Genomic DNA, 72,089 nt, shown 5'->3' on the forward strand with positions numbered 1-72,089 from the left:
CCCACAGTACATGGTAATTTGTACATTTCTGGGGCCTCATAAGCAACCATGTACACAGATAACCTTATATCCAATCTTACACAAAGTGAAGGGATGACAAACTGTCAAACCAAATCCACTTTATGGCCTAATATAGCAATCGTTAGAGTTCATTGTTATACAAAACATTTTGTCACATTCCTCTCATTGTGGAAAACGGGAAGGATTGGACGTGGTTCAGTGACGAGTTGCCAGCTCTATTGCAGTCAGGGTGTGAGCAACTGGTCGATAAGACTGGTGCTCTACAACATACTGTATATGAAAATCGTGTCCTCTGTTTTACCTGTGGTCATAATGATGTCCTCTTAGTTTTATATCCCCCCTGTTTGAGTCTTTCTCCCTACAGCCCACTCTAGATCCCTGTGCGTGACCATGCCTTGTTACCACCCACTTCTGTATCTGTGCGTGATCTATCTCCATGCCAGCCTCTGAAATCTGCCACTGATGTGCATTCCCCTGTCCCCCCATACTGGCTTCTCTGACATCCGCTGCATGGGATCATGTCCGCATACCGGCCACGATTGTACCTCTGTAGGTGTTCCAGTATCTCCCACCCTGTCTTCTGTGAATGTGATCCTATTGCTATACCACCCACCTACTGTTGTATGTGACGCATGATCTTGGTTCTGTAGCAGCCACCACTGTATAGGTGCTGTCAGTCTACTGTTTTTGGTGTGTGAATAATGATATAGTCATCTAACTGCTCTATAGTCTATCATTTTCTAATCACCAAATAGCTATACAGGGAGTGCAGAATTATTAGGCAAGTTGTATTTTTGAGGATTAATTTTATTATTGAACAACAACCATGTTCTCAATGAACCCAAAAAACTCATTAATATCAAAGCTGAATATTTTTGGAAGTAGTTTTTAGTTTGTTTTTAGTTTTAGCTATTTTAGGGGGATATCTGTGTGTGCAGGTGACTATTACTGTGCATAATTATTAGGCAACTTAACAAAAAACAAATATATACCCATTTCAATTATTTATTTTTAGCAGTGAAACCAATATAACATCTCAACATTCACAAATATACATTTCTGACATTCAAAAACAAAACAAAAACAAATCAGTGACCAATATAGCCACCTTTCTTTGCAAGGACACTCAAAAGCCTGCCATCCATGGATTCTGGCAGTGTTTTGATCTGTTCACCATCAACATTGCGTGCAGCAGCAACCACAGCCTCCCAGACACTGTTCAGAGAGGTGTACTGTTTTCCCTCCTTGTAAATCTCACATTTGATGATGGACCACAGGTTCTCAATGGGGTTCAGATCAGGTGAACAAGGAGGCCATGTCATTAGTTTTTCTTCTTTTATACCCTTTCTTGCCAGCCACGCTGTGGAGTACTTGGACGCGTGTGATGGAGCATTGTCCTGCATGAAAATCATGTTTTTCTTGAAGGATGCAGACTTCTTCCTGTACCACTGCTTGAAGAAGGTGTCTTCCAGAAACTGGCAGTAGGACTGGGAGTTGAGCTTGACTCCATCCTCAACCCGAAAAGGCCCCACAAGCTCATCTTTGATGATACCAGCCCAAACCAGTACTCCACCTCCACCTTGCTGGCTTCTGAGTCGGACTGGAGCTCTCTGCCCTTTACCAATCCAGCCACGGGCCCATCCATCTGGCCCATCAAGACTCACTCTCATTTCATCAGTCCATAAAACCTTAGAAAAATCAGTCTTGAGATATTTCTTGGCCCAGTCTTGACGTTTCAGCTTGTGTGTCTTGTTCAGTGGTGGTCGTCTTTCAGCCTTTCTTACCTTGGCCATGTCTCTGAGTATTGCACACCTTGTGCTTTTGGGCACTCCAGTGATGTTGCAGCTCTGAAATATGGCCAAACTGGTGGCAAGTGGCATCTTGGCAGCTGCACGCTTGACTTTTCTCAGTTCATGGGCAGTTATTTTGCGCCTTGGTTTTTCCACACGCTTCTTGCGACCCTGTTGACTATTTTGAATGAAACGCTTGATTGTTCGATGATCACGCTTCAGAAGCTTTGCAATTTTAAGAGTGCTGCATCCCTCTGCAAGATATCTCACTATTTTTGACTTTTCTGAGCCTGTCAAGTCCTTCTTTTGACCCATTTTGCCAAAGGAAAGGAAGTTGCCTAATAATTATGCACACCTGATATAGGGTGTTGATGTCATTAGACCACACCCCTTCTCATTACAGAGATGCACATCACCTAATATGCTTAATTGGTAGTAGGCTTTCGAGCCTATACAGCTTGGAGTAAGACAACATGCATAAAGAGGATGATGTGGTCAAAATACTCATTTGCCTAATAATTCTGCACTCCCTGTACAGTGGTCCCTTAAGCTACAATATTAATTGGTTCCTGGACAACCATTGTATCTTGAAAACATTGTCAGTTGAGTCCAATACTGGAAATTTAATACTTACTGTACGAAAAAAAAATATGCATATAACTGGAATAGCTGATGGAAGCTGGAAATCACCTTCTATGATGAGGACAGGAGTTTCTTCAGGGTCCTATATAGCATACAGTGTACCAGAAAAATAACGCAGAGCCGTCCTCATCTGACAACCAAAGGAGCAGCTCATCCTTGTACAGAGATAGCAGTGCATAACATGTACTACCGCACTGTACTGTACAGAGGAGCTACTAGAAAACCACTACATATATTTTACAAAAAAATGTCCATGTGGATTGGTTGGATCTGAGTCTAAAGTATGTATTAGGGTCCATTCGAACGTCTGCAATTTTGTGGAAGGGTTGCGGACCCATTCATTTTCAATGGGGCCACAAAAGTTGCAGACAGCATACCATGTGCTGTCCGCATCCGCACTTCCATTCCGCCGCCCCGCAAAAAAATAGAGCATGTCCTATTCTTGTCTGCAGCCACGGACAAGAATAGGCATTTCTATCATAGTGCCGGCCATGTGCGGTCCACAAAATGCGGAACACACATGGCCGATGTCCGTGTTTGCGGACCGTAAAACAGTTGCGGACGTGTTAATGGACCCTTAGACGGGCAGATTTTCTGCTCAATCATCATTAATGAGCGTTCGTATGAACACTCGTTAGCGATCATCTTGCAGTGTAATACTGCCGCCGATTGCTCGAGGAACGAGCAAATGCTCAGGATTTGACGGTGGCAGATTGTGCTAATAGCGGTCTGCCGCTGGCAAACCACTGTAGAGCATGGAGACGAGCGATGGCATAGCGATCACTCCTCCCCATGTTGCTGAGGAGATCTCTGCATGTAATAGCAGCGGTCTGCTTAGCAAGCGAGCAGGTGATTGCCGGGAAGGAACGCGATCCCGACAATCGTCTGCGTGATCAGGGTGTCTAATACACCCTATAGGCATTGTAGGTTGAGTCCAGTTTCACCTTACGATGGGTCAGAAAAGACCACTGTATGTAGAAAATATTGTATCGTGAGGCCATTGTATCTTGTTATGACTGGTCCAATATTAGGCATCAGGTTGTCCCATAGCATGTGTGTACAGTGTCTGGCTGATTGTACTCACCATTGTTGTATGAAAATCTTTATATTCACCAGATCCAAGAAGGTTTTGACCTAATAAACTCTATTCATCCGTTCACAATATTTACTAGGACTGCGCTTTGTAAGCTTGGGGTCGAGATCTCAAAACTGGGGGAAACAGTAAAGTAGTTGCCCATGATCACCAGATTCTACCTATCATTTTTCAGAGGCCCTTTGGAAGATAAAAGGAGCAAACTGGTCAGTTGCCATGGGCAACTACTCCACTTTTACGTTGCACTAGTTTTGCATGTATCTCCCCCTTTGCCTCCTTCTGGGGGGTTCTTATTCTAGGAAGGTGTCCATTTGTGTAAGCGGCTCGCTGGAGCGGACGGGCTGCACGTGTAAAGCCAGCGTTAGTGAGCAGCATACAAATGCCTATTATCTGGTCACATATTTGGTGGCTATACTGTAGTCTCGCAGAAGAAAAGGCGGCCATTTATGTATATGTGAGGAATCCCTCATTCACACTTAGAATGAATCCCCTTTCCTGTTAGGTCATCCCTCCAGACTGGCCGTTCTTGTGGTGTCTATGTCATAAGCATTACTCTTCCTCAAATGACTGTGTCTCCCCTGTCTACCACCTATTGCTTAACCCTTTCCGTGCCATGGTCTCCTGATCATCAGTCAATACTCTCTGAATATCTATTTTATCCGCCCTCAAGCACTCCTAATATGCAGAGATAACGGCACCCTATGCTGATGGCTTCCATATCATGCTCATTTCAGGTTGTATTCTCATTGTCTTTGGCATGTGGGTGCCCTGGTGATCAGCCGGTATTCCTAGAGAAGCAGTAATGAATGTGTTCCCGAGGCTAGCCTGGCAGTAATTTCCCTGCTGTCCTCTTTATTTCCTCCCTTGAGATGCTGCTCGCCCCCCCACTATGTCTGCTCCTCAGTAGCCATACTCAGCCGCCCCCAGACAAAGGTGCCTCCCTCCTGTCCGGGCTGGGATTGCATGCACACATTTTACCCCAATTATACAGATGTTCTCCATTCATTATTAGTCTGAGCTGGATATTTCTTCTGCTCAGACTTCTTCCCAAAAAATGAATCCCTGCTTGTCCCCTCAGTCACCATTCATGCTCCATGAAGATCAGATTGATGATGGGAAATGGACCAGAAATATTTTTTATATAGGAATCTATCAAATACAGGATTGATTTGAAGCGCTTGGGTAGACTATAGCTCATAAACAGAATTTAGCATAATATCAAGCTTTTTGTATGTCACATATATGGTGTGCAATATTCCAAAAAGTGCCATTAGCCCCCCCGCCCCCCCAACAGTGTCAACTTCCTCTGTATGCAACCTGACACCTCCACAGATGAGGCAGGCGCTCCCTCTGTGTGCAGCACATCTCCCCTCTGCCATCCATGCACATTTTACATGCGGTGCTGCAGACACTAGCTGATACCCCCGGATACCGTCTGCTAAAGTCAACCCTTACAGAACCCGAACCCCCACAAGCAAATGTCTGTAGCGCGATGGGCAGCTTTGCTGGGAATTACACTGCTTGCTGGTGGGGAAGGGGTTAATGGAGACGGCTGGCTGGCTGGCAGTGAAGTGGGATCCACTGTTACCCTCCAAGGGTTAACACCACCCACTAGGCAGAAAAAATAGTCCCTCCAGATCCTGAATTTAAGTGTGGACATTAACGCTGGGTTAATTAACAAATCCTAAATTGTAAGGGGAGTGAGGACATAAAATTCACATGGCTGATCACAACAGGAAGGGGGATCCCATTGTAGGGACCACCGGTCAGGATGCATGTGGAAAGGGGGAGGGGCATCAGTTCTGTACTATTATATAGGGCTGTGCTCTGTCCATATACAGGGCAGGACCCCAGCAGACGGAAATCTGGTAAAAGAATTATAATTAAAGGGGCGCCTTATATTGCCTATTCTAAAAATATGGAGAAGCCGGATACTGGCAGCATCTGGAGATAAGGATTTCAGTGGATGCCAAGTAATGCTTTGCTTTCTCTGCACAAGGAGCCTGGTCTTAAAGGGGTTGTCCAGACTGTACACATGGAATATACTGGGTTGGCCCCACTATGACAGTCCAGCACTGGTCAGGCTGGGAATCTCTTTCCAGGACTGGAAGGTTTTATTCTAATGCAAGTGGGACTATTTTTCCTGTAAAAATTGGTTGCAACCAAGACAAATATCTGTGTGTCAATGGGTGGATCTGACAACTGCCACACCATGGCACATAATGGAGGGAAGAGACAAAGTGACGGGGCTCAGGCGGCTGCCAATGGATGGAGGATGAGGAGGGGCGACGTGGTGGGGGGGAGAGGGTGAGGAAGGGGTTAGAGGAGGAGGTCACACTGGGTGATGCCGGCAGCTGGGCGCTCACATGGTGGGAGACAGAGCAGGCGAGCGGCGGCGGAGGGATGCTTCAGCGGGAGTGAGACGGCGGGCCCGGATCTTGATTCGTGAGCAGGCTGCTCGGCTCTCATTGTGACTGAACGGCACGGGGACCGCTGGGCTTCCCTCGCGCTGCTACTTTCTGACCCGGCGCCTCCATCCCATGCCCTGTGCCTGGAACCAAAGGACTCTGCCCGGGCAAACTTTTCTCTGTGAACACAAAGGCAGAGCTGCAGGTATTCTGAGGCGAGACATGTGCAGGTCCCAACTCCTCTGTCCCTCACTCAGTCACTTCTTTGTTACCGGCCGCCTGCTCCAGGGTAAATCCCGGCAGGAGAGCATTTCTGTGGGGCTTATTTATGTGTTTGTTTTAAGCAACTTTAAAGAGCAAAACTTTGTTACAGACGTGAATTAGAGTCCTGCCCATTGTTACCCCCCCAATAAATAACCCGAGCCCCCCCATAAATAACCCGAGCCCCCCCATAAATATACCTGTGATATTAGTAATGGAATCTGCTTCATTGTAACTTTGTTCACTCTTGTCTCCGTTTTGTGTTTTTCTTTTGGAGGTTTGTCAAGGTGATACAGCTTTCTGTCAAGGACCAAAGGGTTAAAGGAAGCGGCGATGCCCTCAGTGATGGAGAAGTCTCTAGGCTCCACTGCAATCATCTCTCGTAACAGAGCCAAATCAGACGGCTTGGGAAGCAATTCCGAGGAGGACAGCAGCGAGGATGAAGCGCCAAGGGGTGAGGGTTCAGGAATCTCTGCCATGGTGGACTGGGCTCCCTCAGTCTCATTGTCTTGCTGGGCTGCTAGTGATTGGGAGAAGGGCTCCCCGCAACTAAAAGGACTGAGGTCTGCTCTGCATTACTGAGAAGGGAAGGGGTTAAGAACCGTTCAGCATCCATCTGAGAGAAAAGGGGTTAATGGTTGCTTCACTGCTCCCTAGCAGGGGTTGAGGGCTCCATTGCATCTCCATGCAATAAAATGGGTTGAGGACAAGACAGGGTTAACCCTGTTGCGTTAAGGGTATCCTCACTGCTGCCTAGCAGAAAATGGGTTAATGTCTGCCTTCTAACTCCCTCAAGGAAATGGGGTAAGGGTTTCCTACAGTTTCATTCTGCCTTGCAGCTTCCCAAAGGAAGAAAGAGATAAGATTGGCCTTGAAATGCTGTGCAGTTCTCTGGAACATGAGGGATTGAGTGCTGTCATGCTGTTCCCTGGCAGGAAACGCGTTGGGGGCTTCCTAACGGCCATCTAGCTGGAGCGATGGGCAGCTGCATTCTGGTAGGATGAGGTCTCCAGTAAGACGAGGGCCGAGCGCATCTCTGGCAGGACAATGGTGAGCACCTTTGCAGTTCTCTGGTAGGGCAAGGGTTGAGTGCTGCAACTGCAGGGTCCTATCCTCCAGAGCCTGTCCTAGGGCATCCGACATGTACTGTAATGATATCCCCACTCTTCATGTACCTACTCTTAATGGATTGTAGGATAATTCAGAAATAAAGCTTGGACTGCGGATTTTGGGATTCAAGGTAAATTTGAGGAGTTCCATTCATCTGAATGGGCTTGTTCTGACGGCACATGGATCTCTGTAGCCCCCCCATTAAAATTAATGGGACAGTCAGAGAAATCTCTGCAACAAATCTGCCCTGTGTGTGACTATCCTCTTATCTTGGGAGGCTTCCCTGCCCGGCAGCTGGCCAGCATGTCATATTTTATATCTGTCTGGTCTTTGTCAGGAGTTAATTAACCTCTTAGTGGAGCTCTCTGTTTGCAGTTGACTTGCAGCTGGCCTTGTTATATACAGACCATTGTTTTTCTAGCCCCATATTGAAATCCTTTCTTGCTCTATAATATCTGTTCTACTTTGCCCCCTGTTCTCTATATCCTAGTCTTGTTCGTGTTTGATCCTTTTAATTTCCATGCTTTCTCTACAATGACCTCTAGCTCTTTAGTTGTACATTGCTTCTATTCTCTTTAGATCTACTGGTCTCTCTGAATACCATTGGGATAGCTGTCCCAGTGTTGGGGGTTGCTAGCCCCCACCCCCATGCCCATCTAGACTCTTGCTGCCAGTCGTCTCATTTTTGGTCCTGTCTCTGGACCTCTATCAACTTGCTTATTTGAACTGTATTATCTTCCCACTCTTCGGATAACAAATATCCTCTAAGGCCTCTTGCACACAAAATTATTATTTTTTGTGTTCTGTTTTTTGTGTTCTGTATATGGAACTATTCATTTCAATGGATCCGCAAAAAAAAAACCCGGAAGGTACTCCGTATGCCTTCTGTTTCCGTATGTCCGTTCTATTCAAAGATAGAACAGTCCTGTCCGTTATGCGGACAATAATAGGACATGTTCTATCAGGGGCCAGCTGTTCCGTTCCGCAAAAAAACGGAATGCACACAGACGTCATCCGTATGTTTTGCGGATCCATTTTTTGCAGACTGCAAAATATTGAAAAAAAACATACGGTTGTGTGCGAGAGGCCTTATACTGAATGTTTATCCCCCACTTCACACACCATATTTGTACAGGTAGTGCTGGGGACCTCAGATAGGACGGGCTTCTGTAGTCCTGAAGAAGCAGCTTTGCATTTATAGCGCTTCCTTTATTGGCCTCACTTTTTTGTTTCTGATCAGATCATTTGGAATTCATGACCTAAGATGTGTATGGTCCTGTTTTACCACTATTGACAGATGTTTCCAGGGGCAGACTGACCACAGACACTACAGGGAAATTTCCCAGTGGGCCGATCCACAGGAGACCACCCGAACAATCCTCATTGCTGCCGGCTAGGTACATAATGATCTGATGCTCTTGGCATCAATCAATAAATGCTTGGAGCATCAGGTACTTATGCCCCTGGCCAGCGGCCACAGATCATCCTGAACTGTATCCCCGTCCTCCTCAGCTGAGTACTGAGTAGGGGTGGCAGTATTTTGCATTGCACTGTGGTATTGGATTCTGCTGGGGCGGTATTTTGTGCTGCACTAAGGCCTTGTTGGCTCCGCTTCCTGTTGTCCCTGCCTACTTTCTTTGCCCCGCCTTCTATCAATTTGGACCTGACTACAACATTAGGCTTTTTTTTTTTTTTTTTTTTCCAGGGCCACTTTAATTCCCAGTCCACCCCTGGATGTTTCTAAGACTGTCGGTATAAACCAGGAAAGCGGGAGGGGGTTAAACCCCATTCTACTTCTGGCCCCTTACTGATACCAAGAACCCCTTCAAATAAAGGACACTGACACTGCTCTTCTTTTAACCACTTTATTGTTGTTGGGTGGTAATCGCCCACAGCTATTTATTCAAACAGCAAAACCATAAACACCAGAACCGTGCGATCTGACAGCCGCTGGACTCCCAGCCTCCTACACCTCTCCGTTGTATTAACCTGCCGCCAGCTGTGACTTCACGAATTCAACCAGGCATTGCCCTTGCCACATAAAGATTCCAATCGAAACCAAATATGAAGACCCGAAAATTACAAACATAACTGAAAACCTTAAGGGGGGGAGGGACACAGCGCTTCCGCTTAAAGGGCTTCTGTCACCCCACTAAAGTCATTTTTTTTTTTTTTGGCTAGTTACATTCCTTATAGCGCGATATATGAGAATATAATGTTGTCACTTACTTTCATTCGGTCGTTTCTTAAGAAAATGAAGTTTTATAATATGCAAATCAGGTCTCTACCAGCAAGTAGGGCGTCTACTTGCTGGTAGCCGCCGCAAAAAACCGCCCCCTCGTCGTGTTGATTGACAGGGCCAGCCGCGATCTCCTCCTCCGGCCGGCCCTGTCAGTATTTCAAAAATCGCGCGCCTCTTCATTCGGCGCAGGAGCTCTGAGATGAGGAGGCTAGTCTCCTCAGAACTCCCTCAGTGCGCCTGCGCCGATGACATCACCGAAAGAGAAGACGTCATCGGCGCAGGCGCACTGAGTGAGTTCTGAGGAGACGAGCCTCCTCATCTCAGAGCGCCTGCGCCGAATGAACAGAGGCGCGCGATTTTTGAAATACTGACAGGGCCGGCCGGAGGAGGAGATCGCGGCTGGCCCTGTCAATCAACACGACGAGGGGGCGGTTTTTTGCGGCGGCTACCAGCAAGTAGACGCCCTACTTGCTGGTAGAGACCTGATTTGCATATTATAAAACTTAGTTTTCTTAAGAAACGGCTGAATGAAAGTAAGTGACAACATTATATTCTCATATATCGCGCTATAAGGAATGTAACTAGCCCAAAAAAAAAAAAAATGACTTTAGTGGGGTGACAGAAGCCCTTTAAAGAGGAAGAGAAGAGGCGAGACAGGGTTTTATATACCCTGCTTGACCCGTCTCTGAATAGGGGCCAGGGATACTGCCATAAACTAAGGTAGAGGAGGGGAAGGGGACAACCAGTCCCTGCCCACCCTCCCTAAACTGTCGGGTGGCCACCATATCTTGCATTCAGATTTTGAGCAGATTTGCTTTTGTCTGCTAATTCTGGAAGCTTTCTTCTGTATTCAGCCATCTGGGCCCTAAGTTGACAGAGTTTTAGATTAGACAGGTTCTTGGGTTTAAAGGGTTTCTACCACTTCGGTTTCACATATTTAGCTGTCAGACACTAGCGATCCGCTAGTGTCTGCTCTGCCCAACCATCCTAATATAATTGCTTTTGGGGCAGCCGTTTTGCTAAAAAAAGAACTTTTATTAATATGCTAATGAGCCTCTAGGTGCTATGGGGGCGTCATTAGCACCTAGAGGCTCCGTCTACCTTCAGAAACTGCCGCCGCCCAGCGTGTCCCTCCAGCCCACCCATCTCCTCCTGAATGCGATCCTCCTTGTGAGCGTATATATTCTGCGCATGCGCAGTGAATGTCTGACAGCTTCCCTGCTCAGACATCTCCACTGCGCCTGTTCCTCGGAGCACTATGGCGTCATCGCGCAGGCGCAGTGGAGATGTCTGAGCAAGGAAGCGGTCAGACATTCACTGCGCATGCGCAGAATACATACGCTGACAAGGAGGATCACATTCAGGAGGAGATGGGCGGGCTGGAGGGACGCGCTGGGCGGCGGCAGTTTCTGAAGGTAGACGGAGCCTCTAGGTGCTAATGACTCCCCCATAGCACCTAGAGGCTCATTAGCATATTAATAAAAGTTCTTTTTTTAGCAAAACGGCTGCCCCAAAAGCAATTATATTAGGATGGTTGGGCAGAGCAGACACTAGCGGATCGCTAGTGTCTGACAGCTAAATATGTGAAACCGAAGTGGTAGAAACCCTTTAAAGAGGCCATTTCAAGATTATTTTTTTCTTATTAGGGAATGAATCTCTCATTTGAAACCTCCATCAAGTAGCTGGAGTGGAGAACTGTCAGTGTCTTTTTCTCTATAGGACATGGACAAAACATGATGTTTAAAGGGGCATTCACAATGTTTGACGTTATCCCCTCTCCACAGGAGAGGGGATAACTATCAGATCAGTGGGGCCTTACCACTGGGACCTGCGTGCAGGTGCTCCATTCATCTCTATGGGAATTCCAGAGACAGCCAAGTGCTTTACTCAGTTATCTCCGAAACTCCCATAGAAATGAATGGAGCTGCCAGACGCACGTGTGACCGGCCACTTAGTTCATTTCAGGAGGGGGTACGGGGCCCCTATTCTTGTGATTGGTGGGGGTCTCAGCGGTAGGACCCCCACAGATCTGTTATTCTGTATCCTGTGGATTGGGAATAACTTCTAACAATGAGGATACCCCTTTAATTTCCCTATGGTGGTACTGTGGTATGAGTGTCACTGGGGGTTAAATCAGAGCAATACCCTTATATATATACTATGAAAATTGTAGATTCACACTAAAGGCATCAAAACTATGAATTAACATATGTGGAATTATATACATAACAAAAAAGTGTGAAACAACTGAAAATATGTCATATTCTAGGTTCTTCAAAGTAGCCACCTTTTGCTTTGATTACTGCTTTGCACACTCTTGGCATTCTCTTGATGAGCTTCAAGAGGTAGTCACCTGAAATGGTCTTCCAACAGTCTTGAAGGAGTTCCCAGAGATGCTTAGCACTTGTTGGCCCTTTTGCCTTCACTCTGCAGTCCAGCTCACCCCAAACCATCTCGATTGGGTTCAGGTCCGGTGACTGTGGAGGCCAGGTCATCTGGCGCAGCACCCCATCACTCTCCTTCATGGTCAAATAGTCCTTACACAGCCTGGGGGTGTGTTTGGGGTCATTGTCCTGTTGAAAAATAAATGATGGTCCAACTAAACGCAAACCGGATGGAATAGCATGCCGCTGCAAGATGCTGTGGTAGCCATGCTGGTTCAGTATGTCTTCAATTTTGAATAAATCCCCAACAGTGTCACCAGCAAAGCACCCCCACACACTCACACCTCCTCCTCCATGCTTCACAGTGGGAACCAGGGATGTAGAGTCCATCCGTTCACCTTTTCTGCGTCGCACAAAGACACGGTGGTTGGAACCAAAGATCTCCGATTTGGACTCATCAGACCAAAGCACAGATTTCCACTGGTCTAATGTCCATTCCTTGTGTTCTTTAGCCCAAACAAGTCTCTTCTGCTTGTTGCCTGTCCTTAGCAGTGGTTTCCTAGCAGATATTCTACCATGAAGGCCTGATTCACACAGTCTCCTCTTAACAGTTGTTCTAGAGATGTGTCTGCTGCTAGAACTCTGTGTGGCATTGACCTGGTCTCTAATCTGAGCTGCTGTTAACCTGTGATTTCTGAGGCTGGTGACTCGGATGAACTTATCCTCCGCAGCAGAGGTGACTCTTGGTCTTCCTTTCCTGGGGCGGTCCGCATGTGAGCCAGTTTCTTTGTAGCGCTTGATGGTTTTTGTGACTGCACTTGGGTTCACTTTCAACGTTTTCCCAATTTTTTGGACTGACTGACCTTCATTTCTTAAAGTAATGATGGCCACTTGTTTTTCTTTACTTAGCTGCTTTTTTCTTGCCATAATACAAATTCTAACAGTCTATTCAGTAGGACTATCAGCTGTGTATCCACCTGACTTCTCCACAACGCAACTGATGGTCCCAACCCCATTTATAAGGCAAGAAATCCCACTTATTAAACCTGACAGGGCACACCTGTGAAGTGAAAACCATTTCAGGTGACTAACTCTTAAAGCTCATCAAGAGAATGCCAAGAGTGTGCAAAGCAGTAATCAAAGCAAAAGGTGGCTACTTTGAAGAACCTAGAATATGACATTATCAGTTGTTTCACACTTGTTTTGATGCCTTCAGTGTGAATCTACAATTTTCATGGTCATGAAAATAAAGAAAACTCTTTGAATGAGAAGGTGTGTCCAAACTTTTGGTCTGTACTGCTATACTAATGTATGTGTGTGTGTGTGTGTGTATATATGTATGTGTATATATATATATATATATATATATATATATATATATATATATATATATATATATATATATATATATGAAAAAACACAGGCGGCACCACCCTTAGTATATGGGTGCAAAATCCAAGGACGGCAGCAGGTGCTTACCCCACGTTTGTAGATACAAAAAATTGGACTGCACTCCCAGCAATTCGTGAAGAAAATCTGAGTTTATTCACCCATCTGTGGCAAAGCGACGTTTCGGCTCCAACTGAGCCTTTCTCAAGCCTCAAGCGAATTGCTGGGAGTGCAGTCCAATTTTTTGTGTATATATATATATATATATAGATATAGATATAGATATAGATATAGATATAGATATATATATATATATATATATATATATATATATATATATATATATAGATATAGATAGATACAAAAAATTGGACTGCACTCCCAGCAATTCGCTTGAGGCTTGAGAAAGGCTCAGTTGGAGCCGAAACGTCGCTTTGCCACAGATGGGTGAATAAACTCAGATTTTCTTCACGAATTGCTGGGAGTGCAGTCCAATTTTTTGTATATATATATATATATATATATATAATGTGAAAAATGGCGGCACTGGCTACTGAACAGGAAAAATAGGGTGCACGTTCCAGGGGAATCGACTCCTTACCCCAATCAATGAATCCAGAAAAAGGACGGCACTCCGGTCTTGAAAAGGTAAAAGTGGTTTTAATCAACCTTGCGGTACAACGTTTCGGCTCCAATACTGAGCCTTTCCCTTTGCTTGAGAAAGGCTCAGTATTGGAGCCGAAACGTTGTACCGCAAGGTTGATTAAAACCACTTTTACCTTTTCAAGACCGGAGTGCCGTCCTTTTTCTGGATTTATATATATATATATATATATATATATATATATATATATATATATATATATCCATTCCAGATGGAATTGTCCAAAGCTGAAGCATGGCAGAGACCCAGTGCAGTTGCACCTTTATTCATAAAATTCTAGCAGGAATAATAGAGGAATGAAACAACAGAGTCATGAGAATAAATTCTTTAAAATTGCCATTACCTATGGAATATAATTTCCTAAAACAGACGTGTATGGGGAGGTGACTGGTTGTTCAAAATAGGTCCTCTTTAACAAGCAATCTATCTGAAAACTGTGCCAACTTTCATGTCAGCGCAGTCTGTGACGGTGTACTGGCCATCCAGCTTCTGATCTGTGGGACTGTACCCTTAGCAGGGGCGTATTGGGAACTTGGGGAAAAAATCTAAAAGTGGCCCCATGTTGTAGGTGGGTCCAAAATGACTGGCCAACTGGAGTAGTCGGGCTGGCAATAAACAGAACCAAAATACTACAGTGCAGCACAAAATACTGTTGCCCACGCCACAGTATGAAACCGTATCATCGTCCTGAGGACAGCAATATAGTTGCCGCTGGTCAGGTGCATAAGAGCCTGATCAGGCTCGGACTGGCCCACCAGGGAGGCGGGGGATTCCTCGGTGGGCCCCCAGTCTCCTGCGCCCAAGATAAGATGGAGGAGTAATTATTTATTCTTTCTCAGGAGAGATAATTATTGTAACCACTAGGTGGCAGTATCGCCTTTTACTGGTGTACATTGTACAGGAGGCCCCACAGTATCATCTAGACTTCTGGGGCTGCTGGCTGTGAAGGAGGAGAGAAGGTGTCTGCCTCCTCCTGCCCTCCCTGCTGTCAGGAAACTGTGGCTGCTGGAGAGAAGGACTCCTCTGCGGTCCTGGGCTGATTTCTCAGGTGTGTGACAGTAGTGAGCTGTAGGAGACTGTAAGGGGGAAATACGGAATTTGTTTATAGCAGACACAGATCTGTGTATGTGTGCTGCCCTCTGCAGAGTTCAGAGTGGCATTGGGGTGGACTCTGCTTTAGGTGCACCCCCATAAGTGCCCCAGCTCCAGATGCCCCCACTCTAAATGCACCACTAATATTGCCTCTTCTCCAGTTACCCCTGCTTCAGGATCCCCACTATTACCCTGCCTCAGGTGACCCTAATGTCTGCTTCAGTTATTACCCTTCATTTGTGCCCTTTGCTCACGTTGCTCCTCTAGCACCTTTGCTTGGGCTTTGTTAAAGGTTGTGACCTGCAAAGGGGGTTGGACTTATGCCCGTAAAATTCTGCACAGTGCGTCATATTCTAAGTATTGCCACATACGGTTTACATGGCGGCACTGATGATATTCCGTATTTACAGGCATCACTGCTGCCATATAAAGAGATACTGGAGGATTTAAAGGGGTTGTCCAGGTTCTCACGTTATCCTCTCCACACCATAGGGCATAACTATATGAATAGTGGGGTCTGATTTTGCAACCCCCACTGTTCCCCCTTTTTATGGTGTGGCAGGCTACGCATACGCCCTCCTGACCCCATAGAGAATGGATGGAGAGGCAGGGCATATGCTCAACCTACCACTCAGTCAAGAAGGGGGATAAGTGGGGGATCCAGCGTTCAGACCCCCCACGGATCACTTAATTGTCCCCGATTCTGCGACACAGGCACTTTAACAGGCCAGCATTTCTATTTTGGGTTGACACATATTTTAGGCCATATTTTATTTTATTTTTTTTACACCTAAAAAAACATTTAAGGATAGGGAATGTGAAAAGGTGAAACGGATATGACACAACAGGTGATAAGGTTCTGACTGTTGGGACCCCAATGATCAAAGGAACGTGGTCTTAAAGGGGTTGTCTCACTTCCGTAAGTCGGATTTATCATGTACAGAAAGTTAATACAAGCCACTTACTAATATATTGTTATTGTCCATATTGCTTCCTTTGCTGGCTGGATTCATTTTTACATCGCATTATACACTGCTCATTTCCATGGTCATGACCACCCTGCAATCCATCAGTGGTGGTCGTGCTTGCACACTGTAGGATAAAGCTCTAGCCTATGTGTGCTCCCATGGTCCTGGCCACCAGAGAGGCTGATGCTTTTGCTTATAGTGTGCAAGCACGACCACCACTGCTGGATTGCAGAGTGGTCATAACCATGGATATGAGCAGTGTGTAATGTGATGGAAAAGAGCCAATATGGAGAATCGGAATACATTAGTAAGTGCCTTGTATTAACTTTCTCTACATAACAAATGCCATTTGTTGAATTGAGGCAGCCCCTTTTAAGTGTGCTACACTTAATAGGGTTAGGTAAAAATGTCTTGGTGCGTGCATTGTGTGTTTCCTATGTGTGATAGAAACTACATGTGTCTTGTTTCTGACTGACTTGAGAGCAGGATATCCATATATGTGTAAGGCTACTTTCACACTTGAGGTAGCAGGGTCCGGCAGGCTATTTCAGTGGGGGAACAGCCTGCCAGATCTGTGCTTAAGCTAGCCCACCGTGCCACCGGAGGTCCGGTCGCATCACGCATAGGAAACATGCTGAGAGGCGGCAGGTCAAAAACTACAGCGGACTTCCGGCGGCACGGTGGGCTAGCATTAGTAGAGATGCGGCAGGCTATTCCCCCGCCAGAACATCCTGTCGGACCCTGCTACTGCAAGTGTGATAGTAGCTTAAATTCTGCCACATGTATGTTTGTGCATTTTGCTGTGAATGTCTACCATCATACTTCATCTTTAATATTTGTTATCACTGTAAGTGCTCATAAACACGATTGTTGGATGTTTTGCAGTCCGCAAATTGTGGATCTGCAAAACATGGACACTGGGTGCGGAACGGTACGTTGGTGATTTTTTTTTTTTTTTTTTTAGGTTGATGGTACTTTTTATTACTATTGTTTTGGTGATAATTCTCATCATTTTGCAGCTCACAGTAAATGCTAGTGATGAGTTCTTATCAGTATACTGAGCTATAGACACGTATTACTTTTATAATTTTTAGCATTCATTATGGTTTTCCAATTTGTAAAAAAAATGTTGGGTGTCTGTGATTTTGGTATAAGTTGTCCAGAAAAAAGAAATATGTTTGCTGGCAACCCCGCAGAGAGCATCAGATCGTTATGTAACTGGCAGCCAATAGGAAGGCTTGGGCGGCCCACTAGGAAATTTCACTGTAGGGTCTATGGCCAGTCCGCCCATGCCCCTTAGTAGATATTATTTAGCTATGATTGTACAATTCCTTGTGTTTTTAGTTTAGCTTCATAAAATATCTTATGTTAAAGGGAACCTGTTGCATCAAACATGCTTTGTGATCAGCTTGCTGAATGTAATAGAGCAGGAGTAGCTGAAAATATTCATCACAACCTGACTTTATTGGCTTAAATCTCAGCAAAATGTATAATGTGTACAGTGTCTAAGCCCGCCTCAACAGCAGGGACTTAACGTGGCGAGGCTCCCTTCCCGCCCACATTTTGCATCAGCTTGTCTGTCGCTGCTGCTGCAGTTTCCTCTTCGGGAGGGATCCCATGCTTCACCCACCTTCTGTGTCATGGGCTGCTCATCCACTGCATCTGCCTCAGGGTGCAGTCACACAGCCCTTTTTTCTGACTACGTCTGATCCAAAAATGTTGTGGATCTTGCACAGACCCAATAATTTCTAAGGGGCTGGAAAAAATACAGACAGCACACGGATGTCACAGCCGCAATTGTGTGGCTGAGCCTCCGATATTACAACATGCCATATTCTTGTCCGTTTTATTTTCAATATGGCCCGTGAAAAGTGCGGGACATGAACTGCGTCCGTATTTTGCTGACCGCAAAATGGATAGGGCCGTGCAAATGTCCCCTTGTTCACAGCCTTTAATGGAGGAAGACTTGTTTTTCCCATGGCCTGTAGACTGTTCCCTGGGTCTCCACAGTTGTGTTACCAGTTCTCCTCGTCACCAGCTGGGGATGTTGATACATGCCTGGTGTGTGACCTTCTGTAGGTCTGGCTTCTCAATAGGGCCTCTTCTTTCTGCACTTTCGCCAATGTAACTGCAGGCAGGGGACTCCCCAACATACTCTGCCCTTGGCTCACCTGCTAGAGATGCAGTAAGCCTTTCCTAGCATGTGTCCCTAGCTTGATCTGTGCTGTTCCACAAAGTGGCAAATGTACATTCTAGTGGCCTCGCAGATTTCACGCAAGGGTTAGTACTTCCTACCTCACTACCCTGCCTGTCCCAGCAGGACACAGCAGTAGTCTTCAGTGGTAGTGTACTGGTGCCTTTTAATGGTCAGTACACAGTACCACTGCTTCTCCTAGCATGTTTCTTTCCCTATCGGAGGCAGGCTGTGGACATCAGGGCAAAGGACTTATTCCTGGACAGCCCCTTTAAACATATGAGTAACATATCCCCCATAGCTTCAAGAAAGCCAGTCGCAAGAAAATACAGTGCAATCTGCAGGTGGCATGTTATAGACCAGGAGGAGCTGAGCAGATTGATAGATAGTTTTGTGGGAAGGGATTCAGTAAAATGTGTAAATTATACATTTATATCTCGGCTTTTTCTGACTTCATTTATACACAGGGGAGATGTATAAATGCTCCAGAACATGCTGCCTGCTGATCACACTGCATTCTGTGGCGACAGGTTCTTTAAGTTGTGGTAGGAACATTTTAATCAAACACTAAACTAATTAATATCATGTATATGCTAATTCCCCTCCACATAATGGTGATTCATTTCCTACACGGAATATATTGTTTAATAGAGGCTGATATTGTCATGTAGCTTGTGCCGTATCCATATCCAGTATATATCTTCTTGTTGGTTTCTGGTTTTCTCCTCTCCCCTTTTGTTTTAGTTGCAGTTTGTTGCTTTTGTTTCTTTTCACTCTCAGAAGTGGGAGAAAAGAAAAGGCAGTCTGCTCCTTAAACTCCTCTTCATTCTCCTCTCCAGATGGATTGTCATCGTGTCTTTTCACTGAGCGGTATTATTCTTTATCCCGTGTATAGTGTTTTTCTCACTTTGCACCATTTACTCTTTTTCATTTTGGCTTTACACTCTCTGCACCTTTTCTTGTTGTGAGCTTTTCCTCAGTCCATCAAGTGATGCCTACTTTTCTTGTGATGTTGCTGATTGTTTTATTACGCCAAGTTCTTACATTTTTTTTATTTTATTCCGTCATCACTTCTTTTGCTCAGTCCATATGTCACCACTTTTGAATGTGTTCTTTAGTTGTTACTTTTTGAGTATTTCTATTATATTTACAAGAAACTAGATAAATGGCTACTTTAATTATAAATGGAGCCGTAATATATTTTTTTCCATCACAGGGCCATTTCAGTATTGGTGTCCCATAAGCTAGACCTTTGTCATATTTAAAGGGGCTTTTGCCCAAGCTAAAATGACATGGACATCTGTCGACTTCCCGCATAGACAGGGTTACGTGTGCCGCTGTAGCCAATGACGTTGGCAGTGATAGTAATATTTTTTTTCCCAAACAACTTGTGAGTGTCGGGTCATGTTCCTCTTTGGGACAACTCTACACCGAGGCCTGTCATTGGCTGCAGCAGCCCAGGTGACCCAGTCCACGCAAGAAGTTGACAGATGGGAACCAGTGCAATGAAGACAGCCATGAGAGCTGGAACCGACTGGTGGGGACCACGTGAATATGGATTTCTCCACAGGTCCCAATGTCATTGGGTTTGAGTAAAAAACAAACAAAAAAATAAATAAAAATGAAAACAACCCCTTTTATGGGCTGCAATGCATTTAACATAAAAAAAAGAAAGGCACTGACATTTTTCAGGCATTCTGTTCCAGTGCTGATGGTTCTGTCCCAGCTGCTTCTGGTCCTCTTTGCAGCCACTCACTGGTCTCAGTGGTCACATGCAGCTTGAGATATGTGTGACGATGGATGGGACGCCACACGATACACAGGATCAGAACCAGAGAGGACAGGACCCCAACTTGGTGTTGGAAAGGAGCGTTATATATGATTTCTGGCCCATAATTCTTTGTAGCTTGTGGCTTAGACATCCCCCTTTGAAGAGGGCTAACATTTATAACCTGTATTATTGCTGAGGACCCAACCACTGGAAACCTGATTGGTCACTAGAACGGGAGCCCCAAGACCCCCAGATCATGCAGTGAGAGAGTTTGAATGGAGTAACGTTCCATTTCTGTCAGTCTCATAGTGTTCATGGTGATCATAAAGGGATCGGATTGTTGGGGTCCAATTTTTGGTATGCCCACTGATTCTAAGAATGAAGAGACCACAGAGCTGGTTATGGATTGTGGCCCCCTCAGTTCTTCGCTACACAGCAGTGCCGATTCAAATGGATGGGGATGTGCTGTAGTTCCTTGCACAGCCAATCAGTGAGGGCCCCACTTTGATGAGATCACAGCACTGCAGCCCTTTGATCCTTGGTGTCCTGGTCCTGGCAGTTGGATCACAACTGTTTAGAGAGCCATGGCGTATCTTTGCGATATCGCATTACTTTCTGTGATGGAGAGAACCCTATATCTCCAAATGCATTATACAGTAAAATTCCTTATATACAGCATCAAATAAGCCAAAAACATTGATCACCCTTCACATGTCACTAGAACAAAACTATGTTGAATAACCATTTAGAAAAATCTTTTGATTAGAATACTAAGTTAGAAATAATAATTAAGTAACTATTAAAATCAATTTTTCTAATAACATTGTATTCTATTTTTTCTTCCTGATGTCTTGTTACAAGTCTTTGACTTTTTGATAATTTGGGCAGACTAGATGGGCCAAATGGTTCTTATCTGCCGACACATTCTATGTTTCTATGGGCCAGATTTATCATTAGCTCTATTCAGAATAATGGAGTGGAAAAGTTGCAAAAAAAAATGTGCAAATGCTAAAACTGCGCACAAATTTGTGACTTTTTTCTGCTCTGCACTATGCTCGCCAGTTTTCTGAAAGGGGGCGTGTTTTCTTATGTAAATGAATCTCTAGACGGATTTACGGTACTATTGGGACTATTTAAAAAGTCGCAAAAATAATGCGCAATTTCACTCCAGTGAGGACCATGCTTCTCTTATGAGACTTTTTTATAGCTCATGCAACTTTTTCGTAAGGATGTGCGACTTTTGTAAAGCTGCTTACTGACGGATAAACTGCTACCGTCAAACCACATTTATTACAGTCTTATAGGGCCGGTCATAAATCTGACTTGGCTAAAACTGACTTTAGCCATATGTGAAAGTGGAGTGAGCTGTCAGAGTAATGATAAATCTGGCCCTATGTTTCTATAATTTAGAACCTATGTGGCCATATTGATGCAGATTAAAGGGCTTTTACTGTACTGTAAAGCTCTAACCTGCTTCACATACCATGTTCATTAAGATACATGAAAACTGTGGTTTCTGTTTTCCTAAATTTTAGAGAAATGTATTTGTATTATTTTATTGCATTTGCTTGTACTGGAGCATTCCTGCCCAGTATGCATGGATTGTATTGGTTGGACTTCTTTCCATTATTATGTTTGGGGTTTCATTTTAAATGTTCTCTCTCACGTTTTCCTTTCAGACAGCATGATCCGAGTGGGTTCAGATTACCAAGCTCAGATCCCTGAGTACAAACCAGGTAATACCTCCTTAAGGTACTTTTTTCGAAAAATAGTGAACAACCAATTGCTGCAGGTGGTGGCTGTGTGCATAGACCTGAAGTTAAAAGATAAAATCTGTTTGCCTGCAGCGGCCCCTAGGTGGCGCTTTCTGTGTCCTGTTTTATTATGGAGTACAATGTATACAGCAGAGAATACTGGACCTATTAAGATGAAAAAAGTGTTCACATCCTAAATAGTGTTACCCAGGAAAAGATATTTGACTTATCCTCAGGATAGGTTATCCATATCAGATATACAGGGGTGCGACACCCGGGACCCCCCGCCGATCAGTTGTCAGAAGAGGCCTTGAGCACCGCAGCCTCTCCCTAGGCCAGTGACCTCACTCTACATCAGTCACATGGCCAAGTTGCAGCTTAGCCCCATTCAAGTCAATAAGTTTAAGCTGCAATGCCAAACACAGCCGTTATACTATGTACGGCACTATCCTTGGAAAGCTGCAGGGAGGGAGCCTGCATCTATACCTGAGCTCCGCTAAGCGCAGTGGCTCCCTTAAACAGCTGATCGGTGGGGGTGCAGGGATGTAATAATGATGACCTCTCCTGAGGATGATTCATAATTATCTTTTCCAGGATATCCCCTTTAAAACCTTTCCTACTATGGATATTATTGGGATGACTGATGGCAAAACTGATGCGTTTGATGGAGATTTTTTTTACATTAAACCCAATGGAATTTTTCTGTCTGATTATACTGTGTATATAAAATACTTTCCTTTAAAGGGTTTCCCACGATTTTCATACTGATGACCTAGTCTCTGGATCGGTCATCAGCATCTGATTGGTGGGGGTCCAGCCCTCTTGTGAGCTCCGTTGTCTTCTCACAACTTGCCAAGCACAGCGCCGTATAATGTATAGTGGCTGTGCTTGGTATTGCAGCTCAGCCCCATTCACTTCTTGTCATGCTTGTGTGCGGGAGGAAAACACTACACAGAGCATAGGAGGGAAAGGGGATACCGGAATAAGGCCTGGAAAATAGGGAAGGAAACACTAACTCCAGTCCTGACACACTACCAGTATGAACAGGCCCCAAAGGTAGGCAAGTTCATACACTGGATACCTAGAATCCAATCTCACCCTATAGGACCCTGAAACTAATGTTAGGACTGAGTCTACCTATTTCTCCAAAAGGAAGGACGAACAGGAGTCTCCCTCAGACCTATCTCTAGGAACTTGGCTAAGACCCAAACACAAGCTAACCACAAGTCCAACAGAAGCTATAAACCACAATGTTAAATGACCACAATAGTCACACCTGGGGAAAGAAGGTGTGGCAAGCACCGGAAACAACACAGACGTCATTTGATCCAAAAGCAAAACATGTCAGTTCAAACCACGTGTTGCCAGCATCGCAGATCTCCTGCCACCTGTTGCGGGAACGTCCGTATGTCTCGGTATGTCTGTGACACTTTTATGGGGCTGAGCTGAGCCTAGGCCATTTGACAGACGAACGTGTCATCACTGGCCTAGGAAAAGCTGAGAGCTACTGTGAGCGCCGCTGCCTTCCCAAACAGCTAATCGGCGGGGGAACAGGTGTCATACTCCCACCGATTAGATACTGATGACCTATCTCGGAGAACTCCTTTAATTGGTGGTCTGTCTGCCAAGTAGACTCTAGACTGCTGTGCAAGTAGGTCAGTTTTACGTAGTAGGTTGTCTTCTCCATGTCTGACAAGTTGTATCCTTTCATGGCCACCTCTTACTACACAAGTAAGTAATTTGGAGAAGACAATGAACAAGCGCTAAGGTAGCTGTATACCTTGATAAATATTAGCTTAAACCCCCTTATGCAGGAGTCGGCAACTTATGGCCCTCCAGCTATTGTGAAACTACAACTCCCAGCATGCACCTTTGCTCAACTGTTTTTGGAACTCCCATAGCAGTATATGGAGTATGCTGAGAGTTGTAGTTTTCTCAGCAGATGGAGCTCCAGAGGTTTCTGACCCCTGATTTAATGTCTATGCTTGCTTCCTGATTATCCCCCAATGCTGATGGTGGGGTACTTTTCTCTCCTCTCTCTCCATTTAGAACATGTACACACTGAGCAGAGAGTATGCATGGGAATGGCTAGGCTTCCAGTTGTATTTTATCACAGATTGTGTCATGGAGAGTGATGGACGGGCAGCTGTCTTGCTCATTTCATTGGTTGAAAAGTCCTCTTTCTATCCTCAGATCTTAGTAAAAAGTAAAAAGAAAGGATTCTGTTCATGGCGCTTACATTTTCCACAGGATCAGAAAGACTCCATGTGTGCAGTATGGTGCATTTCTGAACTAATGAGAGGTTATAACTTATAGTTGATACTTGCACAACAATGTCAGTATTGAAATATAATTGACATTTCCTGGTAAGTCTGGGAAACGCTTTTTGCAACATATCGGAATTCTCAGAGCCTCATTTTTGCAGTGTTACGTTTTTAACGCTTGCAGCTTTAGGTCACGTTCACATCTCTAGTAAATGTTTCCCTCAGGCTGCTCTGGCAAAGAACAGCCTGCAGGAGTTCACCAGATCCAGCATTGCTGGATTCTGCAGATTACCACTGGATCCCCATTGGTGTTAATGGGATTTAGCGGTGATCCAGCTGCTGCATTTCCAGCATAAATGACAGGTTTCTTCTGGCATTTTGGCCGGAAAAGGTTGCTGGAGTTGTGCACGTGGTCTTACCTGTTTTACTCAACACATATACATCTTCCACAAAGAGTTGACATAAATGTTAGATATGTGTTTCTATATAGCCAGGATATAACAGAACTTTCTGATCAGTGGGACCTCTGTTCATCTCAGGTGAATAGGGCTTTGTTTTTCTACCTGCTGGTGCTGTGCAGAGAAACAATTTGATATGATGGCCCTTCAGTTTTAATTGGTTTCTGCTATCCTCTGAACAGATGCCATATAATATCAATAGGCTATGCATCAGTTTATGATCAGAAAGTGTCCGACCTCTGGACTAGGCCATGTTAGATTTATTTGATCACTTGGGGTCAGACCAATGAGACAACCCCTTGTCATTTAAAGGGAGTCTTTCACCTATACTGACCGTTATAGAACACTAACACTATTATCAGCATTATAGTCCCCATATGTGAATTCTACTTTCTGTTTAGCTGGCCGTCGCTTATTTTCTTAAACACTTTTATTCAACATGCCAATTAGGTCTGAAGGTACCCAGGGGCGGCGTTCAAGCGTTCGGTGCCCAGGCCCCTTGTCGCTATTAATCTGAACCCCCCAGTTTAATTTTTATTTTTTCACTGTTTTCACGTGAGAGGTTAGGTCATGTGATATTATTATAGAGCATGTTATTATGGACGCGGCGATACCTAATAAAAAAATAAAAAAAATATATATACTTTTTTTTATTTATGTAAGTTTCACACAATAACAGCTTTAAAAAAAAAAAAAAAAAAACTGATGTTTTAGTGTCTCCATATTCTGAGCCATAGTTTTTATTTTATTTTTTGGGCGATTGTCTTAGGTATGGGCTAATAATTGCGGGATGAGGTGACGGTTAGATTGGTACAAAATAGTGGGCATACGCCTTTTTGATCGCTTGCTGTTGTACTTTTTGTGATGTAAGGTGACAAAAAAATGGTTTATTTAGCACAGTTTTTATTTTTTACAGTGTTCATCTGAGGGGTGAAACTTAAAAAAAATTTGGGGGGAAGAACTTTTTTTTTTTTTCTCTTTTTGCTCCACTTTGGGACTTCTGTATTAGAAGTCATACAGCTTTCTGCCTGTGAGATCCAGGGGGTTGGATCTCACAGGCTCGTCACCAGAAGGCAGCGCCGATGTCTAAGGAAGGGATCGTGCTGCCTTCCATGCCATTGGGCCCCCCTTACAGCCGCACGGGGACCCGATGGCAGTGCCGACTGCCCGCCGCAACCACCTGTAAAAGCCGCAAAGCGCAGGTCTGAATTGACATGCACGGGACCCCCCGCGCATTGACCCAAGGCAGTGGTGGTCAGAAATACACAGGACGTGCAGGTACACCATGTGTCCTTAAGTATCGGAGCATACCTATACGCCCTGTGTCCTTAAGAGGTTAAGTAATGGGTTATGCTGTAGTGCCACTGATCATCCAAACCGAGAATTGAGAAGAATTGCGGAACTGGAACCATGGCCCCCACATTATTAAGATGGCAGGCACCGTGCCTCTATCCTCAGCACCTAATTCCTCCATGCGGTTTAAGACCTCAAGAGCAGTTACCCAGGTCAATTTCTGAAGGCTCTCAGTCGACCTCCACCTGCGGAGTATTATTTGCCTCATTGCCATGATAAAGAATCTAAGAGTGTATTTTTTAACCTGTTGCGTCCTACCCGGGAAGACAGAAAGCAGGGCAATTGTAGGTAAGATATGTATGGTAGACCGGTAAAGAGAATTGTACAGGGTGATAACTTCCTGCCACAAAGAAGTGACTCCTGGGCAGTCCCACCTTATATGAAGCATTGTACCAACTCCTGTCGAGCATCGCCAACAAGCGTCAGAGTCAAGAGGATAAAGTTGGTGAAGTTTTACCGGAGTCCTACACCACCTTGTTAAAGAGGACCTTTCACTACTCTACAAACGAAAAACTAACTATACATGTGGGCAGAGCGGCGCCCAGGGGTCCCCCTGCACTTACTACTAAGTCTGGGCGCCGCTCCGTTCGCCCGGTATAGCCTCCGGTGTCTGCGCTCCCTCTGACTGATTTCTTGTAGGAGGCGTGTCCCTTGCTGCACTGCTGGCCAATCGCAGCGCACAGCTCATAGCCAGGACCCCTGGGCGCCGCTCTGCCCACAGGTATAGTTAGTTTTTCGTTTGTAGAGTAGTGAAAGGTCCTCTTTAACAAGGTGGTGTAGGACTCCGGTAAAACTTCACCAACTTTATCCTCTTGACTCTGACGCTTGTTGGCGATGCTCGACAGGAGTTGGTACAATGCTTCATATAAGGTGGGACTGCCCAGGAGTCACTTCTTTGTGGCAGGAAGTTATCACCCTGTACAATTCTCTTTAATATCTTATAGTTAAGTACTTGTAATCTACATAATGTTGATTTATGTGTAAATAGGAGGGATTTTTTCCACTGTTCTGCTGAGAGAGTGGTCCCCATCTCTTCTTCCCATGCATGACTAAATTTATGTTCTAGTGGTGGTGTCTTGGAGCCCCCGTCCCCAGATCTCCCAGTGCCCAAAATGTTAAAGAGGTATATAGCTGCATTCCATGTGCCAGAGTTGCGTAATTGGAAATAAAGAAACCAGCGTCCAGGAGTGTGTGGTATAAGATAGGACAGTTCGCTGAGTGTGTGCAGACCATTGGTGTTAAATAGGTCTCTGAGCTTAGTTGAACTCGTATTCTGTGGACCAACGTTCGGAAGGGATTTAAGGCCAGGGGGTACGTCTGGGTGTCCCGCCATGGTAGTGGGCGGCCCTGGTGCCGTTACCAGGCCAAGTTTGGATGCAAATCCGCCCCAAAGTTTCGCCAAGAAGATCAGAAGTGGAGAGACTTGAGAATTAAGTAGTTGAGTCTGAGTCTTCAATGGAAGCCAAAAAATACCCAGAGCCAAATGTGGAGCTATTTAATGTTCTAGCTCTACCCACAATTTCGAGTGATGATTATGTTGGAGATCAAGAACACAATTTTCGATTGCTGCCTTGTAGTATAAGGGGAAGTTGGGTAGACCTGCGCCCCCCCCCCCCCCCCCCAGCAGCTTTCGATCGCGTTAACAGGCTATAACTTAGTCTATCTTTCGATTTTCCCCCCCATATGAATTGTCAGGTGAGCCTCCTGAGACAGGTAAAGAATACTTGTGGCATCCGACACGGTATCGTCTGGAATAAATATAATAGTCTTGGTAGGATGTCCATCTTAAGCATATTGACTTTGCCAAACCAAGCGATCTGGAGAGAGGACCATCTCCGAAGGCTCGCCTCAATAGACCTGAGCATGGGTGTGTAGTTAAGCTTAAATAACTGAGAGGAGTCTGCTGACACGTGGACTCCCAGGTGTTTAAAGAGAACCTGTCACCTCCTAAATGCATGTAAACCTGCCAGCAGTACCTCAGGGTAGCCCACAGTGTCATACTAATCATACTTTTCATCCTGCAGTCCGATGCTGCATAAGGTCAGAAAACTATCTTTTATCCTCCGTCAGCGCTAATTTACATGTCAGCTTGAAGTCAAGGGGGCAGCGGCCTTCTTGCTTCAAGTCAATGTAACCACGCCCCCTCTTGCCTTTGAGTGACAGCCCACAATTCGGCTTTGCGTTCCGAAGTCTTGCGCATGCGTGGTGCCCTCTGCTTTACTGCGCGATCCCACTTGCCACTTTTATCTCTGTATTTGTAAAAGCCATACTTGACTTTGTCTCGAGTACACAAGGATTTTTTTATCTAATATCTGGCGTATTTGTTGATGTAGGTAGGAAATGTCTGCCTTGAGTTGGTCAGAAGGGGATGTCTTGTTCATAATCTTGTGGTCTAAGTCTTTGAGCTGTGGTGAACTTAAATGAGCGTTCTTTTTCATGTCTAGCTCTATGGGACAGGGACAATCCTCTGAGTAAGCATTTGAGAGCTTCCCAATTCATAGGCAGGGCAGAAGTATCTGATTGGTGGTCTTTGATGAAATTTGTGATGGACTTTTGAATGTCAGCCACACACACAAGATCATTCAAGAGATTATCATTTAACTTCCAGGTGTATGAAAGCGGGAGTGTGGGACAGTTGGACAAACTGGGCATGGTCTGACAATAGGAAGGGAAGTTGGGGAGCTGAATCTAGGAGTTTGTGAGAGACAAATAAGTAATAAAGTCTCCCATAGCTATTGTGTGCCAGAAAGTGGAAGCTGTAGTCCCTGACACCTGGATGCAGAACCTGCCACAGGTCCACCAGTCTGAGTGCAGCGCGAGGACACCGGGGAGATTGAGGACCTACCTGTTGAGGAGTCTATGGAGGGGTCTATTATTATGTTGAAGTCTCCTCCTAGGATGATGGAGGAACAGTCTGCGAATCTGTCTAATCTTTTCAAGACTTTGGATCCAAAGGTTGTTTGTCCCTGGTTGGGAAATTAGACATTAGTAATTGTTACAATGAAGTTATCAACTGAGGAAATATAAACCGGCAACTAGGGAGGATGTCTGAGGAAAAGACTGTGGGGTGAAAGTCCTTGTGGAATGCAATGGATACCCCTCCCGCTTTTTTGGTTGGGTTGGGGCTATGGAACCAAACCGGGTAGTATCTGCTCTCGCATTTGGGAAAAGAAGCCGTTTTAAAATGTGTTTCTTGAAACGTGGTCAGCATGCAATTTTTTTTTCTTTCTTGTGGAAGCGATATAGAATTTGGCTACGTTTCTCTGGTTTGTTAAGACCCTTAGCATTATATGTGCAGAATAAAATGGGTGTCATCATGGCAGGTAAGTGGATGGACCATAGTTTTTACTAAACAGGGCTCCCATCCATAATGGTGACTTCGTGGGAAGGGGAGACACATGAGGGAAGAGACAAATGGAGAGGGCAAGAACATAGCTTTCATGAGGAAGGATATGAGTTGATGAAGGAGAGAAGAGAAAAAGAGGAGGAGAAAAAAAAGGTGAAAAAAGAGAGGGAGAGCCGATTAGGTCAGCTCAGTGCTATCCTAAATGGTGACCTAAGTCACAGTCAGCACTATGTGCTGTGTTCCCTCATTGAGGGTGGGAGAAGCTAAGGCCCAAAAGGCAACCCTACTAGTCTCCAACAGTGATAAACGTCTAACTCTAAATGATTCAGGACAAATATAACACACGTCCTATACCTTGAGAGCAGATTCTACTTAACATGGCAGCCTTAAATATCTATCTGTATACAAGTGAACAGAATAGAGGAAGACAAAAAGCCAGGAAGATGACAAATGCAGTCATTTGTGTTCTCCATCTGCCAGTGTCTGCGGTCATCTGGGAGATCTCCGTTGTTTAGGAGGAGATGTCTGCCACCTGTTGAGTTGCGGCATGGAATAGATTGGTCTTGGACTGGGCCAGTCAGGGAGCTCCAAGGGTGGAAGATCAAAGGTGTTCAGTAGTCTTGGCAAGTCCGCTAAGGATTTGAAAACCGACGGTTTCGCTTCTTTATTAGCGAACAGTTGAAACTGGAATCCCCATCTGTAGATTGTCGTTGTCCCTAAGAATGGCAAGAAGGGGTTTCAGCGCTTTACGTGGCATAAAAGTGTGTCTCGCAAGATCTGGTAGAATGAGGAGTTCCTTTTTTTCAAAAAGGATTGCCTCTAAGTTTCCTGCAGCTTTAAGAATGGCTTCCTTGTCTTTTTATAGAAATGGATTCTGCATATGATGTTGCGTGGGTGGGATGGCTCGCCCCTTTTTGGGCCCAAGGCCCTATGTATTCAGTCAATCTCAATAGGTTGATCGCATGCTCTTTTCAATAGTTTACTGAAGAAGTTCTGTGCCCAGTATTCCAGGTCCTGTGGTAGTATTTTTTTCTGGGAGCCCCTCCTAAGGTTGTTCCTCCAGTTTCTATTTTCCATCTCTTCCAAGTGGGATAAAATGTCCTGTATTTGTTCTGTATGGTCATTTAGGACTTGATGATGTGAGTCCAGAGTTGTGAGGATCTGTTCCTGTAAGCCTTCTATCTCCTCAACGCTCTGCCCTACGTGTGTAATATCTTGGTGTAAGGCCGCCATGAGTTTTCCAACCTCACAAATAGTGCATCAATTTCTGATTTTTCTGGGGAGAGCTTTGAGATGCAGCTTCCATTCCCATTCAGGATGGGTCGTCTGATGTTGTGGATTTTACTGACCTGGGGGTCCCTTCTGGGGATCCTCCTTGCTGGGAAGAGGAGCCTGGTGATGTCTCCACATGCCTGGACAAGGCAGGAGAGGCTGAGGTTGCCAGGGGAATGCGTCTCTCTTTGTGGCGGTGTCCCGTGTTTCTTCGTGGGAGCCTGTTGGGTATGGGCGGGGAGCGGTGTTCCGGACGCTACTGCCGCCGCCATCTTTGTGCGCGCGTCGGCCTCCGCGATCTCTGCAGGCTGGCTGGCAGGCGTAAAAAAAGCGGAAGATGGCTCCCGGATCGCGCTCTGTAGGGGCAGGTGTGGAAGAGGGTCTCCTCCTTCGTCCCTTCATGGGGATTAGGCTGCCGACTGTATCCTGTATGCTGTGAGAGAGTTGTAGATGTTCCGGAACCTTGATACTCGTGCTGCCTACTCAACCATTAGCAAGCTCCGCCCACAATTACACTTTAAAATACAAAGAAAGCCCTCTTAACCCCTTCACTACCAAGCCACTTTTCACTTTTAAATCCCAGGCCAATTTTTGTAAATCTGACGTGTCACTTTTTTTGGTAATAACTTTAACCCCTTAACGACGCAGGACGAGAATGCTCGTCCTAAATCGCCGGCACTTAGCACTAAAGGACGAGCGTTCTCGTCCTGCAGTCGTTCCTCCCCCCCGTGTGCTGTCCCGCGATCAGCAGCAAAGATCCGGCGGTTACTGACCGCCGGATCCCTGCTGCATCCACCAGCATCGGCGATAAAGCCGATGCTGGTGGATTAACCGCTCATATGCCGCGGTCAGCGCTGACCGCAGCATATGGGAGGTTTGCGCTCTCTAACCTCATACATCGGGTCCCCGCGCTGCTGTGGCGGGGACTCAATGGCAGCCCCAAGCCATTCCAAGGCTTGGGGGCTGGCATGTATGGAGGCCTAGGAGGCCCAGCCCCCAGGCTGGGTCTCAGAGGCAACTGTTACCCTAAGTTCAGACCTGAGCGTTTTACAGCGCGTTCCTACGCGCTGTAAAACGCTCAACACGGAGAAACCAATGATTCCCTATGGGAATGGTTCTCACCTGGGCGTTTTACAGCACATACGATCGCGCTGTAAAACGCCCGACGCTCAAACAAGTTCTTGAGCTTTTTTTGGGGCGTTTGTCGCGCGTTCCCGCACATAGATATTCGGGAACGCGCGACAATGTGTGCACGCCTGTCTCTGTATGCGCGATTGTAAACGCCCGTACAATCCAGGGCTGTGGAGTCGGTAGATAAATGCTCCGACTCCGACTCCTCAGTTTTTTGTACTTCCGACTCCGACTCCCCGACTCCGACTCCTCTGTATTTAATATGCAAATGTATTTTATACATTCCTTGAAGGAAAGAAAGAAGTTCTTCTAAGCTCTTCTAGCACAGAGAGGTAGTTGGGCAGAAGCTGCTGCCTTCTCCTTTGTGTGCTGATCTTCTGCTGAACATCGGGCAGTGGGAGGATCCAGGAAGGGACATTTATTTTAAAACATGATTTCCCTAGAAGAATCCCATAGTCAAGTTTAAAGTTTAAGATAACATTCTGAGTTTACACGTTTTATAGCCTTAGGCCCCATGCACACGGCCGTGTGCGGGCCGTGGAACCGCGGCCTGGATCCCTCCTGAGAGCAGGAGCGCACGGCGTCACTGGTTGCTATGACGCCGTGCGCTCCCTGCTGCCGGCACAGTACAGTAATACACTGGTATAGATCTATACCAGTGTATTACTGTACTGTGCCGGCAGCAGGGAGCGCACGGCGTCATAGCAACCAGTGACGCCGTGCGCTCCTGCTCTCAGGAGGGATCCAGGCCGCGGTTCCACGGCCCGCACACGGCCGTGAAACACGGCCGTGTGCATGGGGCCTTAGCTGAATGACAGCAGTTTTTCCAATGGTTTACAGCTTCAGTCTTGAACTATTGACCCTCCAGTCCCTTCACTTATACAAGTGTCTCTAGTCCTGCAAAACACATATTTACTTAATCCCTTATCAGTGAGAGGCGAGGTAAACCATGGGCATTGTGTTCCCTGTAACATCAGAACACAACACAATGGAAAGTATATGTATTGCCACTCCAAATTGTGCATTGCGTGCCATATAGTGAAGCATATGAAAAGCATGCTTCTTCACATCACTGAACGCGTTTGTTTTGCGGTTACGTGAGGCACTGCATGCATTGGCCTTTATTCTTACAGTAGAGAAGTCATTAATTATAACTGTTTATGAATTCGGACATTTAAACTTGCTTTTTTTTTTTTTTATTCCAATTTAAATTTAGTAGGAGTCGGAGTCGGAGTCGGTTCATTTTTTGCCGACTCCGACTCCAGGTACCCAAAATTGACTCCGACTCCGACTCCTCGACTCCGACTCCACAGCCCTGGTACAATCGCGCATACAGAGCGCTCGTTTCAGAACGCTCAGGTCTGAACCCCCTGTAAGTGTCTTACAGTGTAAGACACTAACAGTTCAATACAGATGTATCGTGCTGCATTGAAACAGGGATACCCTGTAATGTGGGACAAATAATAAAGTTTAAAAAAAGTTAATAAAATGAAAAAAAATTTAGTTTCAAGTTAAAAAAATAAAAAATTGCGTCCTTTTCCAAAAATAAAGTAAAAACAAAATGGGGAAAAGACATATAGACATTAAGTATCGTTGCGTCCGTATCGAACAGCTCTATAAACATATCACATGACCTAACCCCTCAGATGAACACCATAAAAGATAAAAACTGTGCTAAATAAACCATTTTTTTGTCACCTTGTATCACAAAAAGTGTAATAGCAAGCGATCAAAAAGGCATACGCCCACCAAAATAGTACCAATCTAACCGTCACCTCATCCCGCAAAAGATGAGCCGCCCAAAAAATAAAAAAAATATGGCTCAGAATATGGAGACACTAAAACATAATTTTTATTTATTTTTTGTTTGTTTAAAAAAAGCTGTATTTGTGTAAAACTTATGATTTTTGGTTGCTCTATATTACACTTTTTGTGAGGCAAGGTAACAAGAAATGGCTGTTTTGGCACAGTTTTTTTTATTTTTTTTATTTACAACATTCATCTGACGGGTTAGATCATGTGGTATTTTTATAGAGCAGGTTGTCATGGACGCGGCGATACCTAATATGTATACTTCTTTTTTTTTTTTTTTTTTAAATCAAAACTTCCACCCTATTCCGGAGTTTCTAAAATGGGGTCACTTTTTTGGAGTTTCTACTCTAGGGGCGCATCAGGGGGCTTCAAATGGGACATGGTGTAAAAAAAATAAAAATAAAAAAAGTCTAGCAAAATCTGCCTTCTAAAAACCGCATGGCATTCCTTTCCTTTTACGACCACATATGGGGTGTTTCTGTAAACTACAGAATCGGGGCCCTAAATATTGAACTTTGTTTGGCTGTTAACCCTTGCTTTGTAACTGGAAAAAAAAACAACAATATTTAAATGGAAAATCTGCCCAAAAAGTGAAATTTTGAAATTGTATCTCTATTTTCCATTAACTCTGGTGGAACACCTAAAGGGTTAACTGTTTGTAAAAATCAGTTTTGAATACCTTGAGAGGTGTAGTTTCTAGAATGGGGTCATTTTTGGGTGGTTTCTATTATGTAAGCTTCACAAAGTGACTTCAGACCTGAACTGGTCCTTTAAAAAGTTGGTTTTGAAAGTTTCTGAGAAATTTCAAGATTTACTTCTAAGCCTTGTAACGTCCCCCAAAAATAAAGTCCTTCCCAAAATGATCCTAACATGAAGTAGACATATGGGAAATGTAAAGTAACTATTTTTGTAGGTATTAATATGTATTATAGAAGTAGAGAAATTGAAACTTGGAAATTTTCTAATTTTTCAAAAATGTTGGCAAATTTTTTTTTTTTTTTATTCCATTTTACCAGTGTCATGAAGTACAATATGTGACGAAAAAACTATCTCAGAATGGCCTGGATAAGTCAAAGCGTTTTAAAGTTATCACCACATAAAGTGACACTGGTCAGATTTGCAAAAAATGGCCTGGTCCTTAAGGGGTTAAAACACTTTTACTTATCCAGGCCATTCTGAGATAGTTTATTCGTCCCATATTGTGCTTCATGACGGTGCTAAAATTGTGTCAATAAATTTCATCTTTATTTATAAAAAAATAACATTTACCAAAAATTGGGAAAAATTTTCAAATTTTCAAATTTCAATTTCTCTACTTTTATAATGGTAATAACTCCAAATATAGTTGTTACTTTACATCCCTTATATGTCTACTTCATGTTTGACATTTTATTTTTTGGGGATGTTAGAAGGATTTAGAAGCAAATCTTAAAGTTTTTAAGAACATTTCCAAAGCCCAATTTTTTTCAGGATCAGTTCAGTTATGAAGTCACTTTCTGGGGCTTACATATTAGAAACCACCCATAAATCACCCCATTTTAGAAACTATACCCCTCAAGCTATTAAAAACTGATTTTACAAACTTAATAAATAAGCTCTGGAACCCGCACTGCCGTATAAGGAAGGAGACAATGCTGCACTAATTCACACTCTGTTAGTGTGTCGCTGCTTGGTCTACGGAGGGTTAATTGCCAAAAAACCTCCAATTGTCAGGAAAGGATAAAAGGTTAGACCCGCACTGATTGTGCAGTATAAAAGGATGATAGAGCTATATATGTGTGGTCCCCCTAATTTAGGAGCAGATTGTAGTAATGGTTACCTTCATGTAGTTGCTGACTGAGCGCTCGTACCACGGAGGTGTATCACTTGCCTGTTTCTGTTGTCGGCTGGTATTCCTCGAGTATGGGTGGTGGCGCGGTTTTGCTTCAGAGTGCGTGAGTCTTCAGCTTCCACGCCCAGCGCACGTAGTCCCGGCCGGTGACTCTCGCGTGCGAGGGAAGCCGCGATAGTAATCCGATTTAAGGAGATCTTCTGTGTGACGTCACACTGGATACGAATGACTGCTTGGACCAAAACGCCGACGTGTTTCGGAACTATCGAGTTTCTTCCTCAGGGATAGCTTTGGTCCCTCCTGCTGATGAATAAATAAGCGTCCGTTTCTATGGTTACTATTCCTATTCTCTCCGCTACTCCCAATGGTAAAGCAGCCTATTTAGTATCTCTATATCCACCATTCTAATTGCCCCATCTCAATGTATCTTTTTAAGATGGACTAGTACGACATTAGATGATCAATATTTATAGCTTCATTTAGTATGTCCGATATATGAATGTATATTTGTCTAAATGGCCTTCAGGAAAACGTAAATAGTTAGATTTCTTGATTAAGTCCTGCAGGTGCAAGAGTGAATATGTAGTGGTTGGTGAAAAGTGGATATGTAAACAATGCAGACTAAATCAGGATATAAGGTGGTAAAACTACAGGGTACATTAAGGATGAAATTAAATGAATGCTCCATGGATGAATGGTAGATTCTGAAACAATCTTTGATGCACAGGCCAGGTTTTTCTGGGCAGGTTTCGCAATGGTAAACAGTGTCTTTTTTTCTTATCCGCATTTTGGAACACACCCTGCATCTTTTTTGGGTCCTTCCCTTTCTCGCTTTTTGGGGGACTTCATCAGGGAAACCCTGGTACAACTCGGGCACCGTAATTTGCAGAAGTACTGGGGCCATCTATTGCTTGATTTGGAAGAATTAGGGCATTTATCACCGCCTCTTGAAATTGTAGGAATGTTCTTGTCTGGCCTCTAGATCTAAATGGAACGTATGCATTGTAAGGCGCCATCTGTGCGAGGTGCACAGCCAGCTTTTTGTACCACACCTTTGTTTTTTCGTGTGGCATTGTAGGGCTTTAGAACATTATCTGAAAGATCAACCCCGCCCATCTGCCTGTTGTAGTCCAGAATGCAGTCTGGTTTGGGGACAGTGGTAGTGGTACCACGTACAGCGGCAGGGAAGCTGGTGTTACTGTGAATAGTGGTCAGTACATAGACATCCTTCTTGACCTTGTACTTAACCATCAATATGTTCTCATTGAGGAGAGCACGGCTCTCTCCTTTTCTTAGTAGTTGCCCTACCAGGGATCTAGGGAGGTCTCTCTGATTTTGCATACTGTGCTGCAAGCCACAGTGCCTCTGGAACTTAGTGACCAGAACAGTGGTAGACTTGTCTAGTAATTATCCACGTATAGTTGGTAATCCTTATCCAGCAGTGGGTGCAGTAAGTCCCACACTCTCTTCCCACTAAGGGCTCGTTCACACGAACGTGTGAAGCCTGAGCCTGTGCTGTGGACCGCAAATTGCGGTCCGCAATGCAAGGGCACCGTCCGCGGGGGCAGGCGCATGGGATTGCAGACCCATTCACTTGAATGGGTCAGCGATCCTTCCGTTCCGCAAAAAGATAGAGCAAGTTCTATCTTTTTGCAGTGCGAAAGCACTCGGTAGTGCTTCCGTAGTGTTCCATTCTTCCGTTCCGCATCTCCGGATTTGCGGACCAGTTGAAATGAATGGGTCCGCATCTGTGATGCGGAATGGCCACGGAATGGGGCCCGTGTATTGCGGATCTGCAAATGCGGCCTGCAATACGCCAATGGGCATCACACGTTCGTGTGAATGAAACCTAACTCCTATATCGGGGGGTTCAGTGCGGGTGTCCCTCCCTTAATAAACCCGGAACTTGTGAGTGTACCCAGAGCTACGCTCACAGACTTTATACAATTTTATGCCATACCTTTCCCGCTTGCTGGGCAGGTACTGGCGGAATCTTACCCTCCCTTTGAAAAGTAACAGACATTTTGTTCTGGGGTGTACACGTCTGAAAACTTTGCGTTGAAGTGGTCAAGGATGGGCCTAATTTTGAACAGACTGTCAAATGCGGAGTCATTTTGGGGTGGGCACTGTGCATTATCGTTGTAATACAAAAACTTCAGTATTGATTGGAATCAATTACGGGCCATGGTATTACTGTAAATTGGAGTGTGGTACAAGACATCCGCACTCAAATACTGATTAATCTTAGTTTTTTGTTTACTAGGCCCATTTGCAGCAAGAGCCCCTAAAAGGTCATCATCAGCATTTATAGGGGTACAACCTTGGGGTCTAGCGTTTGGCGATGTAGAGTGCTCGGAAATAAATTGCTGGGTGTATAAATTTGCTTGGGTTACCATCAAACTTATAAAATCTTCAGTGCAAAAGATAAAATAAAAAAAAATAAACTATTTTAGTGAAGCCCACACAGTCTAAATTCCTGAGTTGCCCACAATTTTGGGCTGATAATTCTCAGGGGGTGGGGTCCATGTGGGCTTACTCTGGGGGGGGCTGCCTCCTCTGCTACCCTGGGGCGCTTTCTAGAGGGTCCCTCATCAGCGGATGATAATGATGAGGGTGTAGAGGAAAGTGGCATCCTCTTCTCCCTTGCTAGCAGTCTCAGTATCTGAGGCAAGAATGGCGTATGCCTCTTCAGCTGAGTTGGGATGAATGGGACATTTTTATTTTATTGGGGTGTAACGTGTGAAATGTATAAACCTTTATTTAGTGTGAGGGGTGTGTATGTAGTGTTTTCACAAAAAAGTTTTTGCCGCAACAACAAAAAGTCTTTGCCGCAACAGAAAAAAGTCTTTGCCGCAACAAATTAAAAGTCTGCAAGCAAATTTCCAAGTTTCAATTTCTCTAATTCTATAATACATATTAATACCTACAAAAATAGTTATTACTTTACATTTCCCATATGTCTACTTCATGTTTGGATCATTTTGGGAATGGCATTTTATTTTTGGGGACGTTACAAGGCTTAGAAGTTTAGAAGTAAATCTTGAAATTTCTCAGAAACTTTCAAAAACCAACTTTTTAAGGACCAGTTCAGGTCTGAAGTCACTTTGTGAAGCTTACATAATAGAAACCACCCAAAAATGACCCCATTCTAGAAACTACACCTCTCAAGGTATTCAAAACTGATTTTACAAATGTCATTAACCCTTTAGGTGTTCCACAAGAATTAATGGAAAATAGATACAATTTCAAAATTTCACTTTTTGGGCAGATTTTCCATTTTAATATATATATATATATATATATATATATATATATATATATATATATATATATATATATATATATATATATATATATATATATATTTTTTTTTTTTTTTCCCAGTTACAAAGCAAGGGTTAACAGCCAAACAAAACTATTTATGGCCCTGTGTTTGTAGTTTACAGAAACCCCTCATATGTGGTCGTAAACTGCTGTACGGGCACACGGCATGGCGCAGAAGGAAAGGAATCCCATACGGTTTTTGGAAGGCAGATTTTGCTGGACTTTTTTTTTTTATTTTTTTTTTTACACAATGTTCCATTTGAAGCCCCCCCCTGATGCACCCCTAGAGTAGAAGCTCCAAAAAAGTGACCCCATTTTAAAAACTAGTTTAGGGTATATATGATTTTTGGTTGCTCTATATTACACTTTTTGTGAGGCAAGGTAACAAGAAATAGCAGTTTTGGCAGTTTTTGTTTGTTATTTACAACATTCATATGACAGGTTAGATCATGTGGTATTCTTATAGAGCAGGTTGTCACAGACATGGCGATACCCAATATGTATACTTTTTTTTTTTTTATTTATGTAAGTTTTACACAATGATTTCATTTTTGAAACAAAAAAAATCATGTTTTTAGTGTCTCCATAGTCTAAGAGCCATAGTTTTTTCAGTTTTTGGGCGATTATCTTAGGTAGGGTCTTATTTTTCGCGGGTTGAGATGACTGTTTGGCACTATTTTGGGGTGCATATGACTTTTTGATCGCTTGCTATTACACTTTTTGTGATGTAAGGTGACAAAAAATGGTTTATTTGGCACAGATTTTATTTTATTTTTTTACGGTGTTCACCTAAGGGGTTAGGTCATGTGATATTTTTATAGAGCCGGTCAATACGGACGCGGCGATACCTAATATGTATCCTTTTTTTATTTAATTTATGTAAGTTTTACACAATAACAGCTTTTTTTAAACAAAAAAAAATGTTTGTCTCCATATTCTGAGCCATAGTTTATTTTTTATTTTTTGGGCTATTGTCTCAGGTAGGGGCTCATGTTTTGCGGGATGAGGTGACGGTTAGATTGGTACTATTTTGGTGGGTGTACGCCTTTTTGATCGCTTGCTGTTGTACTTTTTGTGATGTAAGGTGACAAAAAAATGGTTTATTTAGCACAGTTTTATTTTTTACTGTGTTCATCTGAGGGGTTAGGTCATGTGATATGTGATACCTAATGTCTGTCTTTTCCCTATTTTTGTACAATTCTTTTTTACTTTATTTTTGGAAAGGGACTTTTTTTTTTTCTTGAAACTTTTAATTTTTTTTGTAAAACCTACAATTTTATTTAAAAAAAAATTCCACTTTATTATTTGTCTCTACAATACAGATGTTTACATCTGTATTGTGCTGTATTGAACGGTTAGTGTCTTAAACTGTAAGATGCTAACAGTTGCCTAGGAGACCCAGCCTAGGGGCTGGGCCTCTTAGGTCTCCATACATTCTTGGCTTGGGGCTGCCATGGCAACCATCGAGTCCCCGCCACAGCAGCGCGAGGACCGATGGATGAGGTGAGGGAGCGCAAACCTCCCATATACTGCGGTCAGCACTGACAGCGGCATATGAGGGGTTAAATCCACCCGCACCGGCGTTATGCTGGTGGATGCAGCAGGGATCTCTGCCACTGATTGCGGCACCGCACGCTGGGGAGGGGAACGACTGCAGGTTGAGAACTCTCGTCCTCTTAGCGCTAAGTGCCGGCGATTTAGGACGAGCATTCTCGTCCTGGGTCGTTAAGGGGTTAAAGTGCCTCTGATTAACCCCAAATAAAGTTCAGCTGCTCTAGTTGGTCTTTCCTGAAATTTTCTGTCGCATCCCACAGCAAAAGCCATGGTCCACAGAGCGCTTCCAAAACATCAGAGGGATCTCATTGTTTAAAGGTATCAGTCAGGAGAATGGTACAAAAGAATTCCCAAGGCATTAGATATACCATGGAACACAGTGCAGACCGTCATCATCAAGTGGAGAAAATATGGCACAACAGTGACATTACCAAGAACTGGACGTCCCTCCAAAATTGATGAAAACAGGTCTGGGAGGCTACCAAGAGGCCTACAGCAACATTAAGGCTCCATTCACACGTCCGCAAAATGGGTCCGCATCCTTTCCGCAATTTTGCGGAAAGGGTGCGGACCCATTCATTCTCTATGGGGACGGAATGTGCTGTCCGCATCCACATTTGCGGATCCGCACTTCCGCATCCGTGCTTCCGTTTCCGCAAAAAAATAGAACATGTCCTATTCTTGTCCGCAATTGCGGACAAGAACAGGCATATTCTATTATGTCGGCAATGTGCGGTCCGCAAAATGCGGAAAGCACATTGCCGCTTTCCGTGTTTTGCGGATCCGTGTCTCCGTGTATCCGCAAAACACATTGCGGACGTGTGAATACAGCCTTAAGGAGCTGCGGGAATATCGGGCAAGTACTGGCTGTGTGGTACATGTGACATCAATCTCCCGTATTCTTCATATGTCTGGGGTATGGGGTAGGGTTGGGCGATATACTGGTTTTTCGATATACCGCGGTATTAAAAAAACGGCGATATGGCGATATCGCCGTTTCCTAATACCGCGGTATATTTCGTTACGTCACAGCTTTTAAAAACAGAGTCCGCGGCACCGCTGCGCTGCCCTCACCCATCATTAGCTATATCTCCTCCTGCTTGTTCTGAATGCGCTGTCTCCGACTCCACCCACCGACCGACGTCTACTCTTAACGTCGGAATCAGCACGCCCCCAGGCCGAGACTAGCAGAGCTGAGCGCAGTACACTTACAGACTACAGCAGCAGCGAGTGGCGGGAAAGTTAGTCAGACTCAGAGAAGAACCTGCTACGCTCCGTCCGACTCCCGTCCCACCCACCCCCTGCGGAGAGAAGAGATTCGAGTGACTGTCGACGGGCAGCTATTAAAAGGTGTAAAATGTCACTCCACTTGGTTCTAACTTCTGCCTATTACCCCAGTTATATGACTTGGCCCAGGCCCAGTGCCCACTCAGTCGGTCCTTCATGCCTGGCTGCGCCGCCTACCAGTGCCACTAGCTGCATGCTCCTGAGCCATCATGAGTCCCTGCACTCCTGTCTCCCTCCAGTACCTCCCGGCTCCCCCATGACTGTTTGACATGATGAGCATGACGGTTGACCAACAGGAAGGAATTATGGTGGGCACTGGGCACCCGGCACACTGGCCAGACAGGTCACCGGTGACAACTTATGTCACAGTCACACAGGTAGCCATAAGACATGGAGGGGGCAGCTGCTGCCCCCCTGCCCCATATACTCTAAGTAATGTCTCCTTTTGTGACTGCTGCACCCCATTATAGCTGTATGTAATGGCTCCTTGCGGCTGCGATCCTTGTGACCCCCCCATACAGTATAACGTCTCCTGCTGGCCCCCCATACAGTATAACGTCTCCTGCTGGCCCCCCATACAGTATAACGTCTCCTTGGCTGCCCCCATACAGTGTAACGTCTCCTTGTGGCTGCCCCCATACAGTGTAACGTCTCCTTGTGGCTGCCCCCATACAGTGTAACGTCTCCTTGTGGCTGCCCCCATACAGTGTAACGTCTCCTTGTGGCTGCCCCCATACAGTGTAACGTCTCCTTGTGGCTGCCCCCATACAGTGTAACGTCTCCTTGTGGCTTCCCCCATACAGTGTAACGTCTCCTTGTGGCCCCAAGTGTTTTTTTCTTCTAAATGGGCATTTATCGCGATATATATCGTTATTGCGATAAATTTCTTAATATCGTTATCGTGGGAATATTTTTGATATCGTCCAACCCTAGTATGGGGTAGAGTGGCAAGATGAAAGCCTTTTTCTTACGAAGAATAACAATCCAAGCCAGGCTACATTTTGCAAAAACACATCTGAAGTCTCCCAAAAGCATGTGGGAAAAGGTGTTATGGTCTGATGAAACCAAGGTTGAACTTTTTGCCCATAATTCCAAAAGATATTTTATTTTTGGTGCAAAAACAACACTGCACATCACCAAAAGAACACCATACCCACAGTGAAGCATGGTGGTGGCAGCATCATGCCAAGGGGCTGTTTTTCTTCAGCTGGAACTGGGGCCTTAGTTAAGCTAGAGGGAATTATAAACAGTTCCAAATACCAGTCAATATTGGCACTAAACCTTCAGGCTTCTGCTAGAAAGCTGAACATAAAGAGGAACTTCATCTTTCAGCATGACAACGACCCAAAGCATACAGCCAAATCAACAAAGGAATGGATTCACTAGAAGAAGATTAAAGTTTTGGAATGGCCCAGCCAGAGCCCAGACCTGAATCCAATTGAAAAATCTGTGGGGTGATCTGAAGAGGGCTGTGCACAGGAGATGCCCTCGCAATCTGACAGATTTGGAGTGTTTTTGCAAAGAAGAGTGGGCAAATCTTGCCAAGTCAAAATGTGCCATGCTGATAGACTCGTACCCAAAAAGACTGAGTGCTGTAATAAAATCAAAAGGTGCTTCCACAAAGTATTAGTTTAAGGGTGTGAACACTTATGGAACCATATTTTTATTTTATTTTTTCTTCCCTCTACCTAAAAGATTACAGTTTGATTTTCAATTGAGTGGTACAGTTTATAGGTCACCTTAAAGGTGGGAAAAGTTCTGTTATGACTTATCTTTGTCTCACTTCATATTTTTTTCACCAATTGGAAGTGCTGCAATCTTTTCCTTTTTATCGCTCTCTAACTACCACTAACTGCAGGTATTTTTTCACACCAAAAAAAGGGAAGGGACGGGGACGGAGGGTGGTTTAGGGATCTGGAACAGCTGCAAATGAAAAAAAAATCAGTGCAGCTATTCCAGATGTTCTTCTTTCAGTCGGAAAGGGTTAAATCGCAGTGGTGGTGCACCACAAGTCCCAGTAAGCCAACAGCAGCACAGAAAGACACAGAACCTCTCTGCACGCAGTCACCAGCTAGAATGGCTGCATGCAGGGAAGTTCTGCCTCATCCTGTGCAGCTATAGCGCTGCCATTGGCTGGAGCATTGTTCCAGCCAATAGCAGCGCTGCCAGGGGACCCAAAACACTGGTGTCCCCTGCCTGACCTAGGAGGAGACAAGTGCTGACTTGTTCAGCATCGGTCACCTCTACATGCCGGAGCTGTGATGCGCATGTCTGTGGAATGCAGCCAATAGCAGCGATCGTGGCTGCAGGGGAGAGGAAATGCCTCCCTGTGCCCCTAGGAAATATGGCTGCCTGCCGTACCGCCGCCTGCAGCCATCGTAGCCCGGTCACCGAGCGATTTCACTCGGGGACTGGGTGTACACAGCGCCGTAGCTCTACGGCGCTGGGATTTCAGACCCAGCTTTTAGCGCTGTACATGTACGGTGCTGGTATCCTAAGGGTTAAAGTTTGCTAGTAAATGTTGGGTAAATTTAAAAAGTATTTTTCTTCTCTGCAAAGGACCTGTATTGTATCTGCTGGCAAGGTGGATACTTTGACGGCTTTTTTTAAATGTATTATTATTATTTTTTATTGCCAGACCTTGGCCAGAAGCAGCCAGCTACATTGGAAGGAATAATTGACAAAGAATGGTTGCCTTGAAATGAGGCACCAAATACATGAATGCAGCATGTTAATGTTGAGTGCTGTATAGCAAATTCAGTGATAACTGTACCTTTATAGTCTGAGACATACTTACTCCCAGAGACTTTGGCATGGCTGTATACTGAACTTTCTGCTTTTCTTTACAGACTCTGCAACTCAGAACAATGTGGAGATGAAGGGGATGTTGGTATGGTCGCCAAATCATTTTGTATCAGATGCCAAATGTAAGTTCTGTCTTCTGTTGCTTTTATTTATTCTGCTTCTGAAGGAACTTTAGGGCTCATTTAGACAAGCAAGCTCCAACTCTTCTGTGCAGCAGATGTAAAAACCAGGCTTCTTTTTTTAAACGGTCTGCGCATGGATGGTGCCCATGTGTAATTGTTTTCTCACCCTTTCACTAGAATTGTTTTGCAGGAAAGCGGGACCTGAATTGTGCATGCTGTGATTTTCTTTGCACAGGCCCATGGTCCATGCAGAAAATCACACATATGAATTGTCACAATGACTATAATGGGTCAGTGTTCAGTCCAGACACTGTCCGTTCCTCCATCACATGTCTGAATAAGCCCTACATCATGGATACTGATGTGTGTCCATTGCTCAGAAGCTACTAATTGGATAATGCTTTTGGATAGTATTTCATTAAATTGATGTTTTGAAGTCGGCAATGGATAAAGTATTGCTTTTTTGTCAAGTGTATATAGTTATGTATGCATAAAATAATGTATTAAATCCCACAATGTGAGATTGTGCCCCTGAATGAGAATGTACTCGAAAATAAATGTAAATTCTGTCTATAATCGTATGTACATCATTTTTGCATTCAGTAGAGCATTTTCAAACATGCCTCAAATGTTCTGGACATTGTGAAAACTGGAAATTGGCTTTTATTTAAATAAAGTGTAATCACTATATAAATGGAATGTTCCACAGCTTTATATTATATACTTTGTTTCATTTTCTTCCCATTTTCAATATATAACTTTTCCATGAGTGAAAGAAAAGACCTACATAGCCTGTCATAGCTGAGACGTGAATACTATTTTGTGCAATCTAAGGCTACTTTCACACTAGCGGCAGGCTGTTCCGCTAGTCCGCTCTGGCCACATTGACTATAATGGGGGTGGGCTGGAGGTCCGGCCACAGCACGGCAAACATGCCGAGAGGCGGCCGGAATAAAACTACGACATTTAGCATGTCTGAGTGGAGCATCAGAGCATTTCTTGCTCCGATGCTCCCCCTTGCTCTCTGCTGCATAGTGCAAGGTCTGTTTTCTTTACTGCCGGTGAAGCACCAGGCTTCACATTAGTATGCTAGGTGGAGCAGTGATCTGTGTGACGTCACTGGCAAAAATGGTTACATGCGATCTATAGTGCTGCCATAGCCAAAGCTATAGACCATCCATTTGTGCCGGTGACGTCGCCAGGATCACTGCTAAGCAGAAGCCTCCACCTAGAATAGTGAGGATGTAAAGGGGTTACCCAATCGTAAAAAAAAAAAAAGCCCCCCCCCCCCCCCATATGCCGGGCCCCCACACTTAATGTACTTACCCAGGTCCCTGCTCCCTGTGCCGCTGCTGCTTCTCCTCGTGCACGGATGAAAACATCTGGGGAAGGGGGGCAGCAGCCAATGGCAGGTGGGGACGAGCCTCCCTAGCATCGCAGATGATGCTAGGGATGCTCGTCCACGCCCACCATTGGCTGCTCCTACCGATGCCGCATATTTTCATCCGTTCACGGGAAGAGGCGGCAGCAGCGGTGCGGGGAACATGAGTGGTGCAGGGATTGGGGACCCGGATAAGTATATCCAGTGTGGCGGGCACTTTTTTTTTTTTTGGGGGGATTGGATAACCCCTTTAAACAAAACAGACCGTGCCCTGAACAATGCAGCACAGCGGAAGGAGGAGCATTGGAGCAAGAAATGCTCCAGTCAGACATGCTAAATGAGCGAAGATGAGGTTATGCCCGCTTTCAGCTCTGAATCCAGACAACCCCTTGAAAGAGGACCTTTCACCATGCCTGTTTTAAGAGCTTCATTCATTCCCTATGTAATAACAATTCTGGAACATCTATTCTATGTTGTGCCATTCCTTTATAATTTCTACTAGAAGTTATGAATGAATCGCTAGCAGTCTGCAGTAAGGGTACAGGGGGTGGTGACCAGTTGGGGGGGTGTACCTGCACAGTCTCACTCTATCCAATCAGTGCTGCCATAAAGGAATGGTACAACATAAAGCCATAAGAATAGATGTTCCAGAATTATTGTTACATAGGGAATGCATGACGCTATTAAAACAGGCTTTATGTTGTACCATTACTTTATGGCAGCACTGATTGGATAGAGTGAGACTGTGCAGGTACACCCCCCCAACTGGTCACCACCCCTCTGTACCCTTACTGCAGACTGCTAGCGATTCATTCATAACTTCTAGTAGAAATTATAAAGGAATGGTACAACATAGAATAGATGTTCCATAATTGTTGTTACAGGGGGAATGCATGAAGCTATTAAACCAGGCATGTCAGGAGAGGTGACGGCTCCTCTTTAAGTGATGCTGCTGCTTTTTTTGTGCTTAGGAGTTCAGCGAGTGCCTCATCAGTCACTGACTGCTATCTCTATATACACAAGCATACATTGTGGTCTTTATTCCTACTTGCTTTTTGTTTGTAGTGGATGAGTACATCTTAATGGCAAAGGAGAAACATGGCTACAATGTGGAGCAGGTAAGACAGAATAGGAAACACATCCTTGTTGACCTTTTATTAGTTGGCCCTGTGGTTGCCTGATATATGGATTCCCCACCTATTCTGTAACTCAGATTAATTGAATCAGGGAAAGACTAAGCAGTGGGTAAATTAAACTAAATGGCTTATTTTGTAAGTCTGTGGTAATGGAATAACCTGTTTAACTGCAGCCACTTCTGAGCTTTCATATTTTCAGTAAAGTTAGGTTTTTATGGAAACCCATTGCATGCTGTCTTGTGGTAGACCAAATCCAGCTTTCCTCCAGCCCCAGCTAGCTTGCAGTCCCTCTTGACCCAAGATATGTTATAAAACTGTAATATTCATCTTCATAATGTAGTAATACTGTTTCTTTTTTTTTTTTCTTTTTTTTTTTTTGTGTGTCCCATGTGCTTTTCCTCCTGGTCTTTTTTTTTCACTCCTGTTTACATTTTGTTCTTCTATTCATTTTTCCGACATTTCTTCTCTTCTCCACCATACGTCTCATTCATTTCATATTCTGTCACCCGGACGCCACAGTCTCTTGGTATGCTGCTCTGGCACAAACATGATGTTGAACGCTCTCTTGCTGACCTTGCAAATTTTACACCATTTCCTGATGAGTGGAGTGTGGAGGATAAAGTTCTTTTTGAACAGGCATTCAGCTTTCATGGAAAATGCTTCCAGCGAATACAACAAATGGTAACCATACTATTTTACTAGTTGTACTATTACATCTGCTGTCACTTCTGACTGGTTAGAGGCACATCAGAACTGATTTATGGGTTCCTGGTGTTGATACCCCATCGGTTGCTAGAACAAAGGACCTTTGCTGGTCATTGAACCCCTGTTTGTCCTTTCCAGCTCTCCTGAAGCTAATTACACTCATTGACAAATTTTTTTAAATAGCGCACCAAGGAGTTGTTGGATCAAATGAACCTTTGTTTATGTGAATGTAATGATGATATATGTAAATGATTACAATATGAGAGATTGAGGATAAGCTTATGGGGGCAAAACTGTGTAATTGAAAGGCAGCTCTAGGGCCATGTCTAGCCTGGATACAAGATGAGATACGGTTAATGATGGAGTCATACAGGTTCTGTATGGTTTCCTGTGGCACATTTGCCCACAGATGTTGCAGCTGGGCCTGTAGATCCTGCATACTCGTATGTTGCAGAAGCTGACATCCCTGCTGGTCCCCCCAAATAAAATGCTCAATTGGCAATGAATCTGGGGACCAGACAGGCCAAAGAATGGTTAAAATCTTGCATATACATTCCTGGTAAATCCTTGCTGTGTAAGTAGGGGTGGCCTACTTTTGTATGCGATGCTCCCCAGATCATCACACCAATAGATGGGGCAATGTGTCACTCCACAGCAAAGGAGGATTGAAGTGCTCACTGAAAGAAGTCCATACTCAAACCTGACTGTCATAGGATCCAAAATAGAATCTGTAAAGATGATATGGTTCCAGTTTGTAGCAGTCAAGGTTTCTTGTTCACGAAATCGCTGCAAATGCTGGTGACAATGGCTGGCTGTCAATGGCAGGACACGAAATAGGCACTGTGATACCAAATTTTGAACCTTGAAATGGTGCCTGGAGACAGGGATGTGTAATGCCACCTGTGTCTAGATGTTGGACAAAGCTTTGCCTTTTTATAGCCACGGTCAGGTGACAGCCATGCTATAGTTAAACTGCTCCATAATACTATGGCTCAGAGTTCTGTCTCTGTTCTCAGTGGATTTGGCCAATAAAAATGTGTATGGCCAGCTTAACACAGAGGTATGTTACACCAGTAGCCTTCTATAACTGTATTCACTGCTGTTCCAGCTCCCAGATAAATTGATCCCCAGTCTGGTGAAATACTACTACTCGTGGAAGAAGATCCGAAGCAGAACAAGTGTGATGGACCGGCAGGCACGTCGACTGCAGAGCAAGCGGGAGGAGGGGTGAGACAAGAATAAAAGATATAGGGGATCATTTATCACGCCATAGTACGCCTAAATTAGGCGTATTTCAGGCGCAGATTGTGTCCTAACCATTTTGCCGCAATATGCAACTTCTCCCTGCCCACGCCAGGTCTAAAAAGCAGGAGGGGAAAGGGGAAGTGTGGTAGGGAAGGGGACAGGCCAGTAGGCCAGTCTCATTTACCATTTTCTACGCCCGTTTCAGGCGTAGAAAAAGGTCTAACCCCTTAATCACATGTCGGTGTTTGGTCAGTGATTTTGAGCCAAAACCAGGTGCGGCTCTAAACACAGAACAGGTGCAGATCTTTCCCTTAAATCTTGTCTGTGGAGGCTCAAATCATGATTTTGGCTCACAATCATTACACACTTGTACATTGCAATAGCATCTTCCAGTACTGGCAAAGTAAAGCTCATTTTTCACGTGTGGGACATCAGTAATATTAGTATATAACTTCACCTAGTAGTATACAAAGCTCTACATAACCCAGTATTGCATACATCATCACAACAGAAGGGATACAATGACATGTATATTAAGCAGAGTGCATATGAGATGGAAGCGCTGTGATCGGAGAGGAGCACCAGGATCCCCAGATCTTCTTACATTTTTGAGGGCATTTCCTATTGCCATACATTATTTTTTCAAAAGGTAGTATCTGATTGACCAACCCCTTCCACTGACCTATGGTCGGCGGCCTGTCTGCCATCCATCGCAGTGCTATTGCCTTTCTGGCCAGGAATAAGGTCTCTCTCAGGAAGGTGCATACATACCGTGTGCGGTTATCACTTTCCACTACACCCAAAAGACATAACTTGGGACAACAGGATATCGCCTCTGCAACCAAAGAAGACATAATGTCCACTACCCCCTTCCAAAAGGACTATACATACTGACAATCCCACAGAAGATGCCAGAAATCTGCATTGATTTGAGCGCATCTGTGACATCTAGTGTGATCTATTCTGCCCATCTTGTACAACCTGGTGGGTGTTAAATAGCTCCTGTTATTAAGGGAGGGCGAAACATTAGACAGTGCACTCAAAACCTCTGTGCCCTATAGAACTGCCACGAATAGGAAATACATGGGGAAGAAATTTGCAATACAGAAGGGGAATATGAAAATGATGGTTTAAAGGGATTCTGTCACCAGATAATTCAGTGTTAAATCAGGCACAGTGCATTATAGGGGTAGCTCAGCTGAATGTAATGATATTTTTCACTTAGCAATCTGTTGCTTCATTCTGGAGAAAAAGTATTTCTAATCTGTATTGCAAGTGAGCAGTTAAGTGCACTGAGAGTGGGTTCAATGGCCCTAGCGCCTCCTTACTCTACCAGCATTTCCCTTTCCTTCTTTATTGGCAGGACCAGGGAGATGACTATGCAGGAACCTGGCCCTGTCAATCAAGAATATAGAGGGAGCTGGAGGACAAAGTGTGCACTAACTGGCTAGGCCCTCCCTCATTGCTCTTAACTGCTAATTAAAATATAGATTAAAAATACTTTTTTCTTCTGAATAAGGCTTATGTCACACAAGTGATACAGATTCCGTAACAGTCAGCACTGTGATATACCTGCTGGTCGGTTCACATGTTCCAGGGATAGCATCCCAAATTCAATAGTAGTCGAAGAAGACCGGCACTCAATCTTGTAATTTGTAGATCGTTTTTTATTGTCACATATTATAGATACTGTGATGCGTTTGGGCAAAAAATATGCCTTTTTCAAACAGTGTTGAGTGCCAGTCTTCTTCGACTACAAGTAATACAGTGTCGGGGTCTGTTCACGGGAAAAAAACTAAGGTTTTGCACTGAAATTGTATCGGTTTTGTCTGCGACTGTGTGTTTTCAATGCATTTTTCATGTACGTGAAGCGAAACTGAAGAATAACACTCAAGATCTCCTAGCAATCAGCAGTGAAAAATGATATTGCTAGTAATTATTTATTTTTTGGGGGGGCTTTTGGTTCTTATAATAAATACTGATGTCTCATCTCCTTCCCAGTAATGAAGATGCAGAAGAAGTGCATAAAATAAGCGAAAATGACTTGGATGCTGCTGACATTCGGAAGGAGGTGAGATGACGTTCTGTGGCTGCTGTGTCCTTCATTGCTTCCATTTTTAGCAGAGATTATTTTCTAACTTATTTTACTGTGTGGTTTTGCTTCATTAGCACTGTCTATGTTTATTACTATGTTTTACTTTATCTCATACTTGTTCTCACTTCTGTCATTTACTGTATTTCTGAAATGTTTTAGGACTCTCTGAAATCTGCATCCAGTGCAAAGCCTGGACCAGTCAAAAAGGAACCTGTGGTGTCTCAGTATCGACATCACCCATTACGATCCCGTCAGAGGCCACCAAAAGGCATGCATCTTGGCAAGAGTGATATTGCTGCTGTTTGTGCAAGTTCAGAAATGCCAGCACTCACTCTGAGTCAGCTGGACACGCAGCTTGTCTCACTTAAGCGCCAGGTAGGAAAGCATTTAAGTGTTACGGTCCTAGAAAACATTCTGCAACGTACTGGAACCAACGTGGCTTCCTAAGTGTGTGTGTTCTTAACGTTTCTTGATCTGTTACCTGTGGTTGTTTTTTTTTCTTTCATATTCATGTACACATACATCAAATGTCTAGTAAATGCAGTGTCACAGTATACAGATCTCACAAAAAGTAAGAGAGCCTATTGCTTTAGACAGCTGACTTGTTACTAGTGCATAGCAGAAGATGTAAGGTGGTTTTTCTCCATTGCTTTCATGCAGTGTTATAATAAAGATAACTTGCTGTTTGCTCTAGAACAGGGGTGCACAACCTCTTTCTGTGTGATCAGCAGTGTTTCTGATCAAAGATCTGCTCCGTAGCAGGAGTAAGTCAGGTCCAGGGCCCCTGAGGAGAAGACAGAAGTGATTTATTACCGCATCTGCCTTCTCCTGTGCTCATGCATCGCGCTATGCAGTGGCTAAGCTGCTTCTTCTGTTGGACCCGGTGATCACTTGAGTGATGGGTATAAGAGAGCTGCAGGGTCTCAGCAGTCCCCTGATCAGCTCTGTCTGTGTACAATACCCCCACAGGGGATGTTTTGCCCCTGTACCTGGGGCTCTTTGGAAAAGTTGTATCTAGGGGCAAGGATTCGGTATAGTGCCCCCTTAAACCCCCAAACTTTTGTAAATCAGAAAGAGGGTCATTATCATAGTGTGCCACAGCAAATTTTTTAATACTAAGCCATGCCTCTAACTCCACTCAGTGCATAACTATACTCGCCCAATCCCACCCAGTCTCCTGACCCTGGGTTCACACCTGAGCGTTCTGAAAGGAGCACTCTGTATGCGCGATTGTACCGGCGTTTACAATCGCGCATACAGAGACAAGTGAATGCCCATTGTCGCGCGTTCCCGAAAGTCTATGTACGGGAATGCGCGACAAAACGCCCCAAAGAAGCTCAAGAACTTTTTTGAGCGTAGGGCGTTTTTCAGCGCGTTCAAACGCGCTGTAAAACGCTCAAGTGTGAACCAGGGCCATAGGGAAGCATTGGTTTTCATGTGTTGAGCGTTTTACAGCACGTGTGAACCCAGCCTTAGAGTTATGGGTGAATAGCTTGGTGGAACCAGAACAAGGTCACTGTTGATAAAGCAAAAAGAAAATCCATATAAACAGGGGATGGTAAGTGTCCCTGTGAAATCCCTAGCAGGGGGCACTGTGTTGGTCTGTAAGACCTATCCACCCCAATGGTATAACAGGGTAATCTAGGTCGTTGCTTTCCCCTTAGTGCTACCACACAGTAGTAATGCTATTGTGCCCCCCTCACAGTAGTAATGCTATTGTGCCCCCCTCACAGTAGTAATGCCCACATTGTGCACCCTGCACAGTAGCTATGCCCCCTCAATTGCCCGCATTCTGCCTCTTTCAATAATGCCCCCTCCAACTCCATTAATAAAGTTTAAAAAGAAAAACAAACAAAAAACACACAAGTGCCTGTTTTCCTATGATTTGATCTGGCGTTCCCCAGCAGCAGCAGATGTGGTCACACACACCTCACTGCAGGGCTGTGTAGGAGGAGGCTGATTGCCGGGCCTGCACAGCTCCTCCCACACAGCCCAGCATCTGCTGCAGCTCAGCTAAACTGAAGCGGATGGCTCCCTGCTTCACCATCTAAGGCCTCGTTCACACTTCAGTGTTTGGTCAGTGATTTCCATCAGTGATTTGTGAGCCAAAACCAGAAGTGTAGCCTCCACAGACATGAGGTAGAAGGGAAAGATCTGCTCCTGTTCTGTGTTTAGAGTTGCACCTGGTTTTGGCTCACAAATCACTGATGGAAATCACTGACCAAACACTGAAGTGTGAACGAGGCCTAAATGAACTGCCTGTGCGAGCCCTCGATCTTCTGCACCTGGGGCAAACGACTCGCCTCCTCCCCCCCCTTGCTACGCCCCTGTCTTTGGATGCCCCAGTTACAGTGGAAATGGTGCAAAATTCCCCCCCCCCCCCCCCAAAAAAAAAAAATTTAAATAGTGTCCCTCAGATCTTTTGATGACCTCTTGGGATGACTTATAATGCTATTTTCACTCCTGTGTCTATCCTCTCCAGCAGCAGGCTGTTCTGGCATAAAATATCGGGAATCGGCTGAAAAAAAAAAAAGGTATATGCAGCAGATTTTGTCTGACCGATTCCAGGCATATATGTGTCAACGATCAGCTGATAAATGAACAAATACTAGTTGGTCTACTGATTTGGCATCATGCATCATTTGTTAAGATGTTTCATTTTGTATCGGTTTGACAAATGCCAATCAACTTTTTTTTTTTTTTTGCCCCTTGAAACAGAACAATGTCACAATGCGGTCCCCAGACTAAAAAAGTTGTGCACCCCTGGTCTAGATTATTGCGCCCAAGATATTGCAGGGTGTTTTAGCTGAGCCACAGTCACATGTCTAATTTCTATTTAAAACATTGCTATATAAAAAATCTGTAAGGATTTAGATTTTGGTGCCAAATGGAGTTGGTTTGCAGCACGTTACTTTTCGTCAATCGAGAAGAATTCCAAGAAGCACATGATGGTAATATGGAACAGCAGTGTCCCATTTTACCACTAGGTGGCAAAGAAAAAAACGGTACAGTACACAGCTAGAGTGTAGTTACACAGTTGAGTCACGTTATTTTGACCACTTCCCACATCAGCATCATGTAGCTCACGAAGGAAATCACGTCATGTGCTGGCTTGGTGGGTATATAAAGTGTATGATAGGCTGTCTTCACACACATCTCTTGTTGTTTGTCATAGTTAAATGGGACGATTTATTGGATTTGCAAAAAGGGATAATTATTAAAGGGTGGCAGTATTTTTGAAACTGCGCAGTTTGTGAACTGTTGTTGTGCTTCTGTGGTGAAACTGTATTGTGGGTGGACAAATGACACCATTGTGAATAAGCCGCATGGAAACTACGGAGCACTGCGTTCCATTGATGTGAGAGGTGAACTTCGGCTATGGAGATGCACAAGGATGAACTGACACGCTCCAGTGTAGCAGCACGCAGCCAAAAGTAACCAGGGGGCTCCAGACGTCAGTGAACTCTAATTTATATGGGGCTCCGAAGCAGACGGATAGTCACTGCACCTCTGCCAATGAAGTTGCTTAGGCAGAAGAGGCTTTAGGCTGGGTTCACACCTGAGCGTTTTACAGCGCGTTCCTACGCGCTGTAAAACGCTCAACAAGGAGAAACCAATGATTCCCTATGGGAATGGTTCGCACTTGGGCGTTTTACAGCGCGTACGATCGCGCTGTAAAACGCCCGACGCTCCAAAAAGTACATGAGCGACTTTTGGGGCGTTTGTGGCCATAGGACACTGTAGTGAATCACACAAACGCGCGTCAAACGCGCGTTTACTATTACAAAAACGTGCATAAAAATGCGCGTCTAAAACGCGCGTTTGCGCAACGCTCAAGTGTGAACCCAGCCTAAGTGTTCATGACGGTGTCGGAATTGGACCTCTGTTGATTGGCAAACGGTTGCCGATGAGTAACGTTTTCTGCTTTATCGAACAGACGTATGTTGGCGATAAACATCAGAGAGCAAACACTCATTGCTGGAAAAACGCAAGCTGGTGGAGGCAGCCTCATGGCCTGTTGAATGTTGTGTGTTTTTTTTTTTCTGGGCACACTTACCCACGTGGAGGGACTCTCAACTGATTTGGGCTAGAAATGTCAGAAATTTTTTGGAAGAGCATGGCCAAGACTTACAAGTACTACCCCGGACTAACTCCTAAGACTAACCCAATTGACCATCTGTGAGACCACCTCAATCGTCGTGTTTAGGGATGAGTGAACCTGTGGAAGTTCGGGTTTGGCCGAACTTCTGGTCAAAGTTCGGGACCCGAACTTGACCCCGAACTTTATTATTTTCCGTTATAACATGGTTGAAACGGAAAATAATAGAATTCTTAAGACAGAATGCTAAATAAAATGCCCATTGAGGGGTTAAAAATAATAATAATAAAAAAAGAGAAATTCACCTCATCCACTTGATCGTGCAGCCGGTATCCTCTTCTTTCTGCAGGACCTGTAGTGATTTCTACATGTGTAGTGGTCATGGCTAGAACTATAAAGTAAAAAAATGATCATTCTAGGAATTTATTGCAGTCCAAATAATCTTCCTTGTCACAGCCAAATGTATTTTGGGATATGTTATCTTTAGGTCGCAGTTTACAATGCATAGCATTTTATAGATGTGGAAATATTCACTATCATTCGCTTTTCAGGTACAGAACATTAAGCAGATGAACAGTAGTTTAAAACAGGCTATACATGGAGAGATAAGTGACCTGAGACCCCCTGAGGTGAGATCATCCAGCACCAGTGCCCCTTTCTGCTAGCTTAACAGCCTCCTGTATTTCAGTGAGCACTTTACCACTTTTTTTTTTTTTTTTCTGTTTTCTATAGCTGAATACCAAACTGAATGCTCGCTGGACCACAGATGAGCAGCTACTTGCTGTCCAAGGTAAGTTTGTTTGGCATTGTTCCTATATAACAATATGTCAGAGGATCACATCTGGGGGAGCGGTGGAACTACCATACAATGTGCAAAGAGAGAATAGTTGTTTTTTATGTTGCTGTTCTAGCTGTCAGACGATATGGTAAGGATTTTCAGGCCATCTCGGAGGTTCTGGGTAATAAAACTCCGTCCCAGGTGAAGACTTTTTTCATAAGTTATCGTAGACGGTTTAATTTGGAAGAAGTACTTCAAGAATGGGAAGCAGAACAGGACATTGCTCCATCTAATGCGCCGATGAACTCCACCAGTAAGAGCACTGATACCTCTCAGACGGCCCCTGAAGATGAGGTGAGACTTATTTTACTGTATTTACCTATTTTTCTTTTTTAGCACTTTTTTTTTACACCTGATTAATAAGCCTGAGAAAGGTAATGGATAAAGTGACTGCTGCCATCTTTAGCACAGTTCAGATATAGCATCCAGCTAGACTACATAGTTGTTTTAGTCTACTTTCACACTCGTGTTTTGGCTTTCCGTTTGTGAGATCTGTTCAGGGCTCTCACAAGCGTCCAAAACGGATCAGTTTGCATTCTAATGCATTCTGAATGGAAAAGCATCCGCTCAGAATGCATCAGTTCAGTCATTCCGCTTTAGAGACGGGTTTTGCTGTCCGCCTGACTAAGCAGAGCCAAACGGATCCGTCCTGGCACACAATGTAAGTCAATGGGGACAGATCCGTTTTCACTGGCACAATAGAAAATTGATCCATCCCCCATTGACTTTCAATGGTGTTCAAGACGGATCCGTCATGGCTATGTTTAAAATAATACAAACAGATCCGTTCTGATCCATGACGGATCCACACAAAACGCAAGTGTGAAAGTACCCTAAGGGAAACCGATTGCTAGGATTTCACTACCGCATAGCCATAGTCTTTTATGTTATATGTGGTTGTCAAATGCTGTGTTCTTAGTAACCAGTCTTCAGTTTCTGATCACTCGGGTCTGCTGCTCTAGGCCAAGAAGGCAGAGGACAAAGAGGCTTGTACTTTAAGGAGGTTTCAAAGAACCCCAAAATTAGCTGAAGGCAAAGATGGTCATACAATAAAAAATAAAAAACTTACTTGTATGTTAACCTGTTGTGCCGACCTACAAGTGGTCTGTTTCTGGCATTGCTGTGATGATGTGCCCGACTACCCCAGGTAACTGCTGAGGTCAGTGATTGGCTGCAGCTGTTACGTGGGGTCACACTGATTGTGCATGAGTTGCCCGCCTTCAACTCATTTTTTTCTGTACTTCTTTACAGCTAAGCCCCTTTTTATATTCACGCTGCACAAGTACAGTACATCAGGCAGTGTGAAAGTCTTGGGCTACTTTCACATCTGCATTGTGCTGTCCGGTTTTGAGATCCAGCACAGACTCTCGAAACCGCAGCACAACGCTTCAGTTTTGTCCCCATACATTGTCAATGGGGACAAAGCTGAACAAACTGTAACGGAGTGCACCAGAACGCATTCAATTTCGGTTTATTGTGTTCCTAAGCCGGACACAAAACTGCAGCAAGCAGCGTCAATGGCACCTGATACAATTTTTTTCGTACACAAAAAAACTGGATCCGGTGCCCATTGACTAACAATGGATTTAGTGTTGGATGCATCTGCTTGTATTATGATAACGGAAGCGTTTTGCTGTGGTTTTGCGATCCAATGCCAGTGTTCTGCCACTTGTCTATAGCCAGAAGTGATGTAGCTGCACCAGAAGTCACGTGGACTCATTCAGCTAAAGTATAGTAATCTGGGAGAACACCGCGAGCCCGTAATCTACATTAATTTGTACCCTCGCTACGCTCGGCATTTGCTAAAACGAACTCTGTACCGCCATTGATAGTAAAGAAACAGATGGATAGTAAAGAAATGGAAGGCTGGTAAAATGCAGGGGCATTCTGCCAGATTAACATACTTTAGCCGAATGCGCTTGCGCAGCGCGGACACCCCCCTCCTCCAGCTGATTCCAATGCGTCCACGTGACTTCTGGTGCAGCTAAATCACTTCCGGGTATAGACTTTTGTCCGTGTATAGAAAAGTGGCAGAACACCGGCTCTGAAAACCGGACAGCAAAAGCGCAGATTTGAAAGTAGCCTTAATTTGTTCCTCCCTCAAATCTGCCACTTATGGCATCTACAGTGGTTGTCACTTTAGGCCTCTTTGCCATTTATGTATCCAGAATACATTTAAAGAGAACCATGTTATAGAGCAGGAGGAGCTGAGCAGATTGATGTATAGTTTTATACAGAAAGACTTGTAATTTAGATTCCTCGAAGAGTGGGTCCTATCAGTGACGGACAGCCTTCCCTCTGACTGTGTATACAGACATAGCTGTCAATCACTGATAGGACCACCTCCTTGACTCCAAAGCCCAGAGTGAGCAGGAATTTAAATGTATAAATTACAAGTTTTATTGAATCTTTTTCCCATAAAACGATATATCAATCTGCTCAGCTCCTCCTGCTCTATATTATTGTGACTGTAGCTGAAACACCATGTTCAACCTACAAGGTTCCTTATAAGTTAAGATTTGTTGAGAAAACTTCTTTAATGTCAGTTACATACCATGGAAGGTGCAAATCAAGGGCATCTGACCAATGAGTCCCCACCGTTTATTTACTGTCTATTTAGCTAGAGAATGACCTTTATACTTGAGGCTTATCTGATGAGACTGGACAGAGACCTATTCGTTTTTTCATGCCATAAAAGTAGATGCGGTTCTCCAATATTATACGTTGTGGTTAATGCTTTTGATGTGACCTGCAGATAACAATGAATGTCATTTAAAAAATGCGTTTCTTGTCATTGGACCCAATAATTAACAAATGCAATGGAAATTTCAAAAACCTAAATCAACTTATTTGTCTACAGGTACAAATCACATCAGTCTCCTCGACCACACAAACTGTAACAATAACTACCACAGCACCACCTACCACTGCCACTTTGTCTCTTCCCCCTCCACTACTGCGTCCAGCCCTGCCATCAGCTCCCACACTGCATCGTCAGCCACCTCCACTCCAACCAGGACGCCTCCTTCAACCTCGTCCTCCGCCTCTTGTGCGCCCAGCTCCCCGGCAGAGCCCTCGTGGACCACCTGCCCTATTAGGAAATCATGCCGAGCCAGCCTTCTCATGAAGAATTCTCTTACGTTTTCTATGACAAATTTGTGAATTGGGAGGGTTTATTTATGGGGTAGCACTGAAATAGTAGTATTTAAACATCTAACCTGTGAAACAACTCATCTATTCTCAAAGGATCAGCACTAAACATTGTGCGGGCAGGGAGCCCTTTTACAGCAGGATGCGCAATCATGTGGACGTATGGATCAGAGAGCACAAAAACGGACTCCTAATGAGTGCAACTAAGAAGGGAATCTTTTTTTCAATATTGCATTGAATGTTTTTCTATGTACTTGCTGTCGTCCTCTTATGGATCAGTTGAACTTGTACAAGACTTTATTTTTTTCCCCCCCTTTTTGGATGTGTCCTCTGTAGCAGTAATACATTTACTTGAAAAGTAAAATGTCTACAGTTGTGGGGAAAAAGTAATGGCCCTGTGTCTCCAAGATGGCTGTGTTTCAGCTTCTGCACAAGCTCTTGATGGTGAGTTTTTACGCTTATTTTCAGGTTGGTGTCATTAAACAAAAATGGTGGTGTGACAGTGTTGTTCAGCCATGCTAGGATACACTTATTTGGTATGTAGTAGTGAATTTTAGCTTTGTGAATAGTCCATTAATAAAATCAATTTGTTTCTTAATGTTGTATCAGTTTAGTCTTTGAGTTTCAGATATGATGACACCGCTTCCCTGTTCACTATAGGGTTATGACTGAAATGCCTGACTTACTCATGTTGTCTTCATGCATAAAAGATCAGTGAAGAGACCTTGGGGAATTTGAAGGTATACAAACTAATAGAAATGATCCTGTGAAGGCTGGTTTGTTCAGTTGCTGGAAAGAACTGACCAGCCTTTATGATCTGTTGCATGGTGGTTCGGTTCTCCTGCAATACACTTCGTGTGGTCTGCTGGTCACATGGAATTAGACATTTAGGCTAGGTCTACACGACGACATTTGTCACGCAACAATTTTTATAATGGCAGTCTATGGTGTCGCACTGCGACTGCGACAGTCGCAGAAAATCCATTCGAGATGGATTTTTCTGCGACTGTTGCGTCGCAGTCGCATGTTGCAGTGCGACACCATAGACTTCCATTATAAAAATAGTTGCGCGACAAATGTTGCGCCCTATCTGTCGTGCAACAAATGTCATCGTGTAGACCTAGCCTTACGTAGCTCCTGCCCAAATACGCAAGTGCTGCTGTTTGCATTACCTTTCATTATGTTAGTGTTCTGTGTACAAATCAGTTAGGCTGAGTTCACACGGGTGTGACTGATTAGGTCAGGGTGCGTTCAGTGAAACTCGCACCATTTTGCAAGCAAGTTCAGGCAGTTTTGTCTGTGATTGCGTTCAGTTGTTAAGTTTTTTCCGCACAGGTGCAATGCGTTTTGATGCGTTTTTCACGCGCGTGATAAAAAAACTGAAGGTTTACAAACAACATCTCCTATCTACCATCAGTGAAAAACGCATCGCACCCGCACTTGCTTGTGGATGCAATGCATTTTTCACACAGCCCCATTCACTTCTATGGGGTCAGGGCTGCGTGAAAAACGCAGATCTGATGCGTGAAAAACAACGCTCATGTACATAGACCCATTTAAATGAATTGGTCAGGATTCAGTGCGGGTGCAATGTGTTCACCTCCCGCATTGCGCCCGCGCGGAAATCTCGCCCGTGTGAACTCAGCCTTAGCACCAGGGCTGTGGAGTCGGTAGATAAATGCTCCGACTCTCCGACTCCTCTGTATTTAATATGCGAATGTATTTTATACATTCCTTGAAGGAAAGAAAGAAGTTCTTCTAAGCTCTTCTAGCACAGAGAGGTAGTTGGGCAGAAGCTGCTGCCTTCTCCTTTGTGTGCTGATCTTCTGCTGGAGACAGGGCAGTGGGAGGATCCAAGAAGGGACATTTATTTTAAAACATGATTTCCCTAGAAGAATCCCATAGTCATGTTTAAAGTTTAAGATAACATTCTGAGTTTACACGTTTTATAGCCTTAGCTGAATGACAGCAGTTTTTCCAATGGTTTACAGCAGGGATGTCAAACTCGTGGCCCTCCAGCTGTTGCAAAACTACAACTCCCATCATGCCTGGGCATACTACAGCTATCAGGGAATGATGGGAGTTGTAGTTTTGCAACATCTGGAGGGCCATGAGTTTGACATCCATGGTTTACAGCTTCAGTCTTGAACTATTGACCCTCCATTCCCTTCACTTATACAAGTGTCTCTAGTCCTGCAAAACACATATTTACTTAATCCCTTATCAGTGAGAGGCGAGGTAAACCATGGGCATTGTGTTCCCTGTAACATCAGAACACAACACAATGGAAAGTATATGTATTGCCACTCCTAATTGTGCATTGCGTGCCATATAGTGAAGCATATGAAAAGCATGCTTCTTCACATCACTGAACGCGTTTGTTTTGCGGTTACATGAGGCATGCATTGGCCTTTATTCTTACAGTAGAGAAGTCATTAATTATAACTGTTTATGAATTCGGACATTTAACTTGCTTTTTTTTTTTTTTTTTTTATTCCAATTTAAATTTAGTAGGAGTCTGAGTCGGTTCATTTTTTGCCGACTTCGACTCCAGGTACCCAAAATTAACTCCGACTCCACAGCCCTGCTTACTGCTTCTTCCACAGTCAACACTTGCCAAGAACTGTTCGTTTAAAGTCTGTATCAACTATTATCGTCCATTGGTTAACTTGTCAGCCACATAATTGGAATTTGGCTACATATTGGTCCATTCTTATGCTGACTGAGAAGTCAGTAAAATTTAGGGGTGAAGGCAGAGTGGGCTAAAGAGACATTTATTCAAAGCACACAGCCTCTGGTATTAACTAGTGTTGAGCGAACTTGTGTTTTCAAGTTCAGCATACAAGGTTTGGGTCATCTAAGAATTCCGTTATGGTCCACGGTAGCAGAATACATAATGGAATTCTTAGATACCCCGAACTTAAAAACACACGTTCGCTCATCCCTAGTATTAACCCATCAGGTGCTCTCCAATGTTGCCCTGCATTCACAGTCACTGTTTGATCAGTTATTTCAATCAGTGATTGTGAGCCAAAACCAGGTTCCAATCTTTCCATTATACCTTGTCTCTGTGTAGCCTCCACGCCTGGTTTTGTCTCACAATCGCTGAAGTAAATCACTGACCAAACACGGACTGTGTGAAAGCGGCCTTACGGGCATTAACTATCTTTTCCTATTGTCCATGAGAAGCAGCAGCTAATGTTATAATTTCCTTGGCACAATGTGTGTAGTTCCAGTGGAGGATCATGTCTACTGTTTTCTTTATTAGCTAATTGCTCCTGAATCACCTTTCTGAATGTAATTTCCCTACAAAAGATCAGTGCTCCCTCCAGAATTTGAACTATTTTACTATTGGCTTCACAGCAGGAGTATGTCGGGTACAGATTTTCTTTTCCTACTTATGGAGGGTGGTGACGGTTAACTCCATTTCTTGCTGCTGCATTTCCCTCAGTGCCACCAAATATGCTGGCCAATAGCACTTATAAAACTCCCTAGAAAGGTTTTTTTTGTTTTTGCATTTTAACTACTTCAACCCCCCTAGCTGAAACCCCCTTAATGACCAGGCCACTTTTTACACTTCTCTACTACACTACTTTCACCGTTTATTGCTCAGTCATACAACCTACCACCCAAATGAATTTTACCTCCTTTTCTTCTCACTAATAGAGCTTTCATTTGGTGGTATTTCATTGCTGCTGACATTTTCACTTTTTTTGTTATTAATCGAAATTTAAAGATTTGTTTGCAAAAAAATGACATTTTCCACTTTCAGTTGTAAAATTTTGCAAAAAAAAAAACGACATCCATATATACATTTTTCGCAAAATTTATTGTTCTACATGTCTTTGATAAAAAAAATGTTTGGGCAAAGAAAAAAATGGTTTGGGTAAAAGTTATAGAGTTTACAAACTATGGTACAAAAATGTGAATTTCCGCTTTTTGAAGCAGCTCTGACTTTCTGAGCACCTGTCATGTTTCCTGAGGTTCTACAATGCCCAGACAGTACAAACACCCCACAAATGACCCCATTTTGGAAAGTAGACACCCTAAGGTATTCGCTGATTGGCATAGTGAGTTCATAGAACTTTTTTTATTTTTTGTCACAAGTTAGCGGAAAATTGATTTATTTTTATTTTTTTCTTACAAAGTCTCATATTCCACTAACTTGTGACAAAAAATAAAAACTTCCATGAACTCACTATGCCCATCACAAAATACCTTGGGGTGTCTTCTTTCCAAAATGGGGTCACTTGTGGGGTAGTTATACTGCCCTGGCATTTTAGGGGCCCAGATGCGTGAGAAGTTTGAAATCAAAATCTGTAAAAAATGACCGGTGAAATCCGAAAGGTGCTCTTTGGAATGTGTGCCCCTTTGCCCACCTAGGCTGCAAAAAAGTGTCACTCATCTGGTATCGCCGTACTCAAGAGAAGTTGGGGAATGTGTTTTGGGGTGTCATTTTACTTATACCCATGCTGGGTGAGAGAAATATCTTGGCAAAAGACAACATTTCCCTTTTTTTTTTTTTATACAAAGTTGGCATTTGACCAAGATATTTATCTCACCAAGCACGGGTATATGTAAAATGACACCCCAAAACACATTCCCCAACTTCTCCTGAGTACGGCGATACCACATGTGTGACACTTTTTTTTTGCAGCCAAGGTGGGCAAAGGGGCCCACATTCCAAAGAGCACCTTTCGGATTTCACAGGCCATTTTTTTGCACATTTTGATTGCAAACTACTTCTCACGCATATGGGCCCCTAAAATGCCAGGGCAGTATAACTACCCCACAAGTGACCCCATTTTGGAAAGAAGACACCCTAAGGTATTCCGTGAAGGGCATGGCAAGTTCCTAGAATTTTTTATTTTTTGTCACAGGTTAGTGGAATATGAGACATCTACATTTTCCGCTAACTTGTGACAAAAAATTAAATATTCTAGGAACTCGCCATGCCCCTCACGGAATACCTTGGGGTGTCTTCTTTCCAAAATGGGGTCACTTGTGGGGTAGTTATACTGCCCTGGCATTCTAGGGGCCCTAATGTGTGGTAAGTAGTTTGAAATCAAAATGTGTAAAAAATGACCTGTGAAATCCTAAAGGTGCTCTTTGGAATGTGAGAGAATTTGCCCACCTAGGCGGCAAAAAAGTGTCACACATGTGGTGAGAGAAATATCTTGGCAAAAGACAACATTTCCCTTTGGAATGTGTGCCCCTTTGCCCACCTAGGCGGCAAAAAAGTGTCACACATGTGGTATCGCCGTACTCAGGAGAAGTTGGGGAATGTGTTTTGGGGTGTCATTTTACATATACCCATGCTGGGTGAGAGAAATATCTTGGCAAAAGACAACTTTTCCCTTTTTTTTTTTATACAAAGTTGGCACTTGACCAAGATATTTCTCTCACCCAGCATGGGTATATGTAAAATGACACCCCAAAACACATTCCCCAACTTCCTCGGAGTACAGCGATACCACATGTGTGACACTTTTTTGCAGCCTAGATGCGCAAAGCAGCCCAAATTCCTTTTAGGAGGGCATTTTTAGGCATTTGGATCCCAGACTTCTTCTCACGCTTTAGGGCCCCTAAAAAGCCAGGGCAGTATAAATACCCCACATGTGACCCCATTCTGGAAAGAAGACACCCCAAAGTATTCAATGAGGGGCATGGCAGGTTCATCTAATTTTTTTTTTTGGCACAAGTTAGCGGAAATTGATTTTTTCTTTTTTTTGTTTTTTCTCACAAAGTCTCCCTTTCCGCTAACTTGGGACAAAAATTTAAATCTTTCATGGACTCAATATGCCCCTCACGGAATTCCTTGGGGTGTCTTCTTTCCGAAAGGGGGGTCACATGTGGGGTGTTTATACTGCCCTGGCATTTTAGGGGCCCTAAAGTGTGAGAAGTCTGGAATATAAATGTCAAAAAAATTTTACGCATTTGGATTCCGTGAGGGGTATGGTGAGTTCATGTAAGATTTAATTTTTTGACACAAGTTAGTGGAATATTAGACTTAGCGGAAATGTATTTTAATTTATTTCTTACTAACTTGGGCCAAAAAAATGTCTGAATGGAGCCTTACAGGGGGGTGATCAGGGAGTCTATATGGGTGATCACCCCCCTGTAAGGCTCCATTCAGACATCCGTATGTGTTTTTCGGATCTGATCCATGTATCCGTGGATCCGTAAAAATCATACAGACGTCTGAATGGAGCCTTACAGGGAGGTGATCAATGACAGGGGGGGTGATCAGGGAGTCTATATGGGGTGATCATGGGTTCATAAGGGGTTAATAAGTGACAAGGGGGGTGGGGGGTGTAGTGTAGTGTGGTGTTTGGTGGTACTTTACACAGCTACCTGTGTCCTCTGGTGGTCGATCCAAACAAAAGGGACCACCAGAGGACCAGGTAGCAGGTATATTAGACACTGTTATCAAAACAGCGTCTAATATACCTGTTAGGGGTTAAAAAAAATCGCATCTCCAGCCTGCCAGCGAACGATCGCCGCTGGCAGGCTGGAGATCCACTCGCTTACCTTCCGTTCCTGTGAACGCGCGCGCCTGTGTGCGCACGTTCACAGGAAACCTCGCCTCTCGCGAGATGACGCACGGATGCGTCCAGGAGGAATAAATCAACCGCCTCCCGGACGCATCCGTGCGTTACATGGTCGGGAGGCGGTTAAAGATGACCTGTCGCCACTCCTGACATGCCTGTTGTAATAGCTATATGTATTCCCCATGCAATAACCATTTTGGAACATATATTCTTATAACTGTATGGGATGCCATTCCTTTATTATTTCTATTAGAAGTTATGAATGAATTTCTACCAGTCTGCAGTAAGGGTACAGAGGGGTGGTGACCAGTTGGGGGTGTGTACCTGCATAGACTGACTCTATCCAATCAGTGATGTCCTTGTCAGACTGTGCAGGTACACACACCCAACTGGTTACCACCCCCTGTACCCTTAGGCTACTTTCACACTTGCGTTCGGGGCTCCGCTTGTGAGTTCCGTCTGAAGGCTCTCACAAGCGGCCCCGAACGGATCCGTACAGCCCCCCAATGCATTCTGAGTGGATGCGGATCCGCTCAGAATGCATCAGTCTGGCAGCGTTTGGCCTCCGCTCCGCAGGCGGACACCTGAACGCTGCTTGCAGCGTTCGGGTGTCCGCCTGGCCGTGCGGAGGCAAATGGATCCGTCCAGACTTATTGTAAGTCAATGGGGATGGATCAGTTTGAATTTGACACAATATGGCTCCATTTTCAAACTGATCCGTCCCCCATTGTCTTTCAATGTAAAGTCTGGACGGATCCGTCTGAAGCTACTTTCACACTTAGAATTTTTTCTAAAATATAATGCAGACGGATCCGTTCTGAACGGATCCAATCGTCTGCATTATATGAGCGGATCAGTCTGTGCAGACCCCAGACATTGGAACGCAATTGCAGTCAAAACTGACTGCAATTGCGTGCCTACTCGCACGGTTTTCCCGCAATGCACACTTAACGCATCCGGAGCAAATTCAGAACGCCTGTGTGAAAGAAGCCTCAAGAGTTTCAGTTTTTATGGCATTCTCTGTGTAGTAATAATGACCTTTTAACTTCATTATGCGGGGTATTACGATTATGGAGATAAACATACCAAATTTATATGGTTAACCATATGCTGATATCTATTACTGTTTTCCACCTCTGGGACCCGCACCTACAACAAAAACTGAGCAGGGAGAGCTGTGAAGTGAATAGAAGCGCACCGTGCAGCCCTTACTCACATTTATTTCTGTGGGGCAGACGGAAATGGCTGATACACCGCTCTGCTATTTTCTGCAGCCCCATAGAAAGGGATGGGAGGGTGGCTGCGCAGTGCGCCCTCCGTTCATTTCCCTGCTACATTCTCATTGTAGGTGCAGGTCCCAGAGGTGACTAGCAATATGCCCGCATTGTCTTAGATGGCAAAACCCCTTTAAAGAGGACCTTTCACTAGAATAAAAAATCTAAACTAACTATACAGACATGTAGAGCGGCGCCCAGGGATCTCCCTACGCTTACTGTTATACCTGGGCGCTGCTCCGTTCTCCCATTATAGCCTCCGGTATCTTCATAGTTAGGCTCCACCCAGGGGAACATGCCGGCGTCTCCTTCTCCCATGCTGCAGCGCTGGCCAATCACAGCGCTCAGCTCATAGCCGGAGAGGAAAAAAAGCCTCAGGCTATGAGCTGAGTGCTGCGATTGGCCAGCGCTACAGCATGGGAGGAGACGCCGGCATGTTCCCCTGCGTGGAGCCTATGAAGATACCGGAGGCTATAACGGGAGAACGGAGCGGCGCCCAGGTATAACAGTAAGTGCAGGGAGATCCCTGGGCGCCGCTCTCCATGTCTGTATAGTTAGTTTAGATTTTTTATTCTAGTGAAAGGTCCTCTTTAAACGAGGCAGTTCAGTTCTGGGCACCAGGCCACAAAAAGGATATCTTGTAGATGGAGAGAGTAGAAAGGAGCATGGAGGGTCTTAGTTATGAGGAAAGATTATAAGAATTACATTTATCTACATCCATATGTGGTAACAGCAGGAACAGAGATGAAATCATAAAACTAAATGACATTAATGCTTATGAAAACATGTAGAAAACAGTCTCCCTTCTGGGCTTCGCGGCCCTAGCTATCCCTTGGTTGAACTTGATGGACTTGTCTTATTTTCTACTGTAATAACTATGCCTTGCCAAGTACTCCCCCTGTGATTCCGTTTTCGGGGTGCTGATAATGAGAGGGAGCCTGCTCCTTCTATACGACTTCAATGCTTTGGACTATAGAGCAGAGGGGTTAAACTGCTGGGCCTGGATTATCTCCTGCCTGTGAGAGCCAAGTGCCTGCTGTATAATAGAACTGGCACCTGCAAGCAATGGTGTGGGGCCTGCTCCTGAGCCCATGCCAACACCATGATGTACTACTATGGCACACTTTAACTTCCAGCTCTGTGACGCTGAGCAGCAGGGGCTGGCCAATTTCTAAAACTATTTGCAAATCGATGTGTTGTGACTTATGTCTTCCCCTACCGCACACTAGGCCCTCAGCCGCGGTCTATATAAACATCTGCATGCCTCAGCTGCTGTGTCCATAGGGCACAACATGGCAGCAGTGATGTGATTCACCCATGTCACTGCTTTGTGCTGACAAGTACAGTTGTCACCAGTGCACCCTCCAAAGCAGAGAACTAAACACACAATTCATAAAAACATGTAAGATGCAACTAACCAACAGATCTTCTAGTCCTTCTTGAATCTTAGCCTGGGCTGAAGATGAGCTGGGCCATGTACAGGTTTTTTTTATTCCACAATTAACAGGTGTGTTCATATTAATACTGGTGAACTTATTCTCAGGATAGCATATCAGTTTGGGGGGGTCTGACCCCCCAGCACCCTCACCTGTCACATATTTGAAAATGCTGTGGGCTCTGAGATAGACAGGCTGCAATTAGTACTCTGCATGTCTGTTCAATTCACTTGAATGAGGAGCTGCAGTACCACTCGCAGCCACTACAACATTTATGGCACTGTGCCTGGTAGCTAATGCTTCTTTAAATAGGTGATGTGCATGGGTGCCAATAGTTGGGCCCCAGAGATCCAATACTGATCACCTGCCTTAAGGATAGGACCTTACTATTAAAATCCCAGAGAATCCTTTCAACCTCCTCTCTCCCTCCCCCCCCCCCCAAAAAAAATGTAGCGATCCAGTTCTCCATCTTTTCTAATCTTACCTTTTCTCAGTTGGTCTAGTCCTGTACCTTCTCTGGACACAGAACTCAGCTGAGCATCCACCTGGTTATGACACATACTTGTGGCTATATAAAGAGTGGAATAGCACAGGTCGTGTATTTTTCCTAAAATTCTCTTTTCTGCCTCAGCTTCTGAAATATGTGAATACATTTTCAGTACACAGCTTCTTACAATATTAAAGAATTTTCATTGGTTTTTAATAAAGCTGTGGATTTTATTAGAAAGAGTGCATGAGCAATTAGCTTTTGAAAAGTAACATACAGTAGCATTGCATTGATGAGACTATTGGGTGGCATCACCAATGTACATTTGTGCTGCAGAATACTGGCAAGTTGGTGAAGCACCAGCACCAGTGTTTCAGCCCTCCCAAGATGCTTTGCACTCTTAGGTTTCTTCGTGACGGGGTATGTGATTTGACATCTTCAATCTGCTCCTGCTGAACAATGCAAAAGAAAAATACACTTCCATTGATGATCTGCAGCTCTAATCCTGAGTGGTGAAACAATGTCATTAAACCACAGAAATCGAGAAGGTGTTGAAATTGTCTGGAACCAGCTCCTATAAAATAAGCTAAGCAGCTCATTTAGATTAAAAAAAAAAAAAAAAAAAAATCCTGATGAAATCAGATATTGTACATTACTCCTTATTAACCAAAAAACGAAAAAAAAAAACAGACCCATTATAACATAATATGTAGTTACTGGAGAATTCTATAAAACAGAACACAAACATGAAGTATATGCACATGGGAGTGTAGTTTATGTGCATTGTTGAGTGGGTTTCACCATTTCCACATGTTAATTGCAGATTTGCCCCGATCTTACTCTTTGCACTGCAGTGGGTTAAATCTGCACCAAACATCCACACAAACATAACTGGCTGCAGACACAGCAGGGTAATTTGTGCTCCGTCTACTGGTAATGTATTATGCTGCAGACTTTCCAAATAAAAGTCCACTTGGGTAATACATGTGTGTGGATTTTGTGACAGATTTTGAATTGCGAAGGGTGAAACCTGTAGTCAATCCACACAAACAATAGACATGTGTAAATTCCAAAATCTGCACCATAGATCAATTTCAGCCAGTAAAAAAAAAAAGTACAAAAGATTTTGAAAATCTCATCTCTTTAGAGCTTGTACTGTAATACACTGCAGATTTTGAACACAAAATCAGTGTGTAATACAACCCATGTGCCTATAACCCACACACTGCAGCTGTAAATGTCTGCAGATTAAATGAGCTGAACAGAGGATGGCATTTGCCATGTGAAAGAAACGGCACCACAACATCCGAATATATCAAAGGAAATGTGTCACCAATACACACCCTTTTTTTCTAATCTGATATTTTCTTATTACAAATGTTTTTTATTCTATTTTCTGAACAGGAATATGGGGGCTGCCATCTTGCCTGAACTGTTCCTAACAGCATTTACATAAAACAAAAATTGCTTTAGGGCAGGGCCATAGACACAGTGGGCAGGAGGGACCTCATTGACGTCTATGGGAGAGTTTTCTGGGCATGCTCTGTGACCTGTGCAGAGGTCATCATACAAGGAAAGACTAGATAAACTCTGACAATCACCTATTGTGAGCAGTGAATTCTGTCTTATCTATACACAGAGGTGATAACATTACAGGCGTTTTGGCTTTCAGTTTGTGAGATCCGTTCAGGGCTCTCATGAGCGGTCCAAAACGGATCAGTTTGCATTCTGAATGGAAAAGGATCTGCTCAGAATGTATCCGTTTGCCTCCGTTCCGTCTCCATTCCGCTTTGGAGATGGACACCAAAACACTGGTTGCAGCGTTTTGGTGTCCGTCTGACGAAACGGAGCCAAACTGATCCGTCCTGGCACACAGTGTAAGTCAATGGGGACGGATCCGTTTTCACAGACACAATCGAAAACAGATTCGTCCTCCATTGACTTTCAATGGTGTTGTTAATGGTTTCAAGCTTAAATCTTTGAGTTGGAGTGTTTAAGATGGCTACGGACATTATTGCTCATGTCTATTTAGGCCATTATTTTTTGATATGTATTTTTATTAAATTGTGTGCATTTATTGGTGGTACAGAGCTGGTCATTTGTTAGCTTATCAATTAGAAAAAGCAAAGTGGTTTAGCGGACCAGGCTATATCACGGTGAGCACTGTTATAACGGTGTTATTTTCTTGTGTGTGAATATTTAGTTATAAATAAGAAATGTTAATAAAGCTTTACCATTGTATAAGTTAGTTCTTTAATGCATTTTTTTTGGGGGGGGGGGGGGGGGGGGGGTTGTCTGGGTTCAGAGCTGAACCCGGACATACCCATATTTCACCCAGACAGTCCACCTGATTTTAGCATTGGAGCATCTCATGCTCTGATGCGCTCCCTTGCCCTCCGCTTGATCGTGCAGGGCAATGGCTCTTTTGTTTACAAAGCACACTGCCGGGCGGAGGTTCAGTGACGTCACCGGCTCCGATGGGCATGCTTTAGTGCTGCCCTAGCAGTTTTACTGGCTAGGGCAGCGCTAAAGCCCGCCCATCAGTGCTGCTCCGATGCTCAAGTCAGGGGGGCTGCCTGGGTGAAAATGGGGGTATGTACGGGTTCAGCTCTGAACCCGGACAACTCCTTTAAATATCAGATAAACAGGATCAAACATCTTGCAGATCAGCTGTTCAGGAGTAGCTGAGAGGCCAGAACTACACAGGTCCACCCATAGTGGACAGGACTGGTCACAGCAGTGCTGTTCCCAACAGATGGTGCTGTGTAGCTATGCTGTCAGTCAGCCCCACACAGCGGATCAGCAGGGATGTGTGGAGTTGTACCCACACCAAGGCGGTCTATTCTGAGGATGGGCCATCGAAATATCAAATACTGAACCACTCTTAAAAACTTAGAGGGGTTAACCTATGAGTAATATAAAAAATGAGAAGACATCATATATAGTACATGAGCATCTCATTCTGAGGGCTCATGCACACGACCATATGTATTTTGCGGTCCCCCAATAAATACGGATGACATCCGCGTGCATTCCATAATTTGCAGAAAAAGAACAGTTGGCCCCTAATAGAACAGTCCTATCCTTGTCAGTAAGGCGGACAATTATAGGACATGTTCTACGGAAATGGAATGCACACGGAGCAACTTCCATTTCATTTTGCCGACCTATTGAAATGAATGGTTCCGAAAAAGAAGAAGAAAAAAAAAAGTCTGGACACGTAAAGAAGATAGGTTTGTATGCATGAGCCCTAATAATGTGAGAAGCAGCCCTGTACCTCACATGGATCCTTCCAATTCTTCGCTCTCTGTCAGACTGGCAGCTTAGGGGCGATTGCTTTCTGCTGCAGC

At 44.2% G+C, this 72,089-nt stretch overlaps 1 protein-coding gene across 1 annotated transcript; it reads left to right on the forward strand.

The window, feature by feature from the left end:
- The first annotated feature begins 6,030 nt into the window (after positions 1 to 6,030).
- RCOR2 (REST corepressor 2) lies at positions 6,031 to 59,581 on the forward strand. The gene is made up of 13 exons (XM_044270467.1): positions 6,031 to 6,159; positions 6,493 to 6,669; positions 21,709 to 21,765; positions 44,265 to 44,342; positions 46,789 to 46,841; positions 47,379 to 47,540; positions 48,673 to 48,791; positions 50,811 to 50,880; positions 51,064 to 51,279; positions 55,555 to 55,632; positions 55,736 to 55,793; positions 55,915 to 56,135; positions 58,702 to 59,581. The coding sequence occupies exons 2-13, from the start codon at positions 6,549 to 6,551 to the stop codon at positions 58,966 to 58,968; spliced, it is 1,500 nt and encodes a 499-aa protein (XP_044126402.1). The 5' UTR covers positions 6,031 to 6,159; positions 6,493 to 6,548; the 3' UTR covers positions 58,969 to 59,581.
- Positions 59,582 to 72,089: the final 12,508 nt, after the last annotated feature.

This window comes from Bufo gargarizans, chromosome 10 (assembly GCF_014858855.1).
Source record: "Bufo gargarizans isolate SCDJY-AF-19 chromosome 10, ASM1485885v1, whole genome shotgun sequence".
NCBI lineage: Eukaryota > Metazoa > Chordata > Amphibia > Anura > Bufonidae > Bufo > Bufo gargarizans.

Bases quoted from the DNA above. Each gene is read 5' to 3' on its own strand.
- RCOR2 (XM_044270467.1), top strand. From the start codon at position 6,549: ATGCCCTCAGTGATGGAGAAGTCTCTAGGCTCCACTGCAATCATCTCT. The intron at 51,280-55,554 runs GTAGGAAAGCAT...TTCGCTTTTCAG, and splicing joins TTGTCTCACTTAAGCGCCAG to GTACAGAACATTAAGCAGAT. The intron at 56,136-58,701 runs GTGAGACTTATT...ATTTGTCTACAG, and splicing joins AGACGGCCCCTGAAGATGAG to GTACAAATCACATCAGTCTC.